Below are 72,089 nucleotides of genomic sequence, written 5' to 3' on the forward strand. Positions count from 1 at the left end.
AGAGTGAAGTGAAATAAGTGTTGCTGCGGCAACTGTTCATGCAGCAATGATGCGGCATAAACGCATTGACGCAGTGAATTGAATAAATGACAAACCTTTGTGCCAGGTGAGTGGCATTTTTACCGCATCAAAGTTTAGTGGTGTTCAGTTTCAAACCGGCTTAAGTGTGGGGAACACTAAAACATATTAAATGACGTAAACATGAGACATTTAAAGTAAAGCATCGGAGAAACGAATGTAGAGTATATCTGGTACGAAAATCAGAGCATAAATTTTCTCACAGTAATAAAATTAAAAAAATTGGAACAGTTTAGCTTTTTAAATATCGATCTTTCTAAATGAAATTATGAGAATTAGTTGAAGTAACTCACGAAGAGAAAATTTTAGAGCATACTTCTTTTCTCAGTAATAAAATTAATAAAATGTGGCAAGTTCTCTTTACCTCTTTCAATAATATCGATTACTATACATTTTTACTTGATATTATGCGACTTAATTCGAGTAGCTCCGGTGGAGAATACTTAATTTCTTAGTAGTAAATTTCAAATAATGAGAACAGTTTATTACTTCAAAAAAATTAATTAGTTGGAATTTTTATGAATTTGTTAGCACAAATTATAAGTTGCATGAGAGTAATTTTACTCGCGGTAGTAAAATTTATAAAATGGGAACAGTTTACACTTACATAATATCAATTATTTGAAACTTGTAAAAATTTGTTAGCAAAAATATCAAAACGAAACGTAATTCTAAGTTGGGAACAGTTTTTATTGTTGGGAACAGTTTTTTTATTTATGCAGCAAATTACGAAAAATCATATTTTCACTATATAAGATATTTAAATTTTTTAAACTCGCTTTAAATAGCTTAAAAAGGCACAAAGTTATCTAATATGTATATACACACATACATACATATGTTTGTATAAAAGGCTGCTCATTCACCGCCTGATAAAAGTGTATGCAAATCAAAGTTAAAACGCCGTGACAAAGAGGGCCACTAAGCAGCAACGACAACGCCAAAAGAGACAAAGTGCTGCCGACTGGAATGCACTGATGGAATTTCCGCTAACACCTACGAGACAGCGGCAGCAACCAATGCACACACAACTCGTGTTAAAGGTGGCAGAACTGCACAGCGCACAAAGCAAGTCAGTGGCAAATGCATAAGCATTCAGTAGTGCAAAACACAGTGGCAACGCTAAGCACGTACAATCTGGACGGCCAGTGTGTGCATGTGCACCCATGACTGCTACGCATATGTATGTATGTGTGCATTGAATAGAAGCTTAATCGGCGCATCAGGCTTTTTGTGTTTGCACACGCCTCGGCCGTCGCTGAGCTGAAAGCCAACGATTACTCACTACAACTTCTGACTACTATTACGATCTGCTTGACTGGCTTCCTACTGCCTACTTCCGTTGCTACCGACTTTTTCCAACATAAAATAGCATCCACACCGCTCCACACCAACCCCTTCCAGCGCCAACAGGCGCGTGCGCTTGCACTTCCCGTCGACAAGTTGAAATGCTTCATTGAATCAATTTGCTCCATGCAAATTGTGCGAATGAATGAATCGTGCGCAAATTACATTTATGCGGGTGTATGTGTGTTATTACATATGTATGTGTGTGTGTGTGTGTTATTCTATCTCATTGCATGTACATGGAAAAACTTTTATTCTTTAATTTGCTTTATTAATTTACAAGCGAAAAAGGTGAAAGGCGCAAAGTGAAAAGTTTGTCGTTTTCAAATGTATTGTTGCTTTTATTGCTTTTATATATGTATTTATTGTGCGTGTGTGTGGGTGTGTATGTATGGGCTTTTCATGCAATCTCAACATCACAAAGTTTGTCTAAATTTGATTAGAGTGCATATGGCATGGAGCACCGAGTGCAAAGATTGAATTTTCGCACATGCAAGCGTTTGTGTAAATATGTTTAATGTCAATAGAAGCTGACAAATATGGCAACACTGTTATACAAAACTTTCAAAGTGGGGAATTTGAAATAAAATGTATGCAATTATATTCTGTTGGCGGAGATTTGCTGCTAAGAAACGGTAAAAACGGCGAATTCAGAGATTTATATGCAGAAGCTCCAGTAAGGCTTCCCACAAAATTCGGTTTCAGTGCTAAGTTGTACTCTGTCTTACGGGTCTCGGAGTATGGTATTATTTGTTTTCAAGTGAAGCTCAATCCCTAGAGACATTTTTGTGAGATCTCATGGAACCACTGACTTAGTGGTAGTTGAAGTTTGATCTCTGCGCATCCTAACATATTTGGTCACTGAAAGACCGTGTCAAGACACTTCGTAATTAATTTTTTTTTATTATAATGAAAACTCCATCACTTTTCATTCACTTCTTCAGTTATCCGCTTCTTCGTTATATGTCAAACCCTAGTCTGTTGGCTTCAGAACTCCATACTGTTGAATTCATAGTTTTCACCCCGGACCAACAAATTTTGTTTTCTTTAGTTCATTAGTTATGCCGGATTGACTTCAAGTGATATTTTCTTTTCGGTTCTTGTGGACATTAAGAAGCTTGGAAGCCGATAAGTTAACCTCAAAATCAGCAAAAAATCTTCGTATACATTTCCAACGAACGTTACGTTTCTTCAATAGGTATAAATTCTGGACCGGCCCTGATTACCGTGATCCGAAAAGATTGGATATATCTTAGCGCTTTCCTCTCGTATAAAGTCACGCTGTCTTTTAAATGGAACTGGAATAAATTGAAGGCCTTTAGTACCTACTCCAATTTTTTTCCTTATGATTAGACATCTTTAGACATAACCGTATTGCCAAGACCCCTAATCTGCCATATACCATATATTTAATAATGCATGCTTATCTTTTCTCCCATAAACTCCTCACGATTATTTAGGAACCACGTTTTTTTTTCTATATATTTAACCAAGTCCAAACGTTACAAGATGTCAAGTAAAGACAATTCTCAAGTATAGCTTAGTCATCATAATGGAGATCTGCTTTGATCCCAACAACCACCAGCAAGAACTCTCTTGTATAGAGGTTAAATCTTGTACCATGCTGATGTAGTAATGAAGTGCATAAGATTTTACATTGCACCAATCCATCTTCAGCGGTATTTGCTGCAGCTAATCCGCGAAACTTCACATCTTATTCGCTGTAGTTTTCGCTCGAACTCTAACTCTTGGTATCTCGTTGGCGTTCAGGTTTTTGTACTAAATATTATGCTGAAACCGTAATCGAAAGTGTTGGGGATCAGAACTAATGCTCTGTTTAACTTTTATTGAAGGTCTTCTGAATTTATTTATTTTTTTGATTCGAATCGCAAGTCAAGCAGGATGTTAAATGTCGTAGACTTATGTAGACTTCCGTAGCGTAATTTAGACTTCCGTGAGACTTCCAACTTCAAGTTAAGTCAGCTATATCGAAAATTCTTCAATAAACTTCCAGCTCTTCCAGCTGTGCGTCAAGACAAGTCTCACGGAACACCAGTCATTACTACAAGTCCATAACAAAAATCTGCCGACTATATTTTCTTAACTCCGCTTCCTCTGAACTTATTTCCCACGCCTTCCAGTCACTAATGATAGCTGTAATATCATTGATATCATTCCTTCAAAGGCCGCACGTGCTTGCAACACTACTCACTTGCTTAGCATACCGCTGCCGTCTATTATGACCCCCCACCCCGCCGCCGCTGTATTGTTGCTTGTCGCTTGCTTATCCATTTGCCTGTAAATTGATTTTCTATATACCAGTGAATGTAGTCGGATCAAAATAACTGTGAACACCAAGCTAAATTGAGTTCCTGTAATTCTGATGCACTTCTATGCAACAGCAACCGCCTGATACTGCAAGCTAGAGCACTGCAGGCGCGTCACTTGACACTGCATATTCGGAATAAGTATGCTATCTTGTGTCTTCCTTTTGTCATTTTCCTTATCTGTCTTGCTGCCAGGCAGTCAGTTGATGCGCGTCGCTGTTGACGCCTGCGCTGTCGTCGCAATTTCTACAATTCCGAAGAGTTACTAAACAACAATAATAACAACAAACCTAAAGTTGCATTCCATCAGCACATTACTTCATCAATATTCCCCTACCGCTGCACCAGCCAGCGCGCGCGTCTCCTTTACGGCAATCTTTGCTCAGCTGCTTCCTGCCGCTGCCCTTTAGTACCGCCTCGTTGCTGTTAGCAAGAACATCGAAAACCTTTTTGCATGCGAAAACAACTTGTTTGATATTTCCACATCATCTGCTGATGCAAGAGCGCGCAACTCCACCCGAACAACAACCACCGCCCATATTAAACACTGACAGCTCGTCCCTGAAAACTGTTGCATTCCGAGTAGTACTTGCCGTCACTTTGTTGTAGATTTTTGTTTTTGCTCAATTTGTTGGTTTTTTCTCGTTGCCTCTATTAGTCCTTTGTTGTTTTTTGCGTTGTTTGTGTTTTTGTATGCTAAGTGCTTTGGCTGGCAGCTAAATGCAACTCTGCAGCCGCTCTGCTGCTCCCGCACTTTCGCAACACGATATTGAATTAATGCATAGAACTCACTTCACACCACCATGCGCCGTCGATGTATCGATGAAACTGTAAACTCGTATATATATATACATATATATTCTCATCCACCCTTTGCCGCTTGTTTGTAGCTTTGGTTAGTTTCTTAGTCTTAATTTGCCGCCTGCGCTTGTCGACTTGGTTGGAGTTCAAAGTTGCAGACAAATCTGCGGCACAAAACTTGTTGGTTTTAAAACATCAAACTTGCTTTGAGGTGCATGAATAAATGTCTAAATGCATTAAAGTTAATTTTCAAGTTCGTTAAGTAAACTTTCGGCTGCCAACTAAAGTGGTCGTGCAACGCGGTCTTAATGCTGCGCGGAGAGTTTGTACGGAATAAACAAGTGTATCGAGTTAGTTCTCGAAATAGAAACAACAACTAAGTAATCAAGATTTCGCAGGCTTTACTTCGGTAGTGGATTGTTGAGCGCCTGCTACTATTTTAGAGTGGCCTATTGACGGCTTCTGCCAAATGGAAGGAGTTTCTAATACTAAGCTGCATCCAAACAGCTGATGAACTGCGTTAAGACACTTTTTCAGCTCGGAATTTTAGTAATTCCTATGCAAGAGCGCCTCAGCTTCTTCCCAGTTAGAGTATGATGTTCGACCCAAGCAGTTTTATTGTCATACGGGTTTGCGACTTCGCTTAAACCTTAGTTCCATAGTAATTTCCGTAAAAGGGTTGCATCGAAGCTCAACAAAAAGCTCAGTCCACTAAATACAATTTTTTCAGACTTCAAGCGGCTATAAACCGTTAAATAAAAGCAATGGAATTCTGTGCTTTTAACAATTTTTGTTTAACTAAGAGATTCACTGCTTAGATCCTGTTAAACTTAGTTGAGTAACTTAACTACATGAAGGTCTTAATGAAATTCGCTCTATAGCTTCCCAATCTCTCCCTGGATTGATAGCAAGGAAAGATAGAGTGCACTACTAGGCATTGCGAATCAATGAGTTATAAGATACCGACTAGATCTTCTCGTTGCCATGACAGTCGAGTCTATGTAACCATGAGGAACCCGCATTTTTTTCCGTCCAAGAACGAATCCTCAGAAAACTTTTGAGGAACGTTTTCGATCTCTACAACAATCTGCATCTACGACGGGTACATATATAAACAATCTAGCAGATACATTTTGATTTATCCATGCGACAATTTGTCACAGAGGAAACCGATAGAGCTCAGAAGTCATGTTCCATATATGAGCACTTCGACAGTATATTTGAAGTGCCACAGAGATTTACTGTTGATAACATAATAATATATAGTATAGTGCTTCCTTATCACAATATTATGCATACCAGGTTCGCTCTTCTTCTACATGCTTAAAGTACTTCAGCATACGCCGCTTCCCAATAAGCTTAGTTTATGTTGCCTCAAGTTAAAGCTCTAACTGTTGTTATTCGAATTTAAAATATTCAGTGAATTTAACCACTACCATTTTTCAACCATTAATATACCCAAACGCTTCAATCTTACCGAAAAAAATTTAAATGATTTTAGATGAACAATCGCGCTGCCGATTGGAACCTGCTCGCTTTTGATGATGACGAATCTTTTAGCATGCAACTAAAAAAACCTACTCAAGCCAACAGCAAGTGAACCAAATCAATGACAGAACTACCGACCAACCCTATGGAATTGCCAAACCCCAGCATACAGAGTTGCCCCCCAAAGTGCAGGCAATCAATTTTCCGAATCTCATTGCACTTGGCATGCTGCTACATGAAATCTATAGCCGCCGGCCATTGTCGTAGCATTCACCGTGCCCAGCGTCTATTGTCCACTCTAAGTACGCTTTGCACAGAGTCACTAAAATCTATTTGCGTACGCGCAAAATGACCCGCAGCGCGTCGAACTGCCAAATGGGAGTAGGTTGCTTTTTTACAACTCCGTTTGCTTGAGCACTCACTCCATTTCATACATCGACTGTTCGCTGTTTTTCTTCGCTTTTCGAAGGCAGCTGCCGACAGCTGTGCGCTGCCATGTTTATTTTCGGTACAAAAAGCGCTACTATTTGTGCTTTCAACACAAAGTACTACCTAAAATCGCATCGAAGCAACGTTCTGTTGCACCCCTTACGTCCGTACCATCTCGTGCGTGTACGTGTATGAGCGCAGGCCACACAACTCATGTGTCGCGTTGGCCCCTAAACTTGGCTAAGCGTGTTGGCAGTCCAATCTTTATTGCACTTCGCATGCAAAATGTTATTTTCAATGCAAGTTGCAAGCTTCTAGCGCATTGGCTAGCTACAGTTGCTGTCAGTGGCGTTTGATTTGCATGAACCCGCTTTGGGAGCAATTTTTAACTTTGGTCTTCTCGTATTTTTGTTTGTGTGTGTGTCTTTCTTTCATCCACTTTTATTTTATTTTTATTTTTTTTTTTTGACAATCACTTTGGCGTCTGCTGGCCGGTTGGCGGTGTCCTGAGCGTCACTTTGCAGCAAAAGTGCGAAAATAGCAATAGAAAAAAATGTATATTGCCACTATAATTCAACTTGTTCGGTTGGTGCCAACGTAAACAAGCAGTGCCGGCACTTGGCAGCGGTTGAGTGGAGGGATGGTGGAGTCAAATGGATCTTATTGGAGATGGATGACTTTTTGACCGCCCAACACTGTGAAAAGCAACGTGCACAGAATACTTCTAAGGAACTTCTAAAGAATTATCGGTAATATTGTTGGTAACAGCGGTTGCAATACGTAAGATGTTGTTAAAACTAAAACTTCAAGTCAAGCTACATTTTGGTAACAATTTTTAGCAATGCTGTCTAGTCGGCAGACCTTCCCAGATCTCAGAAATCCCATACAGCAGTATGCTCCTGGTATGCCTAACTCGAAGTTAGTTCTCTCTTCAGACATAGCCAACTGTAAATTCATAAATATCATATTCATCCTAATAAGAGGAGACTTGAAATTTTTTAGGTTTGGTTAGGTTTAAGGTTGATTCAGGCAACGTACTAGGACTACTTTATGCAGTCCTTTGTGAAGACATAAATATGGAACTCCTGTATGCGATCCTGAGCGATCTTATAAGTCGGCAAAGCGCCATGTGACCAATACAAATTTGCTTAAGCATTTAATTTCTATATATAGTGTTAGAACCACCACAATTACGGTGAGGCTAGCCTTATTGTGGACAAAGAGCTCACTGGATCTCTTACGATCCAACTTCGACCAAAAGGATCTTGCAACAGCGCAAGATGGTAGCCAAGGGCTGACCAAGCTACCGCGAAACCCAGCTACCCAGTTGTAGAACACATAAGAAGAGTAGAGCACTGAACCGTTCCCATTCTACTGATAGCGGGGACTGCCTTTTTTTGTTTTGCTGCTGAAGATTTATTACTAGATTTAACTAACTCGTTAAATTATTATGTGGTTGGAAAGGCAGTCAAAACTAATTTGAACATTGAGCATATTTTATCTGAGATTACCACTAAGACTTTAAGGCTTCTTCAAAACCACTCTCATCTCCGTAATGATGGCTAGAAACGAGGCTCTATTGTAGACTAAGTATTAAAATTAGTAATATAGCGATTAAAAGAGTACCGTCCATTCCAAGCTCCCCTCATTCTAATCTACGCCACTGTCACGAGCATCATTTCTCCAACTTATCACTAGCTCTGTGTGTCATTTTCGTTGGAAAATACGCAAAATACGAACACACAAAATAACCAAATCCAAAGTAAACTAACGAAAATCTGCAAATGCACGCAAAGGAACGTACCATTGATAAACAGATGGACGAGCCATCGGACAAACCAATAAATAGATTTTTAAAAAGAAACTAACGCAAAACTAGCTTTGGAACCATTAGTACTCTAAAAGTCCAGCACGGAAGTGACACGTAATGCCATTGCCACTACCGCTGCCCCACGCTGGTGAAAAGCATGTAAAGCGAAAGCGTGCAGTAGGCGCCGGCAGCACTGAGGCGCGCAAAGCACAAAAATCAATTTGCATCTGAATTCAAAATAGCCTTCGTAGTTACTCTTCCATTCATGTACATAAACTGGCAAAAGTCGGCGACAAACATCCAGGCGAACAGTCAAAAAGTCAATCAGTTCGTGAGTGTATCGGTGCTTGAGTGGAGAATTGAAAATTGCCCAGATCAAGGGACATTTTCACGTGCGGCTGTGTGTTAGCTCGTTTGACTACTTCTCAATATTTTGTGTGTGTGTGTTTTTTTTTCTGTTGGCAATTGGTCAGCTCTTATTCGGTAACGGTGATTGAACTTTACATCAACACAGTGAAAGCGTAGTTGTTGGTTTAGGCGGTGGGACGCGGCAGCCGGTTGTAGAGCTTTCAATGCAAGCACATGTGAGACTTTTGACAGTTCGAATGCAAAAATATCTTGAAATGATATGAGTGAAATGCCTTAGGGAGTGGTTGTTATAAAAAAGCATGTTAGCACTTTGGTGATAGTCAGCGGATATGGGTGGCTGAGACCATCGCTGTAACCTAGTGCTGTATATTCCGAATCTCAGTTTTAGTATTTTACTTTACTCAGTCATTCCTTCGACAAAATCTGTCAAAAAAATTAGCCCCTCTAGTTATTAGCTTTCCACTGTGCATCTATTCTGCAGAAATATTTTCGACTGTTTTCACTTGAATCTGAAAATGATATTCATAACTCTTAAGCATCTGGCGAGACAAGGAATACTGAGCCAGCGAATTCAGTTAATTTTGCAACTACAAAAGTCTTCGCTTTTTATAGGAAAGCAGAAAAGCGATTTAATTTATAGCGGCTTCGTAGTATTTAAAATCGTTTCAGCAAGTTCCAAACAAAAGCAACATTTTTATTGAATTTTACTAGAAAATTAGCAATGGCAGACAACAAAGCAGCAGACGACCAACTGAGATTCAATTTTTAATGTAAAAGTATACGAAACATCTTTAAAATAACCCGAATTGCTAACGGAAGCCCCTACAGGTTTTTCCATATTTTAAGCTTAAATCGTTCCAAATTTCAGGAGATTATTTATACGACAATATATTATATATCAAGATCTTAATATAGGGTATTGAAGTATAGAAGATGAACAAAACACACCGAGACGCCGCTTGGACGATACCTCAGAAGATTTTTTGTGAGATTATTTGTAAGATTTTTGTAGGTTTTTGACTTCATTTATTCTTTGTTGCTTCCTGCTCATTTTTAGAGTCTGAAAAGACCTGCAATTAATATTGGAAGCCCTTTCAGCTTTTTCTGGTTTTTAGGTCTTTAGGTTAAATCGTTAAATCAAAAAATCGGGTGATTATTACTACACAGTATATTATCAAGATCTTAATGTAATATATGTTTAAAAGTGTAAAAGAGTACCAAAACTCGGCGAGACGTCTCTTAGCATATTCCTAAGCAAGATTTTGTGTAAGATCTGTAGAGATCCGCCACTGATAAAGAAAAAGAAAAGTCTGTTAGATTTTATGAAAAAGGTTTTCAAACGGCAGAGCATCTGCTCAGCTATACAATAACTTCTAAAAATTTAATGACTTTCTAATTTCAAGAATTGCTTTCTTTAAATTCTTATTGTACAATAGTTAAATAAAAAAAAAATTGCGCCGCAAACTTTCGAATGTGTCAAACAAATTTGTGCCTTAACAGATATTCAAAGGAATACAAACATACACACTTACAAACACATATTATTTTATATATATATGCAATATATATATATAGTTGAACTACCATTTACAACATTTATGTTGCATGCCTCATTGCACACACATAAAATACGTATACGAATGCGTAATAATATCCTGTCGATGGCCTCAAAGGCCATACGAGCGCATAGCACGACGGCGACAACACGACGATGATGGAAAAGTTTTCAAATTAAGTGTGTGAGCAAAAGTTTCATTTCAATTTTTACGAATTTTGTTACTTTTTTCATTATATTTCATTTTGTTTATTGCTATTTTTATTTTTGTAATGGTTTCATTGCGGAATTTTATGAGAAAACTTTGCTTTTTGCTTTTGGACCAAGCCACTGCTGTCGGTCAACGTATTTATGTGCGTCTGCATTATGTAAAAGCAATCAAATGGCCGATACAGGGTGAGTAGAGTGGGCAGGAGAGTGGAGGCGAAAGCTTGAAAGATATATATATTTTTCAAACGATGTGGCAGCACTGGTTTTGGTATGATTAATATATCTATTTTTTAGCATTAATATAGGAAAGTATAAATTATTTATATGAAAAAAAATTAATAATTAATTTATTATATTATATCAATAAGAGCATTTTTTAAATTTGAATATGTAGATATGGCAGCACATGATTTTTTTTATTAAACTGTTCAAAGAGACTCGCTTTATAGATAATAGGTTTTTTTTCTATTTTAGTCAGCAATTAATTATCAATTCTCCTCAGTGTGCCGATCACGTGCATAAAGAAGAAACAACGGACTCCGCATAATATGTAAAAAAAAAAAAATAGAAGAGAATTTTATGATCTCTGTGGCGAGCCATGTTCAAATAAGAACTATATACAAGTATAGCGCTCCGAAGTTATTACTCTCAATCTAAAACGTATACAAATAGTTTAGATTCTTCAAAGACTGTCGTGGGTTGATAGATAGATAAATAGTGTAACCGTTTTACAAGTTTTCTCCAATATCTGGTAGGAAATATATAGTCGATCTTAACTATGATTGGAGCCTCATTTATACAATATATGAACGACTTATTGAAAGCCTTAGGGTCGGAATCATGAAATAACCGATTTACTACCTGATTGGTGGCATAATTTATGCCGAAAGGCAAATACTTTGAACTTCTACTTCTTGTGTTGATGAGCGCTTTGCTGTTCTAAAATCTGTATGCGATCACAGAGCGGTTGAAGAAGTTGTTCTGCTTTAAGCTTTAAAGCAGCCGGAGGCTTGACATTGCCTTCGTGTGTGACCGTTATTAGTATATTTGTTTTTTATTTGAGCGATAATTAACTTTAATTAACAACATCGAAACGACTGCTTTTAACAAATACATGATAAGCTTGAAATCGGTTTCGCTTCATCGGTCAATAGTATGGCATAAATGCATACAATCACAGTGATAGGGTTTAATATCAAATCAGCTATGTGTTAAAAAGCTATCGCTGCTATGTGCCGAACGTTTTGGTGAAACCACGCTGAGTCGTTTGCTTCAAGACAAATTTCTAGTGGATAGCTGCTGCTGTCTTCCGACTTCGGTGCACACTTAACTCATCATATAGCAGCTCCACTAAAGCTGTGTCTATTTCATTGACTCAGTGTTATGATTGATTGAATGTTGCAAGCGTAACTGCAAACCACTAACATTTAACACCCCCAATTGCCTTTCTAGACCTACAAGAACCAACTGTTTCTCTTATTTACACACAGAAAACGATTTCAATGCCCTCAAGGCGCACAAGTAGCACTCACTGTTCGAAAGAAATATGCAAAGAAATATGCGAAAAAAAGTTATTTCCCACTTTTCTCGCACTTATTTCGCTTTGCCATATTTTTGCCACACTTTCTACACTGTAAGCGTATTCCTTTGTGCCTCCATTTCGCGCATATTTTCCGCCTCGACTGCGGTCACTTGCCGCCTTTGTTATGCTAGTAAAATTTTATTATTTTTTTATTGACTCGCCCAACTCAAGCGCGCACACACTAACATAGCTTGGCAGCATTTAAAATAAGCATAAAAATTCATTTTCAATCGCTGCCAAACTGGGACTAAAAAAGTCAAGCGCACAAGACATGTGAGAAGACACAAGAATGCCGCAAAAGCAGCATAACAATTCACATAAGACAAACAAACACATACATATATATATGTGTAGATATATGTGATAATAACAAAAAATATAACGTTAGCTACGCTCAGTTGCCGCCGGTAATCCTTTGCAGAGATCACACTGACTCGCACTGCTTAAAGTTACGTATACGCACTGGCCGCACGAAACCCTTTTTTTTTTAGCTCTTTTTCCTTGCCACCCACACACAGGCACAGAAAAAAGCAAACACATGAGTTATGAAAAAGCAAACAACAATAACAACAACAAAAATAGCCGGTGAGCCCGTTGAGTGGCCCAAAGGAATGCCCTGAATTGCCGTCAAAATGGGCAACAATGCTTTTGGGAGTCGTAAGAAACATGCCGCCGTTGGAATGGGTGGCATTGTTGCTGTTATCAATGTTGTTGTTGTTGTTGTTGCAAGCGACAACCCAAGTGTAATGTTTGCGTGGGAAAACACAGCAAAGCAGCGGCCAAGCCGTGTCATAGTCCCTTGTAGGTCAACAAAGCTGCAGAAGAAGCTCGGTTAAGCTCATAAAAAACACTTGCTTGCTTGCTTGCTGTTGTTGTTGCTGCTGCCGGTTTTTATCATCGGTGCATGCGTGTCATACGCTATTTACGCATAAAAATCTGGTTTTATATTGTGGCCGTTTTTTCGTTTCGCTCCTACTTCGATTTATTTATTGATTTTACTCGCTTTGTTTTTGTTGTGGTGGAAATTTTCATGTGAAAAACGTTTTACAGCTTTACGTTGAGCTGTGTGTTGTACGAGTGGTTAAGCATGTGCTTGTATGCGAAAGGATTGCCTTTGTTTTATGTTTGTTTACTTTTTACAGATTGAATTCTTCTTGCTGTGTATTGAAGAAGAAGCAGAGAAAGATTTTTGCGTGCAGTTGTAAGTATGATATATGGCATATGGTTGGTGTAGGTGTGTGTGCATATGTTAAACTCATAAATATTCTGATCTTTGTTTAACAAAATTTAAGTATGAAACACAACATACTTGTATGATATATTTGTTTATTTTAGTGTAAGTGAGTGGGAGCGGGCCGTACTATATATACATTTTTGGGTTAGTAAATGATATATAATTCAATATGAAAGCTTAGGTTTATTTGCTAGCAATATGCAATTATATCAATAGATGATAGAAGTTGGAACGATACATGTAATATTTGAGTCTATAAATAGCATGTTGTGCTAGATCCTTCTTCACGTATACTTCTTGACCTTACTGAACTTGTTCGAAGTACTATTTCACGCTGGCAACGCTCTTCCACGTCGTCTAAGAGTATAAGAGCCATCTGCCGGCCGAGAAGTTCTTAGATACCACTTATTAAAGATTTATCCCTATATATATGCCAAAAACCAATCACCTATTTTTCCAGTTTCTTCTGTATGTATTCTTTTTTCTCAACCTGAAGTTACTCTTGGTACTATTTTACGCTAGCACTACTTAGCCACGCCATCTGAGCAACCGTCAGTTGACCGAGGAAGCCTCAGAGCACACCCATGTCTACTCTAGGTTTTCTTACACAGACCCTTTATTCACTACAACTCTCGGCTATAATAACAGTGACCGTCTTCTGTGATGATGCTTGGCTTACTAGGGTAGAAGATCTGTCTGATCCATCGCGTCAGCACTCATAACACAGTGACAGCTCAATTATTTGGTGGTACGGATGTTTGGAAATCTCTATACGAATACATTCGGACTTAATTTTTGGCTGTGAAAACCCCTGTCTTAAAAGCGCTCAGTTTCAGGACGTAATTTTCATGAAAGTTTTTCCTTAGTAGCCCGCAACAATCAATTAGAGCCTACATAGTTGGAACGACCCAGATTTATATCAGGCTAAAAATAGGCCTATAACAAAAACGATCACAGAGATAAAAGTCCGATGCCGGTCGGAGGTCTCAAATATCTCTATTTCTCCGCTAGGTTTAGCTACCGAGACTTAGAGCAGCCCGACCGGATGGAAGACGCTGTAATTGGATTGCGTTCACTAGTACTCTTGGCTATAATGACAGTGACTGTCCGCTATGATGATGCTTGGCTTACTAATCCATCGCGTCAGCTTCGCATAACACGGTGATACCCGGAGAGTTATACCTCAATAGCGCGCAATCTTAAAGATGCGTACAAAAACTCCAGCTCCGTCGACAACTGGGTAAAACAGATTAATTCTAAATAAATTAAACGATTCAGATTTATATCAGGCTAAAAATTGGCTTATAATAGAACCGTTTACAGAATAAGAAGCCCGATGCTGGTCGGAGCTCTCACAGACTCACACTCAAAATGTGTACCGAAACCAGTAGAGTCTAGATAATATGAACGATCCAAATTTATAACAATAAACTTTTAACAGAAACATTCCCAAAGACAGAAACACGAGGCTGGTAATATTTATAGAAATCTGCTGAGATCTTAAGACTCTAATGTAAAACAATCTAGTCCAGCCATGTTGCTGCTGCCACCATCTTTTTACAATGATTCAACAACCGACGTTGCCAAGATTTTCAACATAATAGCAAATCTCTTTTGAAGTCGTTACAGTGAAAGAACCGCTGCTCTCTATATATCTCTATAAATAGCGTTGTAGGGCTTTCTCCACGTACGAAACGTTTATTGCTTCGGTTATTTACTGGCTCTCGGTTTTTTTGTCTAAATGAACTCTCCACTACTTTGTATGCGAAAACGGTTAACTATTTTTTCGTAAAATTCTTACTGCATTCTTAAAATTAGCCATTAAGAGTTACAAGCCGCCCACACACACAAAACAAACAAGCTCCCCAGCGGGAAAAAGGAAGCTGGCAGCGCAAACTCATTACTTAGGTACAGCTTTTCAATCACTGGTACACTCAAAGATTGTATATTTACCTTCTGCATTTGTTTTTGTTATTTCCACTTTTAACCGGAATTTTATGAGTTTCTTATAAAACTTAAATTAGCATACGGTATTTGTAGGTAATTTTTGCTTTCTTATTTATTCATCATTTAAATACTTTACGAGAGTAGTTTGAGATGTCCGTAGCTAAGGTTTTGATTTTTTTTTTTTAAATGGTTTCATCGAACTACATCGCTTTGCAAAGAAAGTAATTGAAGACTGTCTAAAGAAATGATGCCGTTGAATATAATTTAAATTTTTTAGACAATTTAGGTATCTAGTTAATTTTGAGTTTGGACGTGCCAGAATCCTTGAACACTGTGACTCAAATCCGGATTATTTGGATCACCGCTACACCGAGTTTAGCCCTTGTAGTATTTTCCTTGTCTTCACTTACCATGCACTTAAGATTAGTTAAAGAATACCTGGATTCGCTAGCAGCGTCATCCAGTTACTTACCAGTTCAGCCAGTATGGGTTTTGGCTCACAGCAGAATCGCAGGTGGATTTAATGCTTATGAACTTGAAAGCAGGGTCACCAGTTTCACTGTCAGTAGAATGAGAACAGCCCACAGCACCGCTTACCGCATAGAGTTGTAAAAGTTTTAAGTAAGCAGAAGAGATAGAATCACCTCAACCCTACTATGTGGACTATACCGCCTTTGCGAGCTCAAGGCTAGCAGACCCTGAATCGCACACATTCAGACTTATAAGTAAACTAGCTTAAATATAATTAGAACGCCGACGCATATTTGTAATGGCATCGAGGCGTTTTGTGGATACAGGGGAACCAATTATAAGCATTTTCTGGCTTTACAAATTACTGTCATTTCAAGTGCAATTCTTCTTTCTTGGGGATCAGTCGGAGAACCTAACTGTACCTGTTCTCCAATGATTCAATAGCTCCGAGCTACACTCAGAGCTCCTTTGTTCTCAAACCATCATCGTGAGCTTTGATGCTCCGAAAAGTAAAGGTCGGATATTGGAAATGAAGACGTGACTCCCTTTAAAGTGGAGCAGAAGCGTCGTCAGCTCTTGATATGATGCTTTGAATAGTTTTAACTGCCTTCTACTGAATCCTATGGTCATATGTGAAGTTGCTTAAGTCCCAACCCTGTAAAAATATGTAAACTGTGTGGCAAATGATCAGATGAGTCCATAACTCTATACAACTTACTGTGAACTTAGTCAAAGCGCAGTTAGTATACAGTAAGTTTCTTAAACGCGTTGTTAAGTTAAGATGACGCTCCCATTTAACGTTATTACGAAATATCAATGACTTCCCGAGTAACACTCGTACGCTTACGCAACGCAGTCACGCACTTTACGTCTATTTTTCTTTCATTTGTTTGCATTTGTTTTCATTTCTTGTTTACATGTATTTCTTTGGACCCAGCAGCCTCCGCACCGCCTCCGCACAGCTGCATTCAACATTTGGTTATCCTGCCGCGCAGATAATGCTACAGGATGCTGCCGTTCAGTGCCATGCTTCACTTGTGCGGCACCATTTTGATACTGTTTGTGTTGTTGTTTTTGTTCTTTTTTTTCGTATTTTCTTCACTCGCTTCCATTTGCCTTACTTCCACTTGCATTGCCGTTATTTGTACACTTGCCGCTCCATTCGCTCACACACCCTTCCTATTCTCAACTCTCTTCTCCTTCTCTACTACTTCTCCTGTCAATCCTTATTATTTCTGTCCGTCTATGCGTTCATTTGTTTATTCCGTTGCTTTCTACTTTTGATTTTATTTCATTTCGTTTCAGCTACAAAAATACAACACAACAGACAAATACTCATTGAATATATGCATGTGCCAGTGTATGCAGGGTTGTATGTGTGTTAAGAAAATATTAAATTTCAGATCACGTAATCGACTGCCAGTCAGCCAGCCAGCGCCAGTCGAAGCTGTTTTCGCGCGCACTCACACAACCTCTGACCTCTGACACGCGCGCCCTCTATGTAACCCCGCTCACTACCACTCTTTGTCTCCCTCTCTTCTTCTCAACCGCTCTGTCTCTGCCACTGTCAGCCTGTGTTGTGTCTAATTCAATAGACTCGTATTCATGTGTTCGTCGTGTTAGCGTTGTTATAAATGATGCCAAACGGCTTTCCTTTTGTTGTAGTGGAAATGACGTTAATGTAACAACATTGACGTTTCATGTTCCGAAATATAAAATAGTTAATTTCCAGGCGCTGCTCACTCACTAGTTAAAACTGGGCGCGTTGTGTCCACATCCTCTACTCTTAACACTATTATTTATCTCACACTCTGCCTCAACGTACCTTGGCGATTCAGTTGAACCGCCGGAAGTTTGTTTAAAAGTGGTTTTCGCGTACCCCCCCCTCCCGCTTGATTGGTGCGTTGAATCTGCCGGCGTACTGTTGCTTTCGTCTGTGTATTCGGTGCGCTGTCAGTTGGCCGCAAAAGTTTCTCGTTCACTGTCAGAGTGCACTGAGCATTTTGGTAACTGTCATGAACTTTGACAGCTCCCACGTGATTTCGTTTCGTTCAAATTATACGCTCAAATAATGTAGAGAATATTTATTTTTTGTTTGATCCTTGAATTCGTTTGATCAAATTTCTAACTTTTTAAATTATTTAATATCTAAGTGAGCCAATTAATGGAATGAGCTAATATTATATTTCCAAAAAAACAAAACACAACACAACAAACAAACAGCAACAGTCTCCCGCCAAAGATCTCGATTGTAATTTTTTTCTGTCTGACGAGTTCCATGGATAGTGCAGAACATGGCAACGCGAGTCCTAATTATACATTAAGGCCTTTCAAAGAACCAAAGCTCTGACGTATAGTGGAAATACGCCGCGGAATTTAGACTTCGAACCTTCAACGGGGTATATTGGAATGGCTTCACCAAACCTGCCACTAATTCAACAGTGAGCCAAGGTTCTAGACGCATCTGGCCGAACGTGCTTTCTAAAGGTAACTACCGCTCAAAAGATGACCACGAATGGATTCTGAGCTTGGTACCTGTGAAACAACCAAGAATTATGAATTACAAGCAAAAAAAGAATATGTCAGCTGGTTTATCTTGTGGAATAGAACTTCGAATTGGTTAGTTGTAGAGGGCGACCGCTAAAGACGACTTTTATATTGACGGCTTTAGCTTCATGCAGTAGCGTTGAGAATGTGGATAGGCTTTCGAGCGTACCTAAGAAATAATTACAAACTCTTTCATGCTCATATGAAACTTCTTCAGACGTTTTGTCTTGTGGAATAGGGCTCCGAGTTGGTTAGTCGTAGATGATAACCGCTAAAAAAAAGACTGTTATATTTACGGCTACATTTTCATCTAGCATGTTTGATAACGTGTATAGGCTTTTGAGCATTGGAACTGGTTACTATGTGTTTCTCTATCGTTTTGCCTTTAAAGCATTTAGTACGAGTATCATTAGCACGAAAGTCAGTAGGTATTAAGATATATCTAGGTTAGAATTAAATGCACAAAGATCTTCTACACTCATACACGATACATTGCCGATTTTACACCAGATATTTCTATAACTAAGCACCAACATTTAATTTCTCCAATATCCTTACATACTAAACACAGTCAACTTAAGCGCGCCAATTGGACCATTTCTTTATTTCGGCATACAAGTTATTGCCCGGACACTCAGTAGAGCCGACTTGACGATGACCGTAAAGAATATAATTAGACTTGATTTGTCCACGTGAAACGGCATCCGCAAGCAGAGCCTTGGCGGCAGCAATCTGGGCAGCAGTTGGAACATTGTCTGCAGAAGAATTGAAATCATTAATTTGATAAAACGGAGCCAGGTGCTCAGTTTCACAACACTCACTATTATAGTTGCCCATGAAGGAGATGCCAATCGACTTGGAATTCCAGCTTGTGGCATGAGCGCCCAATGTATTCCAGCCACGACCCTCATACACTTGACCATCACCACCGATCAGAAAGTTGTAACCAATATCAGCCCAACCCAAAGAGTCCATATGATAGTTCTGCATGTTGCGCATTTGTTGAGAACAGGCGGTTTTTGTAGAGCAATAAGTGCCAGCGGTATGATGTATAACGACATAGGATAAATTGCTGGCCAAATTAGAGCATCCAGTAGCGGCGCGACCACCCCAAGTTGCCTTGCTAATGACATTCACACCGAAGACGGCATTGGCGCACAGGAGCACAGCAAGCAGCGTGAGAAGAGTCTTAAAAGCCATATTATTGCCTTTATACAGAAAATCAATGTTGAACAATTGTTGGCTAATGAGCATTTACATGCTTTTATATCAATCGCAGGCAGCAGACACCGCTCTATCAGCGAGATAATGTCGCTCAAAACATTATATATTTTGTAGATAATAATTTCACCATATAGACTGTAGGCGTGTAACTTTCATAAATTTTTAAGGCTTTCAATTTTTTATAGATAACTACGAAAACTATTTGCAAACACTAATGAAAGGGGGTAGTGAGAGAGCTGTCAAAATCAAGTAATAGCGCTAAGATTTATTGTTTGGCTGTTTTAATAAAAAAACATTGAAATTTACGCTAGTTAATACATGAAAGATATACAATTTATTGTATCAAAATAAATATGTGTCAATGCCGGAAGTCAGATTATATATTTCGCGCCGCTGTTTTGCTGAACGATCAGAAGAGAGCAGAGGCGACTGAGTAAGTCGGCTTATTAAATTATTCTACACTGCGCTCACTAATCTTTTGAAAGTAATTTTTCGCTTGATTCATGCCTACTCAGCTCAGCTCTCCATTCATTCATGACAATCTGACATCAGTTAGACTTCTCGCAAGCAGTAATAGGCTTTTTCGTAACCCTGTTTGTTTGACTTGTTAAATTTATGAAGTCTAAATAATCTAATCTAATATAATATAATAAAAAAATCGCAAATTAATACAATACATACATACATTTAATTGTAGATAAAAACATAAACATATTTTTTTTGCAATCGATCCATGCATCAAAGGTAATAGATTGTAAATCTGAAAGCATTAGCTGAAAAATATAGCACAGATTATATGAGTTATTATACATTACAAACATCTATTTCATAAAATGTCTTACTTTAAAAGAAAATATGTGAAATTGTGGAACAAATCGGAGAAGTTGTTAGTATACCTTGCTTGGCAAATAGCTCAACTAAAAGGAAAATTCCTAGAGACTCCTGGGACACTCGCAATACTTATGGAGCGTACAATTGGTTTGTGGAACAACGAAAAAACAAACTGTTCAGTCAGTGGTTAGTTACTAAAGATAAAGGCGATAAAGTTGCACCCAAACATTAAAGAAACCGAAGGTAATTTCCATGCCAATTCCGTATGGCTATTCGCATTTAAGTCTCACCTCGGAACTGTTAATAGCGTCCAGCGGAAAAAGACACACGAGCCATTAAGCCATTTAAGAATAAGCTCAGCAATATTATTTATGAGCTTAAGCTTTGCAAACACCAAATTTACAACGCAGATGAGACCGGTTTGTTTTGGAAAATGCTTCCTAATACAACGTACGTAAGCCATAATGAAAGAACAGAGAAGCGGAGAGAAAAGCAGTAAAGGTTAGAATCACTTTTCTGGCATGCACAAATGCAACTGGTGAGCATAAAGTCAAGCCAATAATAATTGAGCGCGCAAAGAAGCTACGCACGTTTACGGCTTCCTGTCGAATATCGCAATTCCAAGACTGCATGGCAGACTGCAGATATCTTACGAGCATGATGGCACCATTGTTACGTCTCTCAGTTGCAATGAATAACACAATTAAAATCCATTACATTGTTATAAAGCATTTACCTTTTTATTGTCTTTGGTCAAAAGTTTTTGCAGCAAAAGGGTTTACAATCTAAAGCTATCATATAACTTGAGAACGCACCTATTCATGCGCTAGAAAATGAGCTTAAATCTGCAAACGGCTCTATATTCGTGATTTATGTATATGCCACCAAATGTTAGCTTAGAGGGGTATTCTAGTGTAGAATTTAAAAAAAAGTTTAACTATTGAAGACAATGTCTACGGGAGTATTTTTGAAAATTTAAATTATTTTCCGAGATTAGACATTTTACTGACCCGGCCTCCAAACTAGTTCGGCTGGGTCTAATCGAACAAAAGACTTTAAGCGAAACTTTAAATGCGTTTTTCTCAGACCAGACTTTTGCAATACGATACCCACGATTTCTCGAGTTCTGCCGGAGCGATTTACTTGAAATTTTCAGAGAATCTTCTCTATAAACATCTCCCGTCTCATCTTTTCAGAAATTTTCAGATAATCTTTTTTATAAACCTCTCCCGAGTATGAATTAGTCTCATCCCAAAATTTAAATTTTCACCATTTCCACCACGAGAAAATAAAAAATATGGTCAAAAAAATCGTATTTTTTTTCAAACAGTCGCCGTTTTGTCAAAAAAAAATTTTACTTATCGCTAGTTTATACAATTGCGACATCATTGCAGATTGGTAATCTTTTTTTTTCTTTCAGATGACTAGGAGTGTTGAAATCATGGCTATGTGCTAATTTTTGGAGAGACTCCTAACTTCATCAGCTGCGAGTTTTTTAAATTTTTAACTTTTTTTTTAAATATTTTTCTGTACACAACATTAATAAATAACTAATAAAAAAAATCGAAGGTAAAAATATTAATTGTCTTTTTTTACGAAAATTTTTTTTTTTTTTTAAATTACATAAAATTCATGTCTCCAAACTAGAATACCCCCTTAACTAAGTTTTATTACAAACAAAAAAAATCTGTTGTTATATGCTGTAGTGGAGGATGATATTACTGAGTTTTTAAAAACTTTAACGTTAAAAGGTGCAAAATCATTTTTAATGCTTGCTAGGAAGCAGCTGGACGCCTAAGTAACAGCAAAATGCTGGAAGCTTATATTAGAATGCTTCAATAGAACAGAGCCAAACCAAAGCTATTGAAAGTTATGATATAGCTATGGCATGGACTGAGAAGAAAAAATATCAACCTTGATATAGTGAACAAACTGAATATAGTGAACAGGCCTTGCAATAATTAGTTCACTATATCCAGACACGGCTGTAAGCAAATTTGCAGCAATGATATTGCAGTTATCGCGCTTGGCAGAACTTGCAAAAATTTAATAAACATTTATTATTTATTAATATTTTTGCTCTGGTGTTGGTAAATAAAAAGCGCTACCACAGTGGCAACAAAACTGTGCAAAATTATGTGCATATAAAATTTCCCCCTTTTTTGAATTAAACTTTTTATGGCAGCTTGGTATAACAGTTTTAATAGAAAACGAAAGCTTGCAACAGAGAATGTTAATGAATTTATTACAGAGAATGTTAATGAATTTATAACAGAGAATGTTAATGAATTTATTAAAGTTATTAACGTTTTCTGGCAAAACTTCGAAAATAAAAGAGAGAGAGAGGTGTACCAGAGAATGCTAATAAATTCATTAACATTCTATGGAAAGAGAGTTGTGTACTCCGTAAAGGAACAGGAAATAATTTCGCCCATTTCATGAAGGAACCGAATGAAGTACCACATAGATAGATTAATATCAGGTTTAGCATCGCGACGTAGGGTCTATTGTACCCTTTCATCCATCACATGTATTCCCAAAGTCTCAGCACCTTGACAAACTCACCAGTCTAAAATGAAACCAAGCAGATTTTTAACACCTTATAAGTGTATTTGAGAACAGAAAACTGAACGGACAAGCTTATTGCTATTTTCTGTTGGCGAACATCGGTTTTTACACAATTCTGCTAAATGACAGCGTATATGTTCAAAAATGGTGAATTCCCCACTCGCTGTTTTTCAGCTCTGTGAGCATTTCACACATTACCGCATACAAAATTCGATTTACACCTTTTCGTTCTTTCACGTGCTCTGTTCCCATTGTGGTAAGTTCTTTGGCTTCTCATTGTTGTAAGTTCGCTGGAGTAATTTTATTTTCGAAGTTTTGATTTCGCGATGTTTTCTCATATGAAAAATAACATTTAGAACGTTAAAAAAGCTCTCTTAAAATTTGCGCCTGTTTTCGCAAGCTTGTATAACAGTTTTTACTACATTGGAATTATTTCAAACAACGGAAATGAAATAAAAATTTTCGAAATATAAATTCGAAACATTTCCGGTTCTGTACACTCTCAATAGTAAAATTTTTAACACCAGATGGCGCGCTGAAAAGTTGTTAATCTCCCAAGCCACGTTAGAGGGCGCTGTAAGGAAACATGTGTTCATGACCAGTACACGACAGATAGCGCTAAATTCACTGTCAGGGTTTGTGTAGTAGCTATTTATTAACATTTTCTACTCACGTCAGCTGGCGCTATATAGAAAGCTCTGTTATCCACAAATCCACTACGGATGGCGCTAAGATATCGGCGCAAAATTTATGTAAAAGCTATGATTAGTAAATTAGTAAGTTTTATTTGATGTAGTTATAGTTGAAATTGATAATAAAGTTGACGTGTAGTCTTTAGCAACAATTTATTCTGGCCATTTCACTTAGGACAGCACTGGTGGCATATTATTGACGTCAAATGAGCACAAACCAAAATCTGGATGGCAAAAATTTGAGCAACATTGCTCGTGTCGGGTGCAGTCCTCCATCGAAATGTTGGGGATGCAAACTGTAGAGACCTTGAAAAAGTAAAAAATTAGGAAAAATCAAATTTTAAACTGCAGAAAACATCAGGTGATTCAAAAATTCTTTATATACATGTATATATATATAAAAAAATTGTGCATAAAATTGTATATAAAATACTAGAAATATTGCGTTAAAAAAACGGAACGTAAAACCTAACGACCAATAGGTTTCAAATCCCGACATCAAGTATTATTGTTGTTTTTTATATCCTCTTATTATACCCTAAACAGGGTATATTAAGTTTGTTACAAAGTTTTTAACACCCAAACGACGCAGACCCTATTTAGCATATATATAAGTGATCGGCATGACAAGCTGATATGATTTAGTAATGTCCGTCTGTCTGTATATTTGTATATACGCGAGTTTTTGAAATATCGCTCTGAAATGTTGCACACCTCCTTTTCTCGCCAAGAAGCTGCTGATTAGTCGGAACCGCCGATATCGGACAACTATAGCATATAGCTGCCATACAAACAGACCGAACCAACTCCAGTGCTTGTATGGAAAATTTTCTTATATCAAAAGGTATCGTCACAAAATTTAGCATAGATTTTTATCTCAGACATGGCTACAATCTCTGTGGAAATTGTTCAGATCGAACCACTATAGCATTTGACAAATTACATAAAATTACTTACAGCGAATATTGTACCGAAAATAATTAAAAGAAATAATTTCAAAGATGATTCAGTTATAATACCCATGTTTAATTTTCACCACAGAAAAGTTGAATGCTTGCAGCTAAATTACCACAAACGTACTGTGAATGAAGCTAGTAAACTAACTAGCGCTTATTTGATATTTGCCTCTGTAAAAACATACCAAAAAGGACGAGCAGATTATTTGACACGAAATATTCATTTACATAACACGTACATTATATAAATATGTACACAGATAGTTGTATATAAGCACAGTAGCGTGTACAGAAGGGTTAAATTGAGAGACATGCAGTTTAAAATTCTTACTATAGCCAGGCCTCATTTTCATATAAAGCTTAGTACAGGGCCGCCGACACTACATCGTAGATCTCTGGAATGAATTTCTCACGACTCACTTGACATTGATATTGTGTTCTCTAACTTCTCTTTTCAGTGAACTCTCCAATTTTGCTTTTTTCTTTCCAAAAAATCCTATCAAGCTTGAAAATAATTCTTGTACCGCTTTAGAAGGTAAAATCGAAGTGACAGTTTGCCAAAATCGGTTATCAACACGACTTTGCATTTAATTTTCATTTAAATTTCTGCATTTTCGTCAGTCGTCAGTCAGTAATTGCAGTAAGGCACAAAATTTGATCCTACCACAAGCGAAAGGATAGCTACGACCATGGATTAGAATATGTACTCGTAAGCCTAAATACATATTTACGGTATATGTACGAGCAAAAGATTTTCTGTTTAACATGCAATGATGCATGCAACATTCTGAACGTAAATTAAGAGCTGAAACCTTATGGTCGGAGGATAACGGTCGTATATTTGGCTTTTTAAATGCCCTAGCAAAATGAGGTCAGAAGAGACAACGAATCTGGAGATCTGGATGGTCAGCAGTGGTCAGCGATTTATTACATCAGAGATCTACTTTCGCTAGGGTCGCTACGTATGAGTTGACTATATTCCAATGACTACGTATGAGTTGACTATATTCATTCAACCTTGTATCTAGAAAATATATATGAAATATATGTATATAAACTATATTTTCTTAATTCAGCGTAGAAGTATATTTTTCAAAGCGTCTTTATCATAGATACACGCTAAGTGTTTTGACATTGCTCCCCAAGGGTTGGCTCTTATTGAAAACTTAACACACCATTATAGTCTCTAGTTTTTACACTCTCATTTTAATACTATTTAATTAACAAAGAATTACATTTACAATTTAAATTTAATGCTTCTCAGTATCGGGTATTTATCACCGGCACAATGGCCGCGAAAATCGTCCAGCGACAAATCGAACAAAGCAACGCCACCCAAACCCTTTGCGAATACATAGCTTGCCTTAGTTGCTGCAGTGCTGGGTTCCTCATAGCTTATCCACAGGCCATTGTGTGCATTCTTGTCGGCTGCACGATAAGCATAGCTGCCATAACGTTGTCTTGGATCGCCAACTTTGCGTAAGAGCGCATCTTCGCCGCCCAATTCTTTATCAGCCTGTAGTTTTTCACAAATTTCGGGCCAACTCATTAAACCAGGTTGGCGTAACTGTTTGCCGGCAGCACCTCTACCGAGTGTTTTTTCAATCGGCGGATAACCGGTAATACCCGACTTACATGACATAGTCCAAGTAAGACCATAAGCTGGTACACCAATATTTATTTTATTACTGGATGCTGAGTTATTGAGCCAATACTGTACTTGGTAGTCAATATTGTGGGTGGGATCGCGTTCAAACATTTCATATATGGGCGCACTATGATCAGCGACTTTAGGATCGCGATCTGGTGTTTGGAAGTCATAGCTACCAAGATTGACGAAATCCACATTGCCGATAATCGCTGGGACATCAATGAAAACTGCAAAATATATTTAAAAAAAAAAATAATAATAAAATAGTGTACTAATGCAATAAATTTTTTGGCACGGTGTTATAGGAAAAACCTACGTTTAGGGTCCACATGCGGCAGCATGGTTAATGTCAAGATAAGTCCATCAAACTTTAAAGCGTCTGTCAACTCTCGCACCAACGTGGTGAACTGTTGTTTGTGCTCGGCAGCGTTTTCATCGACAAGTTTCGGTGAAAAGAACCAACCTTTGAATTTTCTCCAGCCTCGTCTAATTATATGTTCGACTATTTTTGGCTTGTTTTTAGGGAACTGCCATGCCAAGTCCAAGCCATCAAAATCGTATGTTTTCAAATGCGCTATGGCGCTGTTAATAAACGCGTTTCGATGTGCCTGATTCTCCAGCACGCTGAGATATGAACTGCTTGGTGTTTCCTCAAACAAATCACGATCTCCACCAACCGAGAGCAGTATTAAAAGCTCCGGATGGTTGCGTCGCAAGTTGGTGATATTACGGTAATGATTTAGTGTTATGTCCAAATTTTTGTGCAGCGGCTTTAATTGATAAGTTTCTGGATCAATAGCGGCGTAACCGTAAACGAGATAATTACAAAATTGCAAAGCTGGTTCCAAATCTTGTAGTGTTAATTTTGCTGGACCTGATGAAGTTAGTTTAATGCATTTTATTAGTAAATTTATACTATTTCTGCTTTTTTTTAAAATTATTATAGAACATTCAAAACACGAATGCAAACGTAAAAGTTGCTTGTTTGCGCGAAGAAATATTGACAATAAGTGGTTAGTATATGCATATGTGCATAGTGCGCTGATAACCTTAGAACATATATATGATTTCCTGTATGGTAAGTGCATTGATATAGCTAATGAGGCATATAATACAATAAGTTGCACTCTTGACGTAATACGTGACGGTGTTGCCTTCAAGATCTGTAGGAAGTTTAGTTCGGATTCCACACTGATTTGGAGTTCAGGCTTTCGATGCTTCCTTTTCGTGAAAAAACGCATTCTATATTCTATTCTGATGTGAATCAGTCCAATTGTTCGAGTACGAAATGACAAATTTTTATGTTAGAAACTAAACCATATTTTACGATTTTCGATTTTTATTTTGCACACATATTTAACTATATATATACTTATAACATATATATATATATATATATATATATACATCTCACATAATTGCGAAATGATCACAATCACTTCCATGTCAACTAACCTTCTCTAAATTGACTCGCTGAGTCATAATAGCAGACCATTTTGGCTGCTTCTATTGACCCAATTACCAGAGTTATTAGCAAAAATGTAACCTTTAGCATTTTGTTTTTATATATTTATTTTATTACTTTGACTTTATTAAAATGTTCTGCACAGTTCGAATGTTTAACTAAGACTAAGTTACTCTTCGAAGAACGACTTGAGATTTCATAAAACAAGCCCTGTCTTATCAGTTATTTTGATTACTCGTAAAAGTGAGTACGCAAATAAAACTGTGATCGGCATTATCAAAATAATAACAACAATAATAAATAAAAACAAAAAAAAATAAATAAAAAAATAAAATAAAAAAAAAAAAAAAATATAAAAAAAATTGCAAGCAACGAAGACCTACCTAAGTGGGGTTTAACCGAAACTTTTTATATTTACGTTTAAATATTTTCAGTTGTTTGCATTTTGCATTGAATGGAACAAATGCTAGTCAGGAGCGGCAAGAGCTAGGCTATAAGCAGAGCTAAAGAGATGCCCAACTCATCTCTGGAAATTAGAGAGAGCAATTGCTAAACGTCAAAACCAGCTGATCTCAGCCAACTGTCAAAGTTCAGTAGGTTTTGACGTTTAGCAATTGGAGAAAAAGGACGGCCAGATTGAAATACTACCAAAAAAAATGTGAACAGAGAGTTTTGTTGCCGCTGTTGAAGATCACTAACAAAAATTGTAAAACAAAAAAAATTAAAGAAAACTCGAAATTGAAATGTATGTGATGAAATCTTTTGTGATGCCATGCTTTGTAATATTAATTTTCAATTGAAGTTGATAAAAAAACATTTATTAATTGATTGATTAACACATTTATACACTTTATTAAGTATTGAAAGTTCAAAAATCAGTTGTTTTAATATATCACAAAATCACAAAAAAAGATTTAAAAAGTTTCTTCATATGTTTAATGGATACTTGTTTAATAATATTTAATTTTAGTAAATTTTGCGTATTTTAATTTAAATGCCGAAAAATTATTACTTTGTCCAAACGGCGCGCTCACACTGGAACAAGTTGGGCATCCCTTTAACCTTGCTATAAGGCGTGCGAGCCAAAACTTCAACTATTTTTCAAATAATTTTTAACCGGTCTTACAACAAGAGACCGTGCGTTCAGTTGTCCTGATGAAAAATTATTACCTCGTATCCAGTCGTGAATTCTGTGCGTTTTACGGCAATCGCTCACTTCAATTTGATGAGCTGTTGTCGGTAGCGTTCTCCATTAACGGTTTCACGCCGTTTTAGAAGCTCTCAATATAGCATGCCCTTCTGATCGCACCAAATACAGAGCATTACCTTGGCGTCGTGGATTTTTGGCTTTGCCGTTGATTTGGCTGTTTGGTCAAGTTTCACATATGATTTTTTGCGTTTAAAGATGTCTTGGATGTATTAGATCCATTTTTATCACCAGTCACAATCCGCTGCAAAACCGACTTCTTTCTGTAGCGTTGAAACAGCATTTTTGACATGCAAAATCGTCTTTCAGCGTCACTTGGCTTTCATTCAAATGGCGCTTAGGGTCCTTGCTTTTAAATGCATCTTCCGGCTTTTAAAAGTTTTGAAATGACTACTTGAGTGACAACCAAAGATTCTGCGAGCTCTGCTTGTGTTTGGCAACATTTTCCATCGTGTAATGCTTCCAGTTTCTCATCTCCCATCTGGCTCGCTGTCTTTGCGTGCCTTTCTCTGGTCAAAAATGTATATATAGACTAGGGTTTTTTTGCTTAGCCTGAGGGTCAAATTTGTAGATTATAAAAAAAAAAACAATTTTTGGAAACAGCAAATAAAATGTTTTAAGATAAAATTTGTATTTCGTAAAAAATTTTGATAAGTGTTCTAGCAGCTGTGGAGAGTCCTCTTTCTGGCCAACTAAAAGTTATCAACTTAAAAAATTTTTTTGTGGTCATTATTGGAGTTTAAAAAAAAAATCTTAAACGCCAACATGCTTTCCTTAAGCGTTAAAATAAATTTTGAGTCAAAAACTGTCAAATTCGGTCATTTTTATATAAAATGTGAAGAGTTTGTCCAAAAAAAGTTTTAACTCAAAATTTACTTGAAAAGTGTAGATGTTAAAAAATTTTTTTTTTTCTCCAAAAATTTTCTTTATTAAAATCTACAAATTTTACACTCAGGCTAAGCAAAAAAAAAAATTTCGCTCCACCCTAATATAGACTCTGATATAGCTAAGGACTATCACTGATGAAGGATTATATCGGATACCTAATTAAAGTTATATAACTGTTGTCCCGGCTTGTTTTATAGATTTTGGATAAGCTTTACGGCCATATCGAAAATGTAACTCATGGTCCTTAGCCACCAACAATGTACGAGTATAAGGTTGGAAATTACGAATGTATGTAGTAGAAAACTTCCATTCGAAGAAGTTTATAGTTTTCTCTCAACGGATTTCCTCACACACTATATACCCCACAATTTTTCCGTGCATTGCAGCCTGACACGAGCCATCGCAGACTTCCATGTCGGCAGTGATTTGAAAGAAAACTATAGCTTTATTGATATACTATAAAAACAGTGTTTATAGCAGCTATGCATGTAAGCGCTAACATTAAATGCAGCCGAAAAGCGATTGCAACAACAACAATTACTTACACGCATTTGCATTATGTATGCGAGACAGCGATTTTGCGCGCGAAACGCGGTGGAAAGGAAAAGGAATAGTAAAATGTGGGTCAGTACGATGAAGTGCAGATTTTATAAACGCAAAAAGACACAACAAACACGCTTACTATGTCAATGCATGCGCGATAGCAACAACAAAAACAAACATACACAAATATAATATATTAACTGTACTATGTACAACAACAACATTGATATATATATATATATGTGATATATATATATTAGGGTGGATCGAAAAAAAAAAAAAAAAATTTTAACATCTAGAGGCGGTCCACTCACTTTTCAAGTAAAGTTTCGAGTTAAAATTTTTATTTCGTAAAAAAATTTTGATAAGTGTTCTAGAAGCTTTGGAGAGTCCTCTTTCTAGCCAATTAAAAGTTATCAACTTTAAAAAAAAATTGGTCATTATAAGTTTTAAACGACAACATGCTTAAAACAAGCGTTAAAATAATTATTATTAATTATATTTTAAATTTGAGTCAAAAACCATTCACATTCGGTAAATTTTTATATAAATGTAAAGAGTTTAAACCAAAAATAATTTTTTTGTTCAAAAAAACCGCTTTTAGACGTTAAAAAAAGTTTTTTTTGTCCAAAAATTTTATTTTTTTATAATCTACAGATTTTATCCTCATCTAAGCAAAAAAAAAATTTTTAATTTTAAACGAAAGTACACCCCAAACTACTACTACTAACTTTATTGGATACATTTGGGAATGAATTAGTCTCCAACACACATCTTTATCATAGGTTACAATTGGGTATCAATAGGTTAGGTTACGTTCAATGGCTGATCCTCAAGATAGCGATCGCATTAGGTCCACTATATGCAGTATTTTGTAAGGCTGAATAAAGAACTCCTGTAATCTGATTTTAGCGCTGGTCAAGCTCCCGCGAAGCGCAGTGGTAAAACGCACGATTCTACCTGTGTTGATATAAAAAAGAGCTAGCTAATCGTACTCAATGTCTAATACGAAAGCTAAGGTTGAGTTCAGGAGTTGAAGGACGTGAAGCACTTGAAACCCTCTCCATTCATTAAGCGTTACTCCTTATGCATTTACTCGACGGTGATCTGCACTACGCTCATTTAGAGTATAGTTGAAGATAGATTAGTTGAATTTTTGTTTATAGTTCTCTTTGATACTAAAATAAACGAGACATTGCCCTTTTGAATGATTATTTTTTTTTTTGTGGGCCTTCGGTTGCAAAAGGGTGCAGTTAGTCTTTTTATAAGAAATGTTTCATATAAAAAACACAAAAACGACATTAGTGACATGTTGCTTGGCGACTAATCGTGGACTCGTCTTGGGCTTGTGTAAATTTTTGCTTGATGTATTTAGAAGTATGTAAGTCCATACAATTATTTGTATATGAGGTTATTTAATTCGTACCTGTGCTGTTAACAATAGAACGGTCTGAAGGAAGCGACCAGCTTCGATTAATAGAAGAGTAATTGACTTCCATCGGGACACCGCCAATACATCGATAGTGACTCGCCAGAAGCTCAGAGAGCTTGCTTGCGAGGTCTTTATGCATCCACCTTATTGTCTCGAACTAATTGATTACTAGCTTTAGGTACTTGCCGTGATTTAACTGTAAATGAAAATTCAGCAAATACTGTGTTTAAAGAGTTGTGATATCTCTATCTGCTATCATGCGAAACTCTCTCATTTGTAGCACCGCAATCATTGGCCTTTTTATTATACTCTCGCAACCTGTTGCTACAGAGTATAATAGTTTTGTTCACCTAACGGTTGTTTGTATCACCTAAAATTAATCGAGTTAGATATAGGGTTATATATATATGAATGATCAGGATGAAGAGACGAGTTGAAATCCGGGTGACTGTCTGTCCGTCCGTCCGTGCAAGCTCTAACTTGAGTAAAAATTGAGATATCTTTATGAAACTTGGTAGACATATTTCTTGGTACCGTGAGACGGTTGGTATTGCAGATGGGCGTAATCGGACCACTGCCACGCCCACAAAACGCCGTTAATCAAAAACAAATAACTTGCCATAACTAAGCTCCGCAATAAGATACAAGACTGCTATTTGGTACACAGGATCACATTACGGAGAGGCATCTGCAGTTAAAACTTGTTTTTTTAAAGTGGGCGTGGTCCCGCCTCTAATAGGTTTAATGTGCATATCTCCTAAACCGCTAATGCTATAATAACAAAATTCACTAGAAGCAAATGTTTTTAGCACTTCTATTGACGGTGTGAAAATAGTTGAAATCGGGTGGCAACTCCGCCCATTCCCCATATAACGGTACTGTTAAAAACTACTAAAAGCGCGATAAATCAAGCACTAAACACGCCAGAGACATTAAATTTTATCTCTGAGATGGTATAAATTGGCTTTATAGGAACCGCGTTCAAAATTAGACAGTGGGCGTGGCATAGCCCACTTTTAGGTGAAAACCCATATCTTGAGATCTGCTCAACCGATTTCAACCAAATTCGGTGCATAACGTTCTTTTCATGTTTCTATGTCGTAGTGCGAAAATGGGCGAAATCGGACTACAATCACGCTTACTTCCCATGTAACACCATTTTCAATGCCATCTGATTCTTTCACTTTCCACTATGCAAATCAGGTAACAATGATTATATCGGGGTAAAACTTTGCGTGAATAATGCAATTAAAGTATGCCACCCTGCGGCCAAAAATTGTCTAAATCGAACCAAAACTGTTCAAACCCCTAAGTACTAAATATGTGGACCCCAGTGCCTATAGTTGACCTTCTACCGAAAATATCAGTCAATCCACAAAGAAATCTCAAACGAGTATACCATTTGACTTTGCGAGAGTATAAAATGTTCGGTTACATCCGAACTTAGCCCTTCCTTACTTGTTTTATATGAAACCTTTTGTCAACGTACGTCATATCGAAAGTTCTGAAAGTGTACTTCCGGTGTGTTCTGAGGCTTTCTTCTTTGTATGTATGTAATTTTGACAGCTGACAATTACCGCTTCTCAAGTTCTCATTGGTATTGGCAAAGTGTTGAAGAGGAACTGTAGAACTGAAATCCCTTTATGAGAGATTGAACTGATTTATAGAAAATATAAAAGGAAACTGTAACGACTTTACGAATATAGAACCGTATATAACATACATCTTCATATACAAATCAGTAGGTCGTGAGAAATGACAAGAAATACGGCAAATGAGCAGGAAAGGAAATTCATATACTTTATTACGAATGTTCAACATTTCAGCAGTCTACGCTTGTGATACGAAGTAATTGCGGCAACTACTCATTGATTATTCGCATGTGCAAATTTTGACTGCATTCAGCAACAAGTGGATATAGTCGTTAACGGTCGTGCTAGAGTTGAATGACCCGACAATAAATCGGCAGCCAAAATGTCTAACTGCTTGACGCGTTCTGCAGATGAGCTTGCCGTTGTAATTATGAATATGTATATGCAGACAAGTCGGTAGACCACTAATCACATGCTTGTCAACAGAAGATCTGATTAATTTAAGACCAAGATTGAATAAACTGAATGAGAAAGGCATAGCAGTTAATTTATAAACTAATCATGCAAATCAAAATACACTTCCATGAGTGTTTAAGTAATTTTTAACTCTTAATAAACTCGAACTCGATGTGATCTCGGCAGTCGGAGGTGTTGATGTTGCTCAGTACAGCGTTCAAAATCGTTCCCACAATCTTTTTAGAAATGACAGTCAATCTCTTTACCTTTGGTATTTCCTCAACGTTACCTAAAAGCTACGGAAGTCACGACGGTTCTAGTATTGGTTGTTCTGTAAGCTCGATTTAAACCAAACGTCAGTTATTCTTGAACGAATTTAAAGATAATTAAAGTTAACATTTTCTCGGTAAAAATCTCAGTTAGATGAAAGGCGTAATAAAAAATATTAACTTTTTTGCATATTTATACTGTGACCTAGTTATAGCGAAGGACTTCAACAAGTTTGGATCAACTTACACGATTGTATAGTCTTTGCGTCGCCCCAGGTAATTTTGGTATCGGCAAATCCAGGCAGTACCGATCTTCTCCATATTATTTTTGGTCGGTCGGTCGCGACTTCTGCTTTCCTGCGAACGCTATTCGAGCGATATACTTATAATGATGTATGTAATCTTGCTCAGCACAATTTCTGCGCTTTATTTGCGCTTCTTTAATAAATTTACTTCCAATTTTTTTTTATTTACAGCTTTAAAAAGGCGGTCCAGACGTTGCAAACCTTTATAGTCGAACAGAAAAAAATATACTCAGGCTGTACCTAGGCACACTTGTATGTATGTGTGTATGTGTTGTTGTTTTTATTGCCTTTGTAAAATGGCAAAGCAAAACCTGCGTTTGCTGCCTGGAAATAATTTTAATAATGTCTTTTCAAGAGAATAAGATGAAATGTACCAGATAATATGAAAATGGAACATTAAGCTTGTCGCTGCTCATGCCAATGCAGACTCAGTCTAATTGTAGTCGCTCTTATGGTTATATCGTTATATGTTAATAATATATATTTATGTAAATATGTATGTAGCCGTAACTAGTTATGCTACATTACTTTCCAACTCGAAGATGGTAATGCATATTTGCTAAGAGAAGACAAATTTTAACAGATAACGATTTATTATTTCCAGGGAAAAATATTGCGTGATATGTTATGAATTAATGGAAATGACCTAGCGGTTTTGGTCAAATATTATTTATGTATGCAAATTAAAAATTACAAATATACACTTACAAAGTACATAGTATGTATGTATGTACATGTATGTATGTTCTTTGGTTTGTCGTAAATACAGTTAGTTCTTAGCTGAATTATAATTGTTGACACGTGATCAGTTGTTTTAGCGGCATTATCAAGTTTCTTGGTAATTAATTTAAACAACTAACACAGCATCACAGATTCATATCTAAAGCAGTCACATTTGAAAGAAAGCGCCTACTTAATTTGCCGTAAAAAAAACGTTCGCACCATATAGCGATCGTCATCCTACGTGAGTGGTGTACCCACGAATTTCAGAAGCTGCTCTTGAAGCGAATTTTTCACCAGTAAAAGCAAACGCCATAGACAGGAACAGGTCGTAATCATTTGGCGCCTGGACCGAAGTACATATAAGGTAGTCTCAACCAGGTAGCTTCTGGCGAGTCACTATCGATGTGTGCGCCTGGCCTGGCTCTGTCCTGATGTAACTCAATTTCTCTTCTATTGCTCAAAGCTGGTCGAATGCTTCTTAGCGATTGCTTTATGCAGACGGTACAATTGTTTACAGTACAGCTCCGAACTGAAAGTTTTGATCCTAGAAGAGCGGCTCACAGTAGATAATTCCTTGCCATTTCGACCAAACAAATATCAAATCCTTCTTAACCGTCGATCCTGGCTTGGCCATCATTTGCGCCGGTTTACCGCGATTCGACCATGACCACTTTTCTATCAGCAGTAACCAACCGCTTCAGCAATGTATCGGTTTTCTTGCGATTCAGCAGTGGTTCGTAGATAGAAATTCGGTGCCGAACTCGTAAGACACCCAAACATGAGCTTCTTTTCGTTTCTAGCTGCCGGATCACTGCAGTATATTTGAAGCTGCGGCCTTTGCTATTGAGAAAGTCGCGAAGCTAGCTTCTTATGCATCAGCAGATAACTCCAGAATCAACATCTACGTCAAAAGTTAAGCAGCAATCAAGGCAGTAAACTTGGTTCGTATATCGGCCAAAAGTGTCTTGGATAGCAGGTCGGCAGTGGAGAGTGTCGCCACAAACAAGCGACTTTACTTCTACTGGGTGCCAGGTTACAAAGGTATCGCGGGCAATGAGATAGTGCAAGAGATTGCCAAGAGTGGCGTACGGCTGTCAGCCGAAAACATGATCTAGTGCACTTGTGCCGCATTGGCAAGGCTACGCTTTAAGCATTTGGGGGCGCCACTGTATGAGTCACTGGAAGAGTCTGTTGAAATTCGCGTCAAGCGCGTATTCCTAAGGATGACTACTTCTCATGGACGTCGTAACGTATCGCAAAGCACCAAAACTGGTCTATGCGTGGCTCCTTAACCTACTAGGCGAATCTACACTATAACAATTATATACTCAACAATAAAATTTACCAAATTTTAGTAACTCAATATTTTTTTTTTTTTTTTTGAAAAATGAAAAGTTTACGTTATTTCACCCCACAGATTTTAATTAACATATAATAAACACGTCTCTGTAGTGTGGGTCACGCTAGCTGGCAGTTCGGCACTTTGGCATCTCATCTCAGCTTGCCAACTCAGCAACTCCACGTTGTCATGAGATGCACAGACACATACGCGTGCATGACAGCAAAGCAACATTACAGTGATTTTAGTAGCGGTTGTTGTCAAAAATCAGTCAGCTCTTGATTTCTGTTCACATGCTCTCCATACAAGAAAATTAATCCATGTGTAAGTCTAGCTAAATATATGTTAAAATATATACTATGTATGTCATATACTATAAAAACATATTTATACTTTTTATTCACAGGCCGTTGCACTCAGTTGCAAAGATGCAACTCATATTATTCTCTTCGTTTTTCATTCACTTATTCATTAGTTTGCATATTCAAATTGCTTGTCGTCTTCGGAACTTCGAAAAATTGGATTTTGTCGAATTAGAAGCTGCAGTGTTCATATGAGTTTTTAGATATGTGCAGTTGCAATATGCAATTTGTCATCACATGCTCTCTGTATTTACATACATACGTATGTAAGTATTAGGTGCGAATTAGAGGTTGATTGACAGACGGTTGAAAGTAAAAACAAGTAGAAACATTAACTTCGGCTGCACCGTTCTTGCAGAAAAAAGGAGGTATGTGAAATTTCAGATCGATAACTCAAAAACTTGGAGACTAGTACGCTTATATACAAGCAGACAGACAGCAGGACATGACTAAATCGACTCAGCTTGTCACGCTGATTATTTATATACATACATATATACTTTATAGGATTTAAGATTCTAGGTGTGTCAAACTTCTCACTTCTTGTTGTCTTGTCTTGTTTCTCAGTTGAGCGTTTTATGAAGTTAAGAACTGACAGAAATTCCGAAATCAACTTTCCTTGGCAATCTGATGATTTTGAGAATTGTACCCCTATTACATATATATTTTTCCTATTTTATAATATAACCCTCAGACGTAACCATTCTCATACGAATCAATACCAAATTAAGTACTTCGTTTGAAGTATAAGCGATAGTCCAGGCGCGTTTATATTATAAAAAGTACGCATAAATGCATACAAATTCGATTAACGCCGCCGCGTCGCAACGTAAGGCAGTCGACGAGCAGCCTCAAGTAACATGTAATCAATTGCCAACGACCAGTAAAAGCAATTTGTCTAATAAGTCGCAAAGCCACGTTGCTGAGGCGTACTCTTGTCCAGAAGCCAACACTTGTCCAATTGTTGTTGGTTGGTTGGCGCTGAGGCGAGTGTCGCATGCTGTGAGCTCGGCAAAAAGTCCCATTGTTAGCATGAATGCGCGTCAAACACGGCCGCAGAGACGCTTTTGAACATGAAAAGGTGTTAATTTCAATTTTAAAGTAAAAATATTTTTATTTAAGTTTCTTGTAGCTTAAGTTGTATGTAACTAGTTTATTTAAAATAAGTATACTAGTTTATTTAAAATAAGTATACTAACATAGTAAGTAAGATGTAATGCATGCTTTATATGAACTGCTGCTAGGGTTAAGTGCCTGATTAAAAACAGAAAATGAGCTAGAACTCTGACAATTTTCGTCCTCCAAAATCTTTAGGCACACCGCATGACTACCAATAGAACAGTGTCCTCTCATCATTGCGACGAGATGAACCTTGCTATGAGCTCTTACGCTCCAGCTTTGGCCAGAAGAATTTTGCGACTGCCAACCGCACACGTGCTGCTTGCTAACCAACACTTGCTAAGCTCGCATGAGATCCACAGATCCAGCGTCAGATCGTAAGAGAACAGTAGATTAACGACTCGTAAGGGTTCCCTTTGTACGCTTATTTTTTACAAACAATATAATCTAATATATATATATTTGTTTGACAAACTTCTCCGAAACGGCTGAACCGATTTTTGATGAAATTTGGTGTGCTTATCGGTTAGGTCTCAGAATCGGTTTTATACCCCTAAATGTAAAGGGTGGGCCAGCAAAATTTTTTTTCTTTGCACAATATTTTTTTATCTTTTACGATTCAGTATTGAAAAATACATCCTACGTTATTAGTAATTTTCACCCTTAAATGATCAACCCCTGAATTTTAATCGCGATTTTATTTTATTTTGTTATATTCAGTGATTCACAAGATGACAATCGAATATAATAACTTTCACAGATCCGACAAATTTCTCGTGCCTTTGTACTGGTTAGGAATGTGCGAGGAATACTCTGAGAGCGTCTAAAGACTAGGATACACAGCGAGTAGGGCTTCACTGTCCCGAACGGCCTATGATTGATATTTTATATGACAACTTCATATACCTATAAATACTTTTCGATGTTAAATCTGGGTATAGCAGCTCAAGGCGTTATTGTTCGTCCACTGTAGAAGGTTAAAAAATCATTTTTGGCGGTCAGGTGTATGATGAGTACACCAAAAGACTAGCGTGGCTCTGGAAAAGGTAGAACTGTTTCTCTATAATCGTTTTTTAAAAAGCAACATACGATTTTTCTTTATGAGAATCATAGTTTGAGTGCAAATTCCTCCTGACACACGCACACACATTTATATGTATAAAATATATAGTGTATATGTACACCAATATATAGTGTCCTGAAGATCCGCATTGTAGATCGCTCTTCCATGAAGTTGGAAATTATACCAGATAGAGAACATATTGCAATTTGAATTTCAAATTTACACAATTTCAACAGCAGCAAATGAAACTAAGTAGAAGAATACTCATACATAAAATATATACTTACGAGGTATGTATGTATGTGTATATATCTAACTGATTTCCCGCCACGTCTTGGTTGTAGCAAAATTTTGTAAAATTCATAGTTTATTGACTCCAACAACAAAGCAACGGGCTGCCTTCTGCGGTTACCCGGTGGTCGGTGTGCCGCTGGTTGGCGGTGGTTTTTGTTGTTTGTAAGTATGTAACTATGTATGTAAGCGCGCATATGTGTTGGTATTACATGGTAACTGAGCATGATCGGCAGCTTTGGCGCTAGAGGGGTTGTTGAGCTGCTAAAGTTGGCTTGGTCGTTCGTTGCCTTCTTGAAAACTGGGTCAATTTTTGTTGTTGCTGCTGACAGTTTTCAATTATTCTTGTTTTTCATTTCGTTTATGACTTCTTTGGCACATACAAAACACAAACACATACACAACTTACCATTTGCGTTGCTTCTTGGCTTAAATAACGTGTACGAGCTTATGTGATCGTGCCTCTATTCACTTGTGATTATATATATTATGTAAATATATATATAAATATCTCATAATATAAAAATCTGTAGGAAACAATCAACTGCTGAAATGAGTAAGTTATTTTTTTTTTAATTTTTCTCGAACAAATTCTCAAGTATAGTGGTTAGCGGGATCTGGGTGGACAAAAAAGTTTGAATATGAGGAACTGGCAGTTCTGAACAACGCCTGGTCTCATGTTTAAAAACTATGTGGAATACAGCGATTTGGAAGTTTTGCCTCACCCACCTTAGAGTACAGTCCTTGCCACTTTTGACTATCATTTCTTCAAGAGGATGAAAACGTTGTCATTGGAATAAAGTTCACATCCGAACAGGGTATCACAACAGTGCAGTACAACAGAAAAAAACAGGGCAGCAAAAATTCCGATCTGCTCAACTTTCCCAGGGTCTGAGGAATGCCTGTACTAAGTTTCATCAAGCTTTATTACTCCCGCTTGACCGCATGGACAGGCTGACAGATAGACTTCAAGAATAAATCTTAGAAGAAAAAATTTGTTTCAAACTAATTATCATGTTTTAGAATCGATTTCGAGATATGCATACATTTACGCTGCACATAAATCAGCTTCAATCAGTAATTCTTGTTTTTAAAACATAAATAAAACAAAAAAAATACAAAATGTTCCTTACAAGAGTTTGTATGGCAGCTATAGGCTACAGTGAACCGAGGTGAACAGTTTCTTTGGAGATTACCCCATTGCTTTAGGCAATAACCCATGCCAAATTTCTTGAAGATATCTTGTCAAATAAAACAGCTTTCCAAAGAAGCACTTGATTCCGATCGTTAAGTTTGCATGGCAGCCTTATGCTGTCTACGGCAATTATGAAAAATTAGCAGTTCCTTGGGGAAAAAGGACGTGTGAAAAATTTCAGAAGCATATCTCGAAAACTGAGCGACCAGTTTGTCTAACTACCGGCAGGCAAACAGGCAGCTTGTCACGCTGATCATTTATATCATACCTTTATAGAGTCATAGACGTTTTCTTCTGGGTATTCGTGGCAAACTAACTATACTCTCTTCGAGGCATAAATATACTTTTGATGGTAAGGTTTACCAGTACATAGGTGGTTATTATGTTTATTATTCGATATGCAGAGTAAGGTAAACTTGAGTATATCCTTTTTGAACCCTGGTAACATGCACATGTTATGTAAGTAACAATGTAGTTAAGTGCATGAAAACAGGCGCGGAATTTACATAAATCGTCATAAATCATAAATTTCTGCCATTCTCTTTGACTAAAACTAGTTGCTTGTTCGATACGCCATTTTCTGTTTCTGAGTTTTAGTAAAGTGAAGACCGCTGTACGTCTGAGTATTTATAAAAAATTATTGTTTGTTTGTATTGTCGAATGTCAAGCATTTAAACACACATAAAGTGCGACTTGTGTAGTTTTGTCGGACCGGTTAATTTAATGTTTGTCGCTTAACAGTTTGTGTGGCACAGCTTGCGGCTTAACTGGCTGACAGGCCGGCAAATCGTTGAGGAAAACTAAGAAATTAGTGCGCTTTTATTAGTTCACATGTTGTTGACACATTGTTATTAGTGCACGGTATCTCATTACTTTTGTTGTGGCAGCAGTTACTTCTTCCCGTTGATGGATGGTTGGCTGGTTGGAAGACCAGTTTATAGGGTCAAGAGTTGATCTCTGCACATTACGCGTTTTAGTTAATGCGACAAGTTATACTTTTTCGTGCGTTATTACATTTTTTGATAATTCTCTAACGCACAGACAGACACACATTAAAATTTATGTGTAGAGTGCTTTAATGGCAATTCCTTTGAAAATAACTGTAGCGTTCATTAAGTGTGGCACATTTTTATTAAAAATAACGGCGCTGCAATTCTAGATTTATAAGATACCGCATTGAAGTATGCACATAAGCGGAAGTAACGGCGCATATCTCTCCGACTGGCTTTGATCCCACCGATTTAACGATTTCTCGTGCGGATAGCGGATGTGAATGTTGGCCCGAACTACACACACAAACATACATATAAATACACATATAAATATATATATGCTAATAAATTAGGTCGGTCATTTTAGTGAAAAACAATTACTTACTTTTAGATAGGTACATACCCGAAAGCCTGACTTACATTTAATGGCATGCACTTTTGAACAAAATTTCATTAAAAAGCGGAAATATGAGATAATGGCATTATGATAACGGTATTGCTAAGAGATATTTGTTTGTAAGCTTGTACCAGCATTTAAAATGGGCCGCCATATCCGTATATGTGACGCTCCGCGGGAATTGTCAGTTCAAATTCCGAACGAGGTCAGTTGTATACGAAAGCGTGCTTTTGTTAAAGCACTAGTCTCTCAGCAGACAATGTCAAATCTTCTGGTGGTTTCAAAGTTATTTGAAGCTAGTTTTAACTTTTAGGATACTTCAGCATTTTCTTACGACTTTTGTTGCAAGTGTTTCTTCTAATAAAAATAAAATAATAATATATATTTTTTAGTATATATTATATGTACAATATATAATAAAATATTTCGAGATATACATTCACGCTGCACATAAATCGGCTTCAATCAGTTAATTCTTGTTATTTAAACAAAAACAAAACAAAAAAATACAAAATATCCGTTACGAGAACTTGATTTTGATCGGTCAGCTGGTATGGCGGCTATATGCTATAGTCGTTCGATCTGCACAATTTTTGCGGAAATCGTACTATATCCTTGGACAATGATTCAGGCCAAATTTCGTGAAGATACCTTGTCAAACAATAAAGTTTGCTGTACAATAACTTGATTTGAACGATCAGCGTATAACTGCTATAGTGGTCCGATATCGGCCGTTCCAACAAATGAGTAACTTGTTGGCATGAAAAGAACACATGCAAGATTTCAGATCGATATCTCAAAAACTGAATGACTCTAAGGCTCCCTGACCACTGTGCGGGCAGAGCACAGTCCTTCTAGACGTATAATAAATATAATACATTGTTACCGTTATTGAAAGCAGGAGTTGTTTGACATTTAATTACATTGTTGTACAGTTAGCGCTACATAGTCATTAGCCGCTTTGTTTATTTCACATTTGAATTGCTTAAAATTTGTCATGTCCCATTTTTGTTACTGCTTTGCTACCACCTTCTAAACTGTTGTTCATTTCATAAAGTGGCTGTCAAAATTTTATAGCTTACACTCGACTGATGGATAAATATGTGGATAATACTTGTTGAAATATAAAAACAGTTTTTTTCTTTCCTTTTTTTTATGTTATCACACAATAATATTTTTCAATAATGCAGCAAAGCAGAAATTTGCATAGAGAATAACCGAAAGTCATGTGAGAAAAATTCACATATTTGCATACAAATTAACGTAGCAATCGTTTATGATCGTAAGTGAAATCGAATTTTAGTTATGAATTAATTGATTGATATGAAAAGATAGCATGATTTCAGCTTTATCATAGCAGAATTTGTTATGGGCCCCCTTATTTAAATATGTTCCTTAAAAAGACTTGGCTATAATGAATCCAAGTGCATTCTACTTTATTGAAATATAGCACTTAAGGTTCGATTAATATGGTCCGTTGGAGTTGAAAACAGCTGTGTTTCGATCTTGTCTACTCACAAAAACGGGAAAGAGGGCATCGAATTGTTGCTATAAGCGTTAAAGTTGTTGTTGCTCGAGGTATTCGTTATAAAAAATATGGTACATATGAAATGGTTGTTTGACGAAAAAATTATATATATATTCATAGATATAAGTACATGTAACCCGTTATGTGAAAATTTAGGTATCACATATGTACATTCTGTGACAAGTTTGGGCTGAGCTTTTGTGTAGTTTTTGTTTTTTTAATAATTTTTTTGTAATTATGCAAAAAAATTTCCCATGAGAAATAAATAAAGCCATGCTTACACGCTGCTTGTGAATTAATCCGCTATACTCTTTTGTTGTTTAATGGCACATGCATTATTTAAAAGTCATTATACAGTTAACATACTAAGAGTGAGAAGAACAGTTTTTAGTATATAGACTGAGTCTCAAGCCGACTACAGAACTAGCGGCTGAGCTGATTTGTGATTTTCATTTAGCAATATAAACAAGAAAAAACGTTTATTTCGCTTGCACCGAAGTGGGAGTGCCCTTGACAAAATAAAGTTTCCAAACAAGAACTTGATTTTGATGGTTCAATTGCTAGCTATATGCTATAGCAATCCGATCTGAAAAATTTCTACAGATATTGTAACACTGCTCCAGGTAATAATTTGTGCCAAACCGCCAATTCGAAGATATCGCGTCAAAAGAAAAATGTTTCCAAAACAAAAACTTTTTTTTGCTTAGCCTGAAGGTAAAATTTGTAGATTATAAAAAAAGAAAATTTTTGAAAAAAAAAATATTTCTTATCTTAGAGGCGTCTAAGTCACTTTTAAAGTAAATTTCGAGCTAAAATTTTTTTTGGACAAAAAATATTTTTTTTGGCTTAAACTCTTCATATTTATGTAAAAATTACCGAATTTGACGGTTTTTGATTCAAAATGTATTTTAACTCGAAATTTACTTTAAAAGTGAGTGAGAAGTTCTAGATGTTAAAAAAAAAATCTACAAATTTTACCCTCAGGCTAAACAAAAAAAAACAAAAAATGTTCGCTCCAACCTAGTATATATATCCGATTAATTATAAACAGCCTGTGAGATCCATAGCCAAAACTGCCAAATTTCCATAACGGTTGTCTTCCACCATAAATTCGAAAGGAGTATTGTAGACATGCATACATAGATTCATAAATTAAAAATATGTATTCTTATCTTATAGTACGAGTACTAACCCAAATTGATATACTGTCAAAGTTTAACCGTAATTTATCCAAACGTTCTCATGTTACTGGTCGCAAAGTGACGTTATCTCTGCTATATATGCACATATATGGTTAAAAAAGCACCTCTCAACTAAACTCCCGATGCTACTGGTAAGTCACTACCGAAGCGTGTGATGACATGTAATTCCTCACTATTGACTAGAGCTGCTCGCTTCTGGGCGATCGCTACCTTTAGACGTTGCGATTGTTGACAGTAGATGTCCGAATTAAGAGTTTAGCTATAGGGGAGAGGGGAGAGTTTGACATGGTGGATGTTTCTCTGCCAGTACCACCAAACACATAGCAAAACCTACCAATCGTCGATACTGGCTTGACTCACCGCGATTCGAACACAACGGTTGTCACTAGACATTATCGCAAGTAACTCACTTTTCAGCAATCGGAACTTATTGACATGACCAACTCTATATTGGTAATACGCTCAGATGTTTCACTGTTGATATTTTGATTACATATTGACACTTTGACAGGCCAAGGAAATAAAAGATCAAAGATTTTGTCAAAAATATGACTAACAAATCACGTAAAGACTTAATGCTGTGAATATAAATATGGTATGAACATATGTACTCAGCGTACATACATCAATCGAGGCTTTTTTATGTTGACAGTTGGATATGAACACGAGCTTATCAAGCTTCTATGCATCTAAAGTAACAAAACTTCCAAAGAGGTCGCGCAGTAAGGGTCGCGGCTAGAATCAAAGCGGCGCTTAGGCGATCACGAACTATCAGTTGCGCCAGATCATTTTCTGTCTCGATTTATTTTTGCACCAAAAGTCACTATTATAGCAAAAATAGGTATAACAAGTAAAATACATGATATTAGCTTTACATAACGTCTAAAGTATGAACCAAAAATATTAAATAAAATGAAAATTGAAATTTTTTAAATTTTAAGCTCAATAAAATTAAAAGAAAATATATCCTTCAAATATTGTCAAGCGATCTGGGTTAAACGGTTATTAACGGTTACATTCAGAAGTATGAGCATGTCCATACATATACTTATAATAGCATATCTTCCAATCTATTTAGCCAGACATATGCACAGTGGTATATTTGTGATAACTGAGGAGTTATAATCAAATTTTTTTGTTAATTTTTTGTTAATAAGTTTTCGTATGATTTACAGAAGAGCTCTTGAACTTCTTCCCATTCAAAGCTATTAAAAAAATTTGCTGTTAAGTTCAAGTTTTAATTTGCATTCACCGAGCATATAAGCAAGTCTTCCGACCAAAAAATTCTTACCATGAAAAGTTTTTACGTTACCGGCATCAACTCGTATTTACATAATATTATTTCGGTGTTCTAAGCCAGTTGCGATCGGTAAGTAGTACTCACTGCCAAGAACATCAATCAAATCTATTATCAGATCCCTTTGGAGCGCCTGGTCGCAATGGAATTGCGGCAAACTGCAAAGCTCGCAAGAAAAGAGGTCACCGTTGTCATCCGCTCATTAACCTAAGCGTAAAACTTTGCCTAATGACTAACACCGATCTAATACAAATTTAGAAAAGAAACTTTAAAGAAGCAGAGTGTTTTTTCGATTTAATAAAAAGTATTCAAAAGCTTACACTTACTTTAAGGCAGACATTTAATATATGCACTTAGAAAAAGAGGTAATAAAATGTAGTCAAAGTAACGTAAGTCCGAAAATGCGACACTGTAGATCAGTGCAAGTAATAACACATTGAAACGAGTAGGCAAACGCGCGAGATGTCAGTCAAGAATTATCATATTAGCAGCATTAAAAGGCACAACTATTGTAATGCTATGAAAAATTATTCAAACAATAGCTTCGTTAGCAGCCGGCTGGCAGTAGAACCAACGGCCCAATAGCTGAAGAGCGCCTAAACGCCAGGCTAGTTAGGAGCCGACCCAGTTCGTTGTTTACGCGAACTGCTAAGCGTTAACTGACAGACGCTTTCGGTATATTCAAACGACGCGTTTAACTGTGGCTGCAGCAAAACGTGACTTAACAATTACGACAAATAATACTCACTATTATTATATAAAAGACAAGCGCTGCTGCCGAAATGCCGGCGGCGGCAACAACGAAAGTAAGAAATCTGAGATGTAAGTAGGTCTAGAATCTCAACGGCTGGATGTCATTGCTTACTAGCTGGCACGCTGAGCTCGTATCTACAGGCGATCGCTGATTGTTGGTCGTGGAAGTGGGTAAGAGACAAAGTAAAGGGAGCAGACCGAATCGCACACAACTAGACAAGCAACAGACAGTTTGAGTGGCGCTGCCGTAATCAGAAGTCAACTGCACTTTTGGCAACGACGAAATGCAGCGTGATCCAGTAGTGGCTGTTAGTTAGACTTAATAAGTAGGTATGTGGTTTTGTAAATATTGCGCGCAGCTCGTTAACGTTGCGACTGCGCATTTCATCCAAAAAAAATATATATACATACATATATATATATTGAGCATTGGCAGGCGGAAGCCGACATTCCACAGTTGTTGCAGCGTGAATTCTGCCTCGTCTTTGCTTTTGCCCTTTAACTGCAGCCATTGGGATTGACAAGAACGGCTTCTTGCGTTTGCCACGCTCTGCATTTCAGCTTCGGGAATTAGCGCTCGAGCACTTATCCGCATGTAGCAACAAATTTCGAGCATATAAATCACAAGCAGCTTTTAAAAATGAAACCGAAAGTATCGGTAACGGGCAACAACAGACCGCACTCGCGCGATTGTGTAATTATTAAGGAAGAAAACGAGGCTTAAAGAATTATTGTGACTGTCGTAAATTTGGGAATATAGTTTATAATAGATTTTTTCTTACGTGTAATGCTTGCGCCGTTCAACGAAGGGCTGACATAAATAGCACGAACCGACAGCTGTTTGTAGCTCGCAGTCTAAGGTAATTGTCTTTGATATTTCGCTACTTCTGCGGTTCAACGACTGCTTTTGTGTTGGCCTATGGCGCTTAAGTAGTCTTGGTTTTGGCGCTTTATGTCTCTTAGGTATGCACAAGACAGCGTATTAAACGAAGTTCTTTTTGATAACTTTTCAAATTTGTCTGCTAGATATTGGCTACACCACAAGCATTATTTTTGCGAATTCTTGCGCTCACAAGAGTTATGACACTTTCTCATCATATAATGTAGGCTCACATTCAGGAGAAATTCCTTATCTCAGTAAAAGATTAGACGGTATAGTACTAACTTATAGAAAATGGGGGAAATCGAATTACAAACACGCCTACTTTTCATATCATTTATATTTGAAGATGTTGCTTCTGCCGTCTAAAAGTGTTTGAATTTACACCATACCATTTTCAATTTCCTAAATACCTGCTAAGCTGTGAGATATCTCAAGAAAATTCAGAGCGCATTTTTTCCTGATCTTTATATGTTCTGATTCCTAAAACGTATCATAGCGGGTCAATATTTTCCCTAGCCCCCAAATACCAAATACTATAAACATATCTTGGGAACGATTATACAAACTTCTACCAAATTTGAAATATTCAAGTTATGACAACTCTGATCTAAAAAAATTCGAAATCGAATGCCAAAAATATATGGCATCGGGTCTATACTACCTCTAACCACCATATAGCTAATTTTCCTACTACTGGTTAGCTTTATATTGCATAGATCGGTTAATATGTAAGCTATCTTAAAGAAATTCAGTAAGTGTTTTGCCTGTTAATAATGTGACCTGATGCCAAAAACTTATAAAAACGGCTCAATACTTTTCCTAGAACCCATATAGCAGATATAAGGATTTTCATATTTCCGTTGACTTTATACCATCTATTGGTCAATCTGTAAGTTATCGTATTAAATTAATTAAAAAACTTGAATATGCTATTGATTGGTGCCGAAAACAGTTGAAATCGGTTAATGAATTGTCACAGGACCGATATACATATAAATATATACATTAGGGGGGAGCGAAAAAAATTTTTTTTGCTTAGCCTGAGGGTAAAATTTGTAGATTAGATAAGTTAGTAAGTAAGTTGATAAATAGGAATCTCCACAGCTTCTACAAGTAGAACACTTATCAAAAACTTTTTACGAAATAAAAATGTTAACTCGAAACTTTACTTTAAAACTGAGTGGGCCGCCTCTAGATGTTAAACATTTATTTTTCCAAAAATTTTATTTTTATAATCTACAAATTTGACTCTCAGGCTAAGCAAAAAAAAAATTTTTTTTTCGCTCCACCCTAATATATATATACTATATATAATAACATATTTTCGTAATTCTAAAGGACTTGCTGTAAAATATGTATATCAAATTGTGAGTTCACTTAGTAAAATAGTTTGCATATAAATATTTTTCTAACCACACTGCTTCCTCATTTACTTAATATATTGAATTTCGTGCCTCTTGGTTGGCAACACCTTTTGCTTGAACAAAACATACAACTGGTTCGTTACATTCTTAATTAAGTAAGCTCATTATTAAAAGTGCCTTGGCACCTGGAGCAAATCAATCAACTACGAAAGCTTTCTGGAGGAATATCTTGGCTTGTCAATGCCCAGAGCGCATAAAGACGCGATGGCACATACCGACATACACACACGTGCATACTACTTATAGTATTTGCATTCAAGCGCTTACGTAACAGCAACGAGAAAGAAGAAGAAAAAAAAAGTTATATAAATAGAAATACATAAAATGTGTAGTATGAACACTAGGCAATTGGAATGGCCAACACTTGTCCACGAGTGGAAGCCACACCTAGGCAGTGCAAACGAAACAGCCAGGCTGGCTGGAAAACAGACGCAACCGACAAAAATATAAGATTAACCATGATTAAGTATAGAAATAAATGGCATCTCTGCAGTAACGTTGGCTACGTTGCAGTCGCGCTTTAACATAGCGGCGACTATGTGTAGCGTTGCGTTTTGTACCAGCGCTGCTCGCATAAAGGCGATACTTGTAATGTTCGAAAACTAAAAGCCACTCTCTGGCAATTACTTAAACTCTGGCGGTTGGGTGGGATGCTGGCTGGTCCAGCTGCTACGATAACAGCGTATGTGGGCAGAAGCGAGAATACATGGCACAAATTGGTCAATGGGTCGCCGAGCCGGTTTATTTATGCTTATGATTATTGGGATGTTGTTGTGGCGATAAACGTTTTGATGATTGAAAACAAAGTTTACTTAGGCATTCACTAGCTGCGCGCTAAACGTAGTCTAAAGCAAGACATTACAAGCAATTTTTATTACCCAGATCATGTGGTGTTCAAAAAAATATTTACGCGTTTAAGCGCTGAACAATGTAGCTGTTCTGTTACAATTTTCTCCAATAACATAGTTATATACTTTGTGCTGCTGGCCGTAATTTTTCCTTGTTCGACTGATGTAAACTGTATGGATAAGCGACTTCAATGATAAATGGAACCGACAATTCCCACGGCAGCCGAAACCGGCATCGAACCGCATTTTATCCGACCAAGGACTGTTGGTTCGGCAATCTCCCACTGTTTGGATCGGTAAGTAGGAAGTAGCAAGGTAATGCTAACCAAGTTGCCGGTTTTTTATAAATGGGTTATCGAGAATACGTCTAATATTTTGACGCACTGAAAAGGGAAATAGAAAATCTCAAAAAAGCTGTTCAATTCTCTGCTCAACCCATCTTTCGTTGTCTATGAAATTTCATATTAATTCACTGACACTGTATGGGAATACTGATATAACTGTAGGCTATTTAAGCATATTATAGACAGAGTGAGACCAAATAAAAGGTGGAGTATTTTTGTATGCAGAGATTTGCTAATATCGGTCTACGGCTAAGAAAGTAAATGATTTCTGGAACTTGTTGAATCTCTAAAAGATTGTTGGATGACAATATAAACAGAGCGCAACCAGAGAGTCTTTTTGTGTCAAAAGATGCGCTGATATTCAGGTATCCGGAGTTAGTTGGTCTCTCTGGAGTTAGTTGCGTCTCTACAAGATTGTTTGATTATATAATATATAGACAGTAAGAGGTCAGAGATGCTGTTTGTGTTAAAAGATTCGCTAATATCAGTTATCCGGCGAAAAAAGTAAATATTTTGTGGAATTAAGTGGATATCTTAAAGATTTTTGGATGATAATGTAGACAGTGAGAGGCTAGAGAGTCTTTTAGTGTCAAATGAAGCTAGTTTTCACCTATGTGGCTAAGAAAGTTAATGGTTTCTAGTATGATTTTGGGAGCTTTTTTGAAAGAAAATAACTCTGTCTAATAATAATAAGTCTCTACAAGGTTGTGGGATAATAATATAGGCAGCGAGAGTTGAGAGAGAAGCCATAGAGTCAACATTTTAGCATGATTTTTGGCGATTTTTTTATCAACCAATTACTTTGGAACTAGTGAAGTCGCTGCAAGATGTTGGGTTGATAATGTAGACAGAGAGAGAGAGAGAGACAAGAGTCTTTTCGATAGTTCGATATACTTGTATATAGTTAGGATGAGCAAAAAAATCTAGACACTGCTCGAAATAATGTGATTGCTAACTATTATATAACGTATATATTCTGGAGCAGCACCGATTTCTAATGACTCTGCATTATCGCGAATCTTCGCAAACGTGATTTATATTTTTTTGTGTAGCTGTTAGTTCGTATAATAAATATTACATTCGGTTCACTGTCCCAAACTACTTTAAAGCACTCATTTATCTTTGAGCATAAAAAAATACAATCTTATAAGAATGAGCAAAAGTACTCGCATACAACTCAAATAGGTGAAACGAAAACAGCTAATGCCGAAAAAAAGTAGTTTGGGGTTCGTTGAAGCGCTGCAAATGTGATTATGCAACGGTAAAGACGTACTCAGTCGACGTTGACGCCGTTGTTAGTGCACTGCCACTTTGTTGATCGCGATATTCACTGGAGCTTTTTTACCAACAACAACAACGGCAAAAAACCTAACGCCGCTGAACCTATTTGCTGTTGTTGCTGTATCACACACATTTAAACCATCAAGTTAACTGCGTATCTGTCCGTCTGTATTTTGCCTATGACTTCGTTCAGTTGGTGTACGTTTAATATTATTATATCACTGCTTCAAAACTGGCGTATTCGTCGACGCTTCACTAAGCGAATGATGCGAGCGCCAACATTATGACTTTTGCATCTTCTTTTAGCCGCGTTTTGTCAGTCGGTTTTTTGTTTTTTTTTTTGTTTTTGGTACTAAATTCACTAGGCCCCGAGTACTTTGCTAATCTGACCGTCTGACTTGTTTTTGACTCTCGATTGTGGGTATAAACAAACGCTGATTGTGTGTTAGAAACACAATACATTTTCAACTGGATAACTGAGTAAAAACTACTTGAAGCCGCGCGACGTTCGCATCGTTTTCGTCTAGTATTGCCTGGACAGTTCTCTGTTATCGTTGGCTGGAATTGCCGGTCAGAGAGTTTCAGTTTTTTGCTATTTATCCAACGCTATTGTTATGACTATGCGATTTATATAGTTACCCTGTAGGAAATGCGCAGATGCGAATGTAATAAGCGCCAGCCTTAAGGGCGTATGCTTGTTTAGAGGTTCGAGTTTCGAGCATTTTTGGCAATTGATACAAAAAGCGGTTGCTATTTTATATTTTCTATAATTATACCCTTAACGACGTATGTTAAGTTTGCCAGAAATTGCAGAAGGAAATATCGGAAGTCCAGAAGGAAGCATCGGTGATTCAACAAAGTACGTAAATAAATGATCAGCGTGACGAACTGAGTCGATTCCATCTCTCCGTTTGTAAATACGCGAACTAGTCCTTTAGTTTTTAAGATAGTGATCTGAAATTTTGCACATATCCTTTTTATTCTAAGAAGCTGCTTATTTGTTGAAACCACCGATATCGAAATACTATAGCACATAGCTGCCATACAAACTGAACAATCGGAATCAAGTGCTTGTATGGAAAGCTTGTTCATTTCACAAGATATCATCACGAAATTAAGCACGAGTTATTATCTAAGCCAATGGGGTAAGCTCCAAAAAAAATTGGAAAAATTCAGAACGGATCACTATAGCATACAGCTCCATACAAACTGAGCAATCCAAACCAAAGTAAAGATATTTTTATACCATTTTATGTTACAACAAAGGCAACTATGTATGAAGGGTATTATAGCTTCCAAGCAGCCGAAGTTAATGTTTTTCTTGTTTTATTTAACAAATTTTACCAATTTTCCATAAAATTTATATCTTTTGATCAGTTCGCTTTTCCTGCAGGGTATTTACAGCTGACGTTTGTGACAGTGGCAGTTGTTTGTAAGCATGCTTGCGTGTGTGTATGTGTGAGCTCGTGTTTGTCCATTTAAATAATACTTTGACCTAAATTTTCTAAGCTTAACCACCTTAATAGAAACAACAACAAGACGCCTCAGCAACAAAGCTTATTGACGACAATAAGACGCTAACAAACGTAAAGAAAGAAGCAGTGGCCAATGTAAAGAAATACGCACAAAGCAAATCGGAAAAAAATATTGAAAGTAAAATTAAACAAAGAAAAAAAAAAATGAATGCGTCAACAAAAAGCGCATAAATCGGCAATACAAAATGTGGGATGTCTTTGAAAGCGCCACTCAGTGTTTGCTGTTGAATCTATTTTAATATGTGGAAAGACTAAGTACTTCTAAGATTTGTACTTAAATATGCAGAATATGTATTTGAAAAATCAGTGTTTTTTCGAATACAATTTTACATGTATAGGTATGAAGGATTAGAGATTACGCCTCTTTGAATCAAAGTGTGTCTAAGCTCTTAATATTAAGCTAAAAAATATGAACGTATACTACATCGGCGCAGAAGTCTTTAATCAACACTATGCAAAGCGTCTTGCGACAATATTGGCCTTGAGCTCGCTGACGGCACCCTGAAGACTAGTCAAGCAGGCACCAACATTTTTATCAATAACATCAATATATTTTTATATCCGACTTATTTAAGTGCCTGCTAAGTGCGGAACCGTTGGAAACTGCAAAGTCGATGAGCTTGCTAGAGCGGGCATTGTTAACCCAATTTCATCAGATAGGCTACTCTACCGGCACTCCGTTTCGATTTGCGCTCTAGCGTTGGATCTATGGAACTCCCGTCAGCTCGCTGCTGAACAACCAGGACTTGTGCAGCTCTGAAATTTTTCTGACCTAAAGTTGAGCGGAAGAATTTCTCTGAACGCCTTGCTCTTAGCAAAATTCATCTGGTCACAATTGTAGGTGCTCTGACTCGATTCTGTCCAATAGGCTCACATGCGGTAAGGCTAGACCTCTTATTGGAATCAAAGTGACAAAGCTGTATGGAGGAAGACGCGGTGAAATCATTTTGCGAAGAAGAACATTTACTAGTCTCGCCAGTCAAGCTTTTGGCAGACCCAAGATGAAACCTCTCGGTAGTGATAGCCTTGGCGAACACAGCAAATTGGTTGGGATTGATATCATCAGCTGCCTTAAGAAATTTTTTGTAGGCTCGAAACACTTCGTCGATCTCTGAGGGTCCAGTAATCCATATATGAGTTTTTGGCATCACAGCTGTCCAGTGTGAGAAGCTCGTTGTTCCGAATAAGCTCTTAAGCACATGATTATATATATATGGGATTAACTAGTATAGCTTTAAGAGTGTGCGGCGCATAATTAGCGATTGGAACTGTGATGTGATAAAATAACACAAATTAATCTATTCCCAAAAGATAATAATTTTTTTGACTTAAATTAGTTTCGCTTTTTTTCAAAACTTTTAAGCAACTCAGCGCAGTTTTTTTTTTTTTCTCTTGCCTTACTGCCACAAATTCATATTTCTCTTAAGGAGTTTTTCGTTTAGTTCAATTCAGTTCAGTTACGGTTTTGTAAAGTTGCAGCTTGGTTGATCACCATTAAAGCTGCAAATTTAGCAAATACAAAAGCAAAACTACTAAAAATCTACACATTCCAGCTCAGCTGAGTGCGATAGTAGCGGCAATCTAACGGTATTTCTATAACCACCTATGCCTGACTGAATGATCACTTCTTGGCTTTTTACGTTTCTGTTTTAGCTATTTTCGTTCGCAAGTAATTTTCGGTTGTTTCAGCACTTCACGCGCCAATGAAAGCGAAAGGGAAAACCATTTGGTTTGGCGGAATTTGGTCTAATTTTCCTCACCGATCCAATACTACTTCGACTACATGTACTTCGTACATTATAATGTGGCGTCACAGTTATGAAATTATGTTTTGCATTTGTGCGTAAAACAGAAATCTATTTTATTTTGTATTCTATTAAATAGATAGAGCTATAATATGCCTCATAGGTGCCTTTCTTATAGCAAATGTTAAAAGGGTATAAGAAGTTAATGACAGTTATCGGCTCGTTTGTATGGCAGCTATATGCGATAGTGGTGCGCTCTGAACGATATATTCTCAGCTTCTAGCATTACCTTGTACAATAGTCCATAGAAGTTTTCGTTCATATATCTAGTCACATAAAAAAGCTTTCCACACATTGCCTTGATTTTGATCGGTCAGTTTGTATGGCAGCTATATGCTATAGTCGTGCTATAGTTGTGCAAAAAAGGACGTATGTAAAATTTCAGAACGATATCTCAAAAACTGAGCGATTTGTTCGCATATATACCATACAGAGAGGCAAGCCTAACACAACTCGACTCAGCTCGTCACGTTCATTTATATAGCTATATACTATATAGGGTCTCCGACGTTTCATTTCTATGTGTTACACACCGCGTGGCATACTTAATATACCCTGGAGGAGGTAGTTACGTATAGCTGTTTGCTCTTAAAAGTTTCTCTTCAAATGAGCACTAATAAAAATTTAAATTTAAATAATTTCTAATTGGCGCTTCATAGCGCAGCCAACTTTCCATTAACAAGTACGCCAATTTATGCATATAAAATTTGATAATCAATTAATCAAATAGCAACGCTTTTGAAATTATATAACAGTAATTAATAGTCAAGTTATTAAATAGTTAAAAAAAACAACAATAATCGAGTTAGTACAACAACGAAGACTTTCTAATTGTAAAGCAAATATTGCAGTGGTACTGCTGCGACTAGTGGAGCGGAGGACACTGGCGCTCCGATATATATATACATACATTAGGGTGGAGCGAAAAAATATTTTTTTTTGCTTAGCCTGAGGGTAAAATTTGTAAATTATAAATAAAGAAAAAAATCTTGGAAGAAATAGAATTTTTTTTTTAACATCTCGAGGCATCACTTTTAAAGTAAATTTCGAGTTAAAATATTTTTGGTTTGAACTCTTCACATTTATATCAAAATTACCGAATTTAACGATTTTTGACTCAAAATTTATTTTAACGCTTAAGGAAAGCATGTTGGTGTTTAAGACTTTTTTTTGAAACTCCAAGGATGACTACAAATTTTTTTTTTAGGTGATAATTTTTAATTGGCCAGAAAGAGTACTCTCCACAGCTTCTAGAACACTTAACAAAACTTTTTCACGAAATAAAAATATTTACTCAAATTTTACTTCAGAAGTAAAAGATGTTAAAAAAATTTTTTTTTTCAAAAATTTTCTTTTTGCACCACCCTAATATACATATATATATATAATACGAATATTTATATGTGTGCATATAGATATCGGCCTGTATGTATATAGCACATATATGTAGGCCTAAAAAGAAAAAACTTAATATTCCATTAACACCATGTGACAACGTGAGCGAAATAGTTAATAAAATTGAAATGCGATGAAATTTTCGGGGAAACAAGTGTAGCATTATTTTATATATATGTACATACTATGTATTTATAAATATGTATGAATGTGTGTTTAATAACCAAAAAAGCCGAAAAGTGCAAGTTTTTCTACCGATTGAAAGAAGTAGCATTTATATGTTGTTGTTTTTGTGGCTGTTACGTGTGGTCAGCTGCTGAAGTTATTGGTGTGTCTTGATTTATTGTTAATTCCGCGTACACAAGAGCATATAACGGTATGTTAGTGTGTATTCGGATGTATGCACAGCCACATACATACATACTCGTACATACATAGCTGCACAAGAAATATTTTTAGGCATGTGCATAAATGCGCCCTTTATATGGGCCACATAAAAATGCAAATCCGGAAGATAAACAAAACAAAGCGCCTAGGGTTACACGAATACATACATACATAAAAAAAAATACATACATACATATTTACACATATAAATCTGGCAGATATGCATATTTAAATACACAAATTTCTTTATCCGAGCCAAAAGGCCAGCTTCTCACAACGGTATCACTCTACGGAACAATCGGAATCAAGTGCTTGTATGAAAACTCTTTCATTTGATGAGATATCTTCAAGAAATTCGACATGGATTTTTATCTAAGGTAATAATGCAATTTCAGAAGAAATTGTTCAGATCAGATCACTATATCATATAGCTGCCATACAAACAGAATAATCAGGATTCAAGTGCTTGTATAGAAAAATCTTTCATTTGACGAGATATCTTCACGAAATTAGGCATGCGTTATTGCCTAAGCCAACATTGTAATCTACGTAAAAATTGTTCAGATCAGATCACTATATCATATAGCTGCCATACAAATTGAACGTTCGGAATAAAGTGCTTGCATGGAACCTTTGTATTTGTGAAGGATATTATAGCTTCGGTGCAAACGAAGTTTACCTTTTTTAACGTTATATTTGAAGAGTGCGAACAAGCTGCAAAGAAAGCGTCAAAGTGATGGGCAACCGGTAAATGAATAAGCTGCAAAGCAGCGCACCAAGGTTGGCCACAAGTTAGGGCAGGTTAAGTTCACACACACAAAATGCCTTAATTTGAAATAAAATCGTAGAAAAGAAAAGTAAACTAAATTTACCCAGCGAAATGGCGGGGTAACAAATATAATATAATGACCAACTGAAAATAAATTCAAAATAATAATAAAATCAACGCATTCGACATTCAAACGCCATTAAAAGCGCAGCATAAAATTTGTATAATCTTATGCGTATATCATATAATAATAATGCCGATGATGCTGGCGCATTATTAACATTTCAAATGCAAATTAGGGGAATGTCATCCGTGTAACGGTTAACCAAAATACTATTAAATACTACATAACACACATTTTGTTATAAAAGTAATGCTAATGATTACGAATATGATGTAATCGCGCCAAAGCAAAGAAATCATAACGAACAACAACAACAACGAAGATACATAATGAACTACAACACAAACAAAAAAAAAACAGCAAAATAGCACAAAAACAACGTACGAAAGCTACAAATTTTTGACAGCTTTCAAACGTGGAAAATTATAGATGCACGCATCCAACCAAATAGACACGAACTAAATATGCTTGCATCACAAAAACAAAAAGAAATGGCTAATACGACTACGAGATCTAACATAAACTGGCAGCAGCCGTGACTACACTTGGCCATACTGTATGTATATTAGGGTGGTGCGAAAAAAAAATTTTTTTTTGCTTAGCCTGAGGGTAAATGTTGTAGATTATAAAAATAAAAAAATTTTTGGAAAAATTTTTTTTTTTAACATCCCACTCACTTTTAAAATAAATTTTAAGTTAAAATTTTTTTTTCTACAATAAAAAATATCTTTTTGGTTTAAACTCTTCACATTTATGTAACAATTAAATTAAAATAATTAAAAATTATTAAAATATTAAATATTTGGCGGTTTTTGACTCGAAATTTATTTTAACGCTTAAGGAAAGCATGTTGTCGCTGAAGACTTTTTTCTAAAACTTCAATAATGACCACAAAAAAATTTTTAAAGTTGATAACTTTTAGTTTTTCAAACAGAGGACTCTCCACAGCTTCTAGAACACTTATCAAAAATTTTTTTCTCAAAAAAAAAAATTGTAACTCGAAATTTACTTTAAAAGTGAGATGTTAAAATTTTTTTTTCCAAAAATTTCCTTTTTTTATAATCTACAAATTTTACCCTCAGGCTAAGCTAAAAAAAACTTTTGTTTTTCGCTCCACCCAAATGTATATGTATGTGTGTGCGCAGCATTTCTTTGGCTACAGTTACACTTCACCAGATACGCGGATTCATTTGCCGCGATACATGCATTCCTACATAAATACATATTTACACATATATTTATTTACGATAAATACACTTGTATTTACTATGTGTGCAAATACATATATACATACAAACAGACATATGTATATAACATACTTACATACACACACATATGTTCGAACGGCATATTGGCACAAAGAGAGTGCCCGTCCGCAATGGAGAGGAAAAAACGATTTATGCGTCCCACTCACCATTCACCAAGCGTTATGCTAATTTTGTCGTGACATCAAATTTGTTAAACCTATATATGTATATATGAGAGCTGTGCCAAGCAGTCATCTTCTGAAGACTAAAATAGAGCAGCGGATTAAATATTAGTGAAAGATGGTGACCACGTGTACATCTATGTTTCATCCAGCCTAAGGACATACAAAGCGCGCTTAAAAATTTGATCAGCTCTGAACTTCTCGGGAAATTAATTGAACAGTTGCTCATGGGCAAGTCAATAGTTGCAACGCTGGCAGCTTCAATGATGAGCAGATCTGTGCAAAGAGGTATATCTCAAGGCGGCGTGTTATCTCCACTTCGCTGGTTCTTAACAATGAATAAAATGTTGATAGATTTAGAAAAGTAGGAGAAAGATGTTGTGGCTTAAGTTGAGGCGGTTTCACTTCGAGGTAAATACCCAAATACACTCGCTTACCTTATGCAGACAATATTAAACGATATTAATCGATGGGACTGAATTTAAATTAAAAGCTTTTATGCAATCCAAACTTACCTATCGGCAGTTATAGCGCCGAGCAGCTAGTATATGCATCAGTGGAGGCATGGTGATATTCCTGGAAACTGTGAAGCTGATGTACTGACCAGAGCAGGCACTACCCTACAATTAGACTCTGGAAGAGCCTGAATTTATATGCCTCTTACTACTTGTAGACACTTAATCGACAAACATATTCTAAATATGTAGTCTGTAGTTGCCAGCAATACCAAAGAATGACTATTGTAGAAGCTGTCAGGAGGTGGAAGTAGATACTTGTAGACTATAAAACATCCGCTATGCGAATGCAAAGCTTTGTATAGTCAAATAATCGCAACTATCGGTTTTAATCAGAATTAAGTGGTATAATTGGTCGAAAAGCTAAGAAAAGAACAAGTTCGGGCGAAACCGAGTATTAACTTATTCGTAATAAGTATTTTAAATATAAAATTTTTCGTGCTAAAGAAAACTTTAAAACAGAATCTTCTAGTTCGACAAATAAATATAATACAGAGCGTATTTCTGCCTATAATAGAGTATTTATATACAGTATCCAAGAATGTCAAAAAGCCTTTGTTGGAATTGGCAGGGAATCATCAACTATGAGCTACTTCCGTGCGACCGAACTCTCAAATATGACAGCAATTGAACCGTCTAAAGAAAGCAATCACCGAGAAGCATTCAGCTTAGGCCAATAGGAAAGCAATTGTGTGCCATCAGAACAACGCCAGGCCACACACATCAGTAGTGGCTCGCCAGAAGCACCAGGAGCTTGGCTGAGAGGTTACTCTGCATCCACCTCATAGTCTGTAACTGGAAGCTAGTGATTACTACCTGTTGCTGCCTATTACGATTGATTTTGTTGATAAATATGTAATTCGCCTCAAAAGAAGCTTCTGAAAATCGACTGTCTCCGTTTTTTTGTCCATTGTGACGAGGGTTTCTATGTGAGTAGCATTATTTTTAATTACCTTTAAAATGGCAAGAAGTTATCGAACAAAATGGTGCATGCACAAAAACTTTGTATATCACAATTCTCGCTATCTTTTTTGGCGTGTGCTTGAACGAAAGAGGGGATAGGCTTCAAGTGTTATACGTTTATTTGTACAAGTAATATATCTTATTGGATGCTATGTGAACTCACATATTATTATTAATATATACACACATAAATTCAATTTGCAGTGCGTAGCGAATATTTAATTTTATGCAATTTACATTTTATCGTTTATGCCTCACACTGTACATTGTTCGATATGCGGACGCGAATAGCTTGTCGTACGCATTTGTTGTACTCAAGCGCGGCTGCTCGAATCGTTGCAGTGCTCGTGTTAGCATTTCTCGGTCGGGCAGCAAAATTTGGCGCTTGAATTTTGATTTTCGATTTACGATTTCTATGCAGGCATACGGCCTTGAAAGTGAAAAGATGTCACACTTTCGCTTTTTATTTATTTTCGTTGCGGCAGTAATGGTTTTCGTTTGTTGCTTTGTTTGCATTTATAATTCGCGCGATGGAATTGGATCGCCCAATTTGCAGTGGGGTTTTTTTTTTTTTTTTTAATTTTTATTTCGTAGCAAAAGACCCGTCGTGACGAGTGGCTACGTGCGACGCATGTGCAGCGCTCAAATTCGCCAGCAAAGGTATGAGAAAATATTTCAAAGCTGAAATTGAAAAATTGAATTTCACAATATTGCAGAACCAAATTTTGGTTAAGCGCTGAATCATTACAATGGATTGTAAAAAAGTATTGGTAGCGTCTTCAGTGCAAAATGTATTGACCCCAATTGAAGAAATACTTAAATCAACTATTGCTTTCGTTGAATAGCGCTGATTCACGCTATGAACTGTATAAAGAAATTATTTCTTGATGATAAAGGTTACCAACTTATTGCTGTGAGAAACTTATGAAATAGCATGGTGCCACAGCCGCTATGTATTATTGATAAAAAACTGCAACCGCCGATTTTCTCAAGCTTCTCTTGAGGCAAATTTTTTATCAGCAAACTCATTCGCCATAGACAGGAACAGTTAGTAATCACTAGATGACAGGTCCGGACTATCCGCCTGGATGCATAAGAACCTCTCAACCAACCTACCGGAGCTGCTGGCGAGTCGCTCTCGAAATTTGTGGTCTGACGTTCTCCTGAAGGAACACAATTTCTCTTCTATTGGTCATAGCTGATTGCGTCTGTACGATTTGTTTTTTAGACGGTCCAATTGTTTATAGTACAGCCTTGAGTTAAAAGTTTGTCCGTAGAACAACAGCTCATAGTAGATAATTACAAGTAGATAATTGAGTCAAGCAATCACAAAACCGCCCAAACAACTTTTTTAGTTGGAAATCGCTTCTTTCGAAATCCATATCGTGTGATCCGATTAGACTTATACAACGCAGTTCTTCAAAATGTTCTAGGCTCCCTTTGAGATGATTCCAAGTTCTTCAAAATGTTTTTGTTACAATCTATCCTTTATCAGAAAGGGTTCTTCAAAATGTTTTTGGTACAATCTATCCTTTATCATAAATGGCGCTAACCATAAGTTCTGGACTTACTTTCATATAATTTCAAGTTCTTTAAAGTTTTTTTGGTACAATTTATACATCATTAGAAATGGCGCTCACCCAAGTTTCTAGGCTGGCTTTGGGATGATGCTAAATTCTTCAAAATGTTCGTCATAGTCTTATAAATAGGGTCTTCAAATTTGGTATATTACTTTTCTTTGTACTCGCTCTACTGACGCTAAAATCTATAAATTTAGTACTAGTTAGGTAAAAAAAAAACACAAATAATATATACCCTCTTTTTCGCTTGACTCAGCGTTAAAATATTTCTCTTTTCACAATATTTTTGTTATTTTCGCTAACTTTTCATTTTCTTCTTTCGACAACTTCTAGCGATTTTCGAAACAACCACGCTGAGACGCATGCGCAACTATTTATTCCCAAATACAACAACGGCATAATGTGGGAAAAACTAGGTCGTCACAGCCGACCACAAGCCAAATACATATTACTAACAAAACACTAAAACGAAGAAAAACAAAAAAAAAAAAATAAAAAAAAAAAATAAACCGAGCCAAGTCGCGTTGTAATTGAAAAACAACGAAAGTTAATACACGAGCGCTCAGCAGCAGTAAGTCAGTAACAGCGAACATACAAACGCTCACAACAACGAAAAATAAATAAAGTAAAATCTGAAAAAATAAAAGAAAACAAATACACTCGTACATACAATGCAAAGCTGTGAAGTGGCGAAGACTGATAGGCACGCCGGCGCATTGAAAGAGGAAACACGAGAGCACTTTTGCTTTCATTTTGATTTTGATTTTCATTTCATTCACAATTCGTTACGGCATATTGTTCATTTAGACACGCAGTCGTGCATGCAGTTAGCGGCGACGACAGCGACGACGAAGACGTTGACGCCAGCGCTGCCTATGACGTCTGCCCGAACGACTTAAGTAGGTGGTTGTGTATGCTGCACGGGGCGCGTAGCCTGGGAACGCGCCGCCGTAGTACTGAAGTATCTACCGTTATGACGCCGCCACATTTGCTTAGACTTGTGTGTACGTAGCGCGCGTGTGGGTGTTGGCTGCTTCAATGTTCTCGATCATCATCGTTTGCTAGCCTGTTTATCTTTGCCGACTCAATGCTCAAGCTCACTGCATGCTGCACACTCAGATTGTCAGGTGTCAAATCGGCGATGGCGTTGTAGACTTGCGCAATCGTTGCCGAAATTTGTCGCGCCACACAACAGAACCTTGTTTCCGCTATCAGCATTTAATTATCCAAACAATCTGCAGCAATGCAATGCAGAAAACAATACTTGTCAAGTGGTTGCTGGCAGACAGCGGCGGCATGACAATTAAAATAGTGACAGTGTCAGAATTGACAGCACTTTATCAAATGTCAGCATCACCAGCAAGTTGCATTTGCGCTCCAGAGTGCGCTATTCGTTCGATGAGAAACTCATGCGGGAGGTCTTTGCCACACAGCAAGCGGGGGTGTGCTTAGCCGACGTCTGCCCACAATTATGCCAAGCACTTCTGTTTAGTTGCTGAGGGCTCGACCGACCGTTTATTTAGTTTTGTTAGCCACATAGACGGGAAGACAGTTGAATAGACTTTGGAACTGCAAAGCACGGCGTAGCTGAACTTCCACTTCAATTTGCAAAAAAATTAAGATTTAAATATACATTTGCAAAGCATTTGGCCATCGAAATTGGTGAAGTTTTTGTAATTTAGCACAACATTTTGGGTGTACAGTGAATGATTTTCAGTGGTAAAAAATTTGCTGCAGGTTTTAAGCAACCAGAAGCTATTTTAGCAGAAACATACCAACAAGATGAAAAGAAAAAATGTTATAAGTCGACAAAACGTTTTGTAGCCAATACAAAACTGCTTAGTTGTTTTATTTTCGTTTCCACTAGCTCAACGAGATCTCTAAAAGTGATGCTTCCAGTTGTTTAGGCCACGATTTCGCAAAGGCCGCATATTCAAGATGGAAGTGTGGAGGTTTTTCTATCTCGTCTTCTACCAAACAGCTTACAGCTTCTGTAACTGGGATCCGATAGATCAATAACTATTCGGAACCGCTACAATTAGAGAAAGGCTGGCCTTACTGATGGTAGCGAGCTCACTAGTCCTCTAGCGAACCACTTTAGGCCAAAAGCATCTTGCGACAGCGCAAAAACTAATAAAAAGCCGACGTTGAACAAGTTGCCGCGAAGCACAGCTATCCACCAACAATGCAAAAACTGAGCGGAGCTTTGACTCGTGCCCAATTCATATACTTAAGGTACTGACGGAGCTTCAGAGCTGATTACTTTGAACACTGTTATACTGAAATAATAATAAAAGGTTTAAAAAACGGTTTTCCGACTTTTTAAAATTTTTAATACCAAAAAAAAGGGACGCAAGTGTATATTCAAACATATTTTAATGAATTTGTAACCATTCTACAAGCCTAGACCAAACCTATACCTTAATATCGCTAACTTAAGATCAGCTTTTTTACGCCACAGCTGCGAAAAGGAAACACTGTAAATAAAATATTCGCATTGTGTTCGTTTAAGGTTCGTACTACAACAGTTTAACGCTTTGCCAAGATCAAAATCACTAATCTGTTTCTTCGATGTTTTGCTGTTCCATTTTTTGGAGTTTGTGCGACCTGCCTTGTGACTATTGCATTAGAGTCTAGTTTAGTAAGTTTGCAAATAAAAAAGTGAAAGGTGTCGAATTTGTAGTTACGTTTGGCGCTATGCGATCGATAACTTTAGCAACACCGTTAAAGGGAGTTCGTAATTTGTTTTTAACTAAGTTCATGTTGCAGTTAATTCGGCAATTTATGTCACTTGGCAGTGGAGTGCGGCCAAAGGAGTATATGCTAACACAAACCTTCACTCTTGACCCTTTTTCAATACAACTTTTGCCGTTACATGTTTGCTTATCGCAGTTATCGGTTGAGTTTTGTTGACTTTGTATATTTTGTATGATTTAGCTGCGAGAGCATAGGTCAGACAGGTTTATTGCCAATTGTGTGTAATTAAAGTTTGAAAGAGAAATACAAAGAATGGCTCAGTGGTGCTAACGAAGAATATCTACAATAGTTTGTAAATATGTTATTATGCAAGTAGATAAAGCATTTTGTCTTACATAAATATTTTTTGAGGTTTTCTGAACTTGCAACAATTAAATGCAACTTGAAGGCAGTCCATTTATATAGAGCTTTGTAATAATTTAACTAAGAAACCAATACTAAGAGACCGTACGTGGACCTACACAAACTTATTCGAAGAAGATCTACGGTTTACGTAACAATGGTCATGGATATCGCGAATATCCGACAGCTTCGTTACAAAGCTTAGACTCATATGTTTTCGATTCCCCAATTGAGAACTTAAAGCTGCTAGCTCAGAATTACTTAAAGTTCGTTAGCTGTTGCTCCAAAAATTCAATATATAGTAACAAATTTAGCTTATAAGTTCTAGCAAAAAGAAATGCATTATTTTTGTAAAAATTTCAGCTGTTATTTACAAGGGTTAGAAGACACAGGTCAAATATGCACCGGTTTTTCGATAACTTCTTGCCACTTTGAAGGTGATTTCATAATGTCACACTCATAAAAACCCTCGTCCCAATTGGCAAAAAACGGGCACAGTCCAAATTTCTCACAAGCTTCCGGACTAAAAGCTAGATGCATAAGAACCCTCTAACCAAGCTTCCAGAACTTCTGCTGATTCACTACTGATGTGTGTGGCCTGGCGTTCTACTAATGGCATATAATTCGTCTCTTTTTGGTCTTAGTCTGGCCGCCTCTGGGCGTTTGCTTCCTTCAGATGGTCCAATTGTTGACTGTCTAGATTTGAATTTAGAGTTTGGTCGTAGAAGAGCAAGTCGTTGTAGATGATTCCCTGCCAATTCCACAAAACTCAAAGCAAAACCTTTTTGAACGTCAATACTGGCTTGGCCAACGTTCAAGAAACAATACTATCTATATTTTCAAGGCTCTCGCTACTGCATATTCCACAAATATCGGTTAATCTGTAAGCCATCTAAGATAATAATATATTTTTCAGTTATTAATAGACTCCTTAGCTAATAATAATTGCATAATAACATTTAATGACCTGGTGCCTCCGCACCGCGCCATGCAAACCCCCAAATTTCCTTTCTATTACGTCAGTAAAACGATAACGGTATTTGCATAAGCAGCGCTGCAGCGCCAAAGTACGGAGCGTTGTGTCGCTGTCTATTATGAGCACTACACACTCTCGGTTTTTAATTATCTTAGCCTAAATAGCCCAAAACCAGCCCTAAACGGAATCGTGGCTAACTAAAATAAAATAAAAAAAAACTAACTAAAATAAAAAAAAACTAACTAAAACATGCGAGCTAATCATAACTAATGCCCAGTTCCCTATACTATATACGTATATTATAGTAGATGTATGTATCTGTAGTATATATTCGTATGTATGAGCACACACGATCTGCGCAATGCTTGCGGAGAGTTATCTCCAAAGTAGAGAAGAAAATAAAAACATTAACTAAACCTTTTCTGATGTAGAGTCAAAGGCATACACATGCACATACACATGGCTGCATAGATCCTCTAAATATTACATATATATATATATGTATATATACATGCATACTCCCGACGCGTTGGCCGTTGCTGTACATATGTATATTTCACTTTCGGTTTTGGCGATGAGTTATGTAAACTCGCGTCAACTAAAGCTACCTAATTATGCCATTTTGTTTTAGCTCTGTCATTGTTGTTGTAGCAGTTATGTTTTGCTTTTATGTTAAATCGCATCTCTTTAGGTACAAAACTTAATTAAGTACCGTAAATAATTATGAGGCTTTTATGTATGTATGTATTTGACTTGAGTAGATTAAATAAAAGTCGAGCTACTGTTGGCATAATTTCGTGTGGATAATCACAAGCGCCGATGCATGCAGCCCAACGCGAAGTACAAGTGCAAAGGCAAAGTGAAGGAAAGTGCGCAAAATGAATACAAAAAAATAGCACGAATAACTGATTTTATGTATATAATATCTAGCAAAAATAAATCCATATTAATTATATAAATATTTATTTCAAACAAGGCTGGCTGCAAACAGAAGCTTGATGTATGTTTCTTATGAACCGAAATTCCAACTGCGAAACGCTGCTAAATTGCAAAAAATGGATGCATTACTGTACTGGATGCGTGCGGGATGATAAAATTGTGGATTACTTGCGACAATGATCAAAGAAAATAGTCATGGTCGAATAGCAATAGCTCTTAGCTAGAAATGGGACCGGCTATAGATAGCAATCGCCCAGCAGCGGCCAGCTTTGACCAATAAAAGGGAAATTGTGTTCCATCAGTACAATGCCACACCATACACAACGATAGTGACTCGACAGCAGCTCCGGGTGCCTACGCATACACCTTATAGTCCGAACCTGGCACTATCTATCTGTTTCTATTTATGTCAAATAATTTTGCTGATGAAAAAGCTTGGGGAAAAGGGGAGCTTGGGGAAAAGGGGAGCTTGTGAAAGTCCACTTTCCGAGTTCGTTGAAAGTCAGAAGTAGTTAAGTAGTGTCTGACCTACTACTTGCTTTTAGCAAGGTTCATCTCGCCGCAGATGTAGATTTTCTGACTCACTAGACACTGTCCAATAGGCTAACATGCTATGCGGCTAAATGCCGTTGGTTGCTAATTGTCAAAGTTGTATGGAGAAAGACCAGATGGAATCATCGCGCCACCTACGTCTCAACTACCCAGCTTTAACCTTGAACCTAATGAGGTGGCTGGGATTTATGTTAGGTTAGGTTAGAAGGTCGATTATAAGCAGAATCACACTTGTACAGCTTAAACGTCGATCCGTTGTGGTACCCAAAACTTCTATAAGCTGGATCAAACCCTTACATGTTGACAAAGCGCTTTGCTGCTGCTGTAACAAACTTATTGAGACGGCCAATATCCGTTTCGGCCAAGTCTTCTGGTCCGCCGAAAGTGTGATTGCCGAGCAAAATCCGGACAGTGGGGGAGAAAGGGTTTTATGTTACCTGTCTAAATAACTTTGCGATAAGCTCATAAAGTTTCGACGTACGTTAAGCTATGTAATACTTTTATTTTCGGCAATCACTTGAGTTCCAGTTAACTACCTAGATATAAAGTTTTAGTAGAAGCATAAAATTCAAGCTGTTTAACCCGATATCTCCCAGCAAGGCATAACTACCAACGAATATATTATTAATTACATTTCAACATACCGATCTCCAAGATCTTCCAATTTGCTGCGCACAATATTCCCATTGGAACTGAGATAAGCATGATATAATTGAATTACGATTATTATTTAATATTTACCACCGGGGCGTGCAACTAGACCGCAAACAATCACAATAATATCGCTCATACGCGACCCGACTGCACAACACCAACACACGACACAACACAACAACAATTACTTGCATGCGCCAGCGATTTAATTACAGGTGAACGCAATTAGTCTAACGTGGCTGTGCCACAGTAAAAGTAAAAGTAATTTTCAAATGGCCTAAATTGCAAATATTATATTAATATATCTTTTTCTACAACTGCTACGCTACTTAATTCCCACCTCCTTCAACTAAGCGTAAGAGCTAACGTTTCTTTCGAATCACTGAGCTGTGAACGATCGTTGCAGAGTAACTACATATGTGCCTTATGCTTGTGTACAGTTATAATTAACAGATACTAGTGCTGTTGTTCCATATAAACTGAGGAATAACATTTAAAAAAAAATTATAATAAATTATAAAAAATAAAAATATTAAAAAAAATATATTATCAAAATAAAAAAAAAATATTCAAAATATAAAATTTATAAAAAATAAAAAAAAAAAAATATTAAAAATTAAAAAAATATATATTTATATGCATATATATATACAATATGTAGTATGTATGTATTTGTGTGTGTATGTATTTGTGAAGTAAAGTCAAGAAATCAAAGAACTAGTGAGTGCCTGGGTCGTTAACTTTGTAGTTACTTGGCTAGTCGTAAATATGACTGACTCACGTAATAAATATCAACCTCAATCCATAATAAAATCCGCATTTAACACAAACAAATAACAGTATTAAGTTATTTATCCATCTACCGAAACGTTAGTATTTACATATGGATGCACATATGTACAGTTATGGACAAAACAATACATTCGCTCATTTAGATTTTGTTAAGGTTTTATTGCACAAAAAAAAAAGAATACCTCTCACAAATAAAAAAATTTCCCATACAAGACTTCAATTTTGATCGTTCGTTTGTATGGCAGCTATATGCTATAGTCGTCGGAAATCGGCGGTTGTGACAAATGAGCAGCTTCTTGCAGAGAAGAGGACGTGTGCGGAATTTCAGAACTATAGCTTAAAAACAGAAGGATTAGTTAGTGTATATAGAGACGGACGGACAGACGGAGAAGCCTCTTTTGGCAAAAACTGTGACATTCGATTTTCACAAGCTTCTCTGGGGACGAATTTTCCTCCAGCCAAATCATTCGCCATAAACAGGTAGTAATCACTTGGTGGGCTTGGTGCCAGTTACGGACTATTAGGTGGATGTATAAGAGCCTCACAACCAAGCTCCCGGAGCGTTTGCGGAGTCACTATCGATGTGTGTGTGCCCTGGCGTTTGCCTGATGGAACATAATTCCTCAACTATTGCCAAAAACTGGTCGCTTTTAGGCGACTGCCTCAATCAGACGCTCCAATTGTTGACAGTAAAAGTTCAAATTTTGAGTTGGACCTTATGGTAGCAACTCATAGTAAATGTTTTCCTGGCAATATCACCAATCATACAGAAAAACCTTCCTAACCTTTAATCCTGGCTTCACCATCGTAGGCGCTGACTCACTACGTTTCTAGCAAAACCGTTCACGCTGTTGTATATAATCATTCCTCTCAGAAATGAATCGGTTTTTTTATGATTCTTTTCACTAGATCTTAAGTTTGTACGTAGAGCTGTTTGCTTTCTGGTCAGCAGTGGCATCTTACGCGATGAACTTCTTTATACGAATCTTTGCCTAATATGGTTATAAGAGAAGACAATTACAATTTTGGTATTCCTGATTTATTGCTAACAAGGCTTGTGCTCTAAGGATCTCAAAGAATTTATTTGTACAAAAAGTGATTGCAATATTTTATCCATAACTGTATATATATATATATATATATAAGTCGACTAATCGGAAACGACAACGAACATTTTCATTTTCATCTGTTTGCTGCGACTAAAAACACGCCAGTGACTAACACGAATAGCGGTAATAACTACAACTACGACAGTAATACAGGTAGCGTCAGTGACTATGCCATAACCGGCGTTAGTTATAAACGTTTGTAGCAACAGTGCCAGAAACAACAACTACAACAACAGCGTCAGCATGAATACGTAATCGCAAACATGTCTCCGTGTTCCACTTCCACTTGGCTACTGAACTACTTCGGTAGCGGCTTCGTGCACGCCTCGTCTCTGTGTGCATCTTCAATTCTGTCTACAAAGTTGAGTGAACAACAACAATAACAACACAAGCAAAAAAAAAGGTAAACATGGCTCGAACAACACCTACGACGCTGAGTGCGCAGTGAGCGCAAAAACCGGAACTGTGTGGCGCTCTCAGCTAGATAGGCTGCGTCTGCGTCTGCGACTGCGTGCTCAACAGTTAGTGGCTCTGTGTTCAATTTGTGCATCCGTTTGCTCTTTCATCTGCAAAGCTTATTGAATTAAGCATTTACGAATGTCTGTCTGTCTGTTAACTCGTATACAATAAATTCATTGTATTGTTGTTGTCTTTTTAAATATTCACTTTACTGTCTTTGTATTTATCCATCTCCATATTTATCCACGTTTCTCTCAGCAACAATCTCATTGTAATTCGCTGCCCATTTCTTTTTTTTACTTTCGCTCATTCGTATTTCTTTCCATTTCTTTGGCATCTTAGCGGTTTTTATTGTGCACTGTTGTTCGTTGTTCATCGTATGTAATCGTAGTTTTCTTTTTTTCTCCCTCTATTTAAGTTTTCAAAGTCTTCGACTTGACCTTGGACTCCATGAACAAGAAATGAGTCCGCGATGTGCCGTCGGTATGGTGAAAGAGAGAGGCGGAGAAATGGCGGCCTCAAAAACCACTAATGCATTGCTGCCACCGAGTCGTGGCTGAAAATAAGGAAACGAAGTGTGAGACAAAAGAAAGTCGACAAAAACGCTTTTACTTTCATCGTAAGACTTTGACTGACTGACTTTGACTTTGGTTGCCAAGCGTGTACGATTATGTTGTATATATGTAAGTATGTATATATGAATATATTTAGCTCGGACTTTGTTGACAGGTTGGTCTATGAAGCTGTCGCTATAAAGTTAAAGATGAATTGATTTATGTAATAGTCTATGACGTATTAAAGTTAAGTAATCACATAAAGTGTTGGAGCCAAGTATGCTGCATAAAATATTCCAAGGCAGCGATTCTCAAAGAAAATAATACTGTTGAAGTATCACCCTAATGCTTTCAATTAATAAATAAATAAAATAAAAAGTAAATGCAGTTTAGTTTTAATGGCTTAAAGATGGGAACCGCTTTTGAACTACTAAATACTGCAACTTGTGAAACCAGAAAATAGAACTACAGTAATTAGATCTTTTGAGTCGGTAAAGCGCCTTGAGGCTACTATAATTTTGTTGTTTGATTCTTATACCCAGCAGCTTACTGAGCTGTCTAAAAGTTTGAGCTCCGAGATGTTTAAGTCTTAAACTCGCAAAGACGGGACCATCAAGTAGAAATTGTTGTGATGTTTCAACCTTGTCTTCTACCAAACAACTGCTACAACTTTTCTCCTTCACCCTTCGCCCGCTTTTACTGCCCAGTGATAGTTTGGACCTGCCTTCAAAGTATATTTCGTTGAAAAGTTCGTCTCTAGGAAGGAAGGAAAAACAAGGAGTGCCATCAGTAGATTCTGCCCCTGGCAATTTCTTTCAGATCGCTTATTACTGCGTTCTTTCCAAGCCCTGAGTATATTTAGGCAAAGATGTATTTCTTTGCCGTCATTTCTACGATATAAAGTGGAGTGAGGTTCATAATCAACTCTAGTGCAGAGGCTAAGCAAGTACACCTGAAATCAGTGATGCATCCACATGCTCTAATGGTTTTAAGTATAGTAAGATCCACGTGTTTTTTCCATTTAAGCTTAAAGTCTAGTATACTCTCTAAATATTTTATCAGCGAAGTACAAGAAATGAGTCGTAGAACGTTTTCAAAATACCATAGCCTTCTTCGTGTACCAAACTGCTGTATTGTT

General features: G+C 36.9%; 2 protein-coding genes across 2 annotated transcripts; both read right to left on the reverse strand.

Annotated features, from left to right (window-relative positions):
- Window positions 1–18,708: 18,708 nt before the first annotated feature.
- LOC106614159 (peptidoglycan-recognition protein SC2) lies at window positions 18,709–19,440 on the reverse strand. Its single transcript, XM_014229721.3, has 2 exons — window positions 19,017–19,440; window positions 18,709–18,950 (listed from the first exon to the last, which is right to left on the reverse strand). Exons 1-2 carry the CDS (start codon window positions 19,393–19,395, stop codon window positions 18,772–18,774), a joined length of 558 nt encoding a protein of 185 aa, XP_014085196.3. The 5' UTR covers window positions 19,396–19,440; the 3' UTR covers window positions 18,709–18,771.
- A 6,211-nt stretch (window positions 19,441–25,651) lies between these two features.
- On the reverse strand, window positions 25,652–27,753 carry Idgf5 (Imaginal disc growth factor 5). Its single transcript, XM_014229710.3, has 3 exons — window positions 27,573–27,753; window positions 26,434–26,991; window positions 25,652–26,344 (listed from the first exon to the last, which is right to left on the reverse strand). The coding sequence occupies exons 1-3, from the start codon at window positions 27,670–27,672 to the stop codon at window positions 25,704–25,706; spliced, it is 1,299 nt and encodes a 432-aa protein (XP_014085185.2). The 5' UTR covers window positions 27,673–27,753; the 3' UTR covers window positions 25,652–25,703.
- Between the last annotated feature and the right edge of the window lie 44,336 nt (window positions 27,754–72,089).

This window comes from Bactrocera oleae, chromosome 4, assembly GCF_042242935.1.
Source record: "Bactrocera oleae isolate idBacOlea1 chromosome 4, idBacOlea1, whole genome shotgun sequence".
NCBI lineage: Eukaryota > Metazoa > Arthropoda > Insecta > Diptera > Tephritidae > Bactrocera > Bactrocera oleae.

What these genes read in the sequence shown, in the direction of transcription:
- LOC106614159 (XM_014229721.3), bottom strand. Translation starts at nt 19,395, where the DNA reads ATGGCTTTTAAGACTCTTCTCACGCTGCTTGCTGTGCTCCTGTGCGCC. An exon ending in CTTCATGGGCAACTATAATA is followed by an intron (nt 18,951 to 19,016) that starts GTGAGTGTTGTG and finishes ATTCTTCTGCAG; the next exon opens with ACAATGTTCCAACTGCTGCC.
- Idgf5 (XM_014229710.3), bottom strand. Translation starts at nt 27,672, where the DNA reads ATGCTAAAGGTTACATTTTTGCTAATAACTCTGGTAATTGGGTCAATA. An exon ending in AGCGAGTCAATTTAGAGAAG is followed by an intron (nt 26,992 to 27,572) that starts GTTAGTTGACAT and finishes TAACTTCATCAG; the next exon opens with GTCCAGCAAAATTAACACTA. An exon ending in GCCGCATGTGGACCCTAAAC is followed by an intron (nt 26,345 to 26,433) that starts GTAGGTTTTTCC and finishes TATATTTTGCAG; the next exon opens with TTTTCATTGATGTCCCAGCG.